Source organism: Arachis ipaensis, chromosome B3 (genome assembly GCF_059453495.1).
Source record: "Arachis ipaensis isolate K30076 ecotype BB chromosome B3, ASM5945349v1, whole genome shotgun sequence".
NCBI classification, from domain to species: Eukaryota; Viridiplantae; Streptophyta; class Magnoliopsida; order Fabales; family Fabaceae; genus Arachis; species Arachis ipaensis.
In genome coordinates this window covers 46,270,336-46,342,424 of record NC_142438.1, presented here as the reverse complement: position 1 = coordinate 46,342,424, position 72,089 = coordinate 46,270,336, and the positions used below count along the sequence as shown (strand labels likewise).

At 36.9% G+C, this 72,089-nt stretch overlaps 3 protein-coding genes and 1 non-coding gene across 5 annotated transcripts; 1 reads left to right on the top strand and 3 right to left on the bottom strand.

Moving 5' to 3' along the window:
* Positions 1-8,832: 8,832 nt before the first annotated feature.
* Positions 8,833-15,579, bottom strand: LOC107630405 (uncharacterized). The gene is made up of 14 exons (XM_088510196.1): positions 14,977-15,579; positions 13,983-14,073; positions 13,674-13,758; positions 13,311-13,395; positions 13,012-13,081; positions 12,364-12,433; positions 11,626-11,671; positions 11,267-11,510; positions 10,982-11,187; positions 10,585-10,659; positions 10,067-10,136; positions 9,785-9,865; positions 9,329-9,408; positions 8,833-9,252 (listed from the first exon to the last, which is right to left on the bottom strand). The coding sequence occupies exons 1-14, from the start codon at positions 15,090-15,092 to the stop codon at positions 9,174-9,176; spliced, it is 1,398 nt and encodes a 465-aa protein (XP_088366322.1). The 5' UTR covers positions 15,093-15,579; the 3' UTR covers positions 8,833-9,173.
* A 20,505-nt stretch (positions 15,580-36,084) lies between these two features.
* Positions 36,085-42,758, bottom strand: LOC148570503 (uncharacterized). Of its 2 annotated transcripts, none has more exons than XM_088510052.1 (14): positions 42,451-42,758; positions 40,994-41,084; positions 40,686-40,770; positions 40,480-40,564; positions 40,337-40,385; positions 39,600-39,669; positions 38,880-38,925; positions 38,612-38,786; positions 38,323-38,531; positions 38,042-38,116; positions 37,138-37,213; positions 36,816-36,896; positions 36,548-36,627; positions 36,085-36,455 (listed from the first exon to the last, which is right to left on the bottom strand). In XM_088510052.1, exons 1-14 carry the CDS (start codon positions 42,555-42,557, stop codon positions 36,377-36,379), a joined length of 1,308 nt encoding a protein of 435 aa, XP_088366178.1. In that variant the 5' UTR covers positions 42,558-42,758; the 3' UTR covers positions 36,085-36,376. The 2 variants fall into 2 exon arrangements, with proteins under 2 accessions (XP_088366178.1, XP_016189000.1); XM_016333514.3 differs by having other exon boundaries at positions 40,316-40,385; positions 42,451-42,756.
* Positions 42,759-48,391: 5,633 nt separating this feature from the next.
* On the top strand, positions 48,392-48,877 carry LOC148570502 (uncharacterized). Its single transcript, XM_088507069.1, has one exon. The coding sequence runs from the start codon at positions 48,392-48,394 to the stop codon at positions 48,875-48,877; it is 486 nt and encodes a 161-aa protein (XP_088363195.1).
* Positions 48,878-61,168: 12,291 nt separating this feature from the next.
* Positions 61,169-61,276, bottom strand: LOC148570501 (small nucleolar RNA R71). Its single transcript, XR_015908297.1, has one exon. It is a non-coding gene; the product is annotated as a small nucleolar RNA R71 (small nucleolar RNA).
* Between the last annotated feature and the right edge of the window lie 10,813 nt (positions 61,277-72,089).

Sequence of the window (72,089 nt, the reverse complement as noted above, 5' to 3'; positions counted from 1 at the left end):
GTCATGGGAAGAGAAAGCGAGATGATATGGATAGAAGAGACCCACCACCGCAGACTCCGGAGAGACATATCCATATGATCTCAGGGGGGTTCACGGGAGGGGGACTCACCAAATTCTCTCGCAAAAGACATCTCAAGAGAGTCTACCAGGTCGGAGGAGAGTCATCTGACCTCCCTACCATTTCATTCACAAAAGAAGATGGGCAAGGAATAATCCCTGGACACGATGATCCAGTGGTAATAACTATGATCCTAGCAAATGCCCATCTCCATAGAGCCCTAGTAGACTAAGGAAGCTCAGCGGACATTCTTTTCAGGCCCGCTTTCGACAAACTAGGGTTGGATCAAAAAGAGTTAAGAGCCTATCCCGACACCTTGTACAGATTAGGCGACACGCCAATAAAGCCACTGGGATTTTTGCCCCTCTACACCACTTTTGGAAAAGGGGAAAAATCAAAAACTCTGAGTATAGACTTCATAGTCATCGATGTAGGGTCAGCATATAATGCTCTAATCGGCAGAGCTACCCTTAATCGACTCGGAGCGGTAGTATCCACTCCCCACCTTTGTATGAAATTCCCGACCTCAGCGGGGATAGCAACGGTAAGGGGAGACCAGAAATTGGCAAGGAAATGCTACAATGAAAGCCTAAACCTGAGAAAGAAAGGCCGAGAAGTCCACACAATAGAGCTCGGAGGTGCAAGGGCTAGAGAAGAGCTGCGACCACAGCCGGGAGGAAAAACCGAGGAGATACAGGTAGGCGAAGAGGAAGGGAAAAATACTCACATAGGAGCCAACCTAGGGGAAACCCTAAAACAAGGGTTGACTAAGCTCCTAAGAGATAACTCCGATCTCTTCGCCTGGAAGGCCTCCGACATGCCTGGGATAGACCCCGAGCTCATGTCCCACAAGCTTTCGGTCTACCCGGGGTCCCGACCTGTACAACAAAGAAGACGCAAGCTCGGCCCAGAACGAGCCCTGGTAGTAGAAGAGCAAGTACAGACGCTCCTAGAAGCCGGCTTCATCAGAGAAGTCAAGTACCCAACATGGCTAGCCAATGTAGTGCTAGTCAAAAAATAAAATGGCAAATGGAGAATGTGTGTCGACTATACCGACTTAAATAAGGCCTGTCCCAAGGACCCTTATCCACTGCCAAGTATTGACACCCTAGTAGACTCCAGCTCGGGGTATCAATACTTGTCGTTCATGGACGCCTACTCGGGGTATAACCAAATCCTGATGTATGAGCCAGACCAGGAGAAGACATCATTCATCACATCCAGAGCTAATTTCTACTACGTGGTCATGCCATTTGGACTGAAAAATGCAGGGGCCACATATCAGAGGTTGATGAATAAGGTGTTCGACTCCCACCTTGGAGGCCTAATGGAAGTATACGTCGACGACATGCTGGTGAAAACCGAAAAAGAAGTCGACCTCTTGTCAGATCTCTCACGAGTCTTTGACACCATAAGGTTACACGGGATGAGACTAAATCCCGCAAAGTGTGCCTTCGCGGTAGAGGCAGGAAAATTTCTAGGATTTATGCTGACACAAAGAGGGATCAAAGTAAATCCCGATAAGTGTAGAGCTATCCTGGAGATGAAAAGCCCGACTTATTTAAGAGAGGTCCAACAACTGAATGGCCGACTTGCAGCCCTCTCCAGATTTTTGGCAGGATCAGCATTAAAATCCCTTCCATTGTTCTCCTTATTGAGAAAGGGATGTCAGTTCGAATGGACTCCTGAATGCGAGGAGGCGTTCCAGGAGTTCAAAAGATTCTTGAGCCAACCTTCTATTCTGACCTGACCTATAGCTGGAGAAGACCTCGTCCTATACCTATCTGTAGCAGACAAGGCCGTCTCATCGGCCCTGATAAGAGAAGACGAGGCCGGTCAGCATCCAGTATATTTCATCAGTAAAGTTCTACAAGGCCCTGAGCTAAGGTACCACAAACTAGAGAAGTTTGCCTACTTCTTAGTAGTAGCCTTACGAAGGCTACGGCCTTACTTTCAAGCTCACACAATAAGAGTTCGCACGAACCAACCCATGAAGCAAATTCTCCAAAAGACGGATGTTGCAGGGAGAATGGTTCAATGGGCAATAGAGCTCTCCGAGTTCGACTTGAAGTATGAAACTCGGACGGCGATTAAAGCCCAGTGCCTCACCGACTTCATTGCAGAATACGCGGGAGACCAAGAGGAAAAACCAACTACATGGGAACTCTATGTAGATGGCTCCTCAAACAAAACAGGAAGCGGTGCAGGCATAATATTGGTGGATGAAAGAAGAACCCAGATAGAGGTTTTCCTCAAATTTGAATTCCCAGCTTCAAATAATCAGGCAGAGTATGAAGCCTTGATTGCTAGATTGAAGCTAGCAGAAGAAGTCAGTGCCACAAAGGTGATGATATACAGCGATTCGCAAGTGGTGACCTCCCAGATAAGTGGAGAGTATCAGGCAAAGGACCCAAATATGAAGAGGTAATTGGAAAAAACTCTGGAACACCTTGGGCGCTTTGCAGAAACCGAGGTCAAACACATAACTCGGGATCTAAATAGCAGAGCAGACGCCCTATCCAAGTTAGCAAGTACCAAGCCAGGAGGGAATAACAGAAGCCTGATCCAGGAAACTCTCCAGGAACCCTCCGTAGTAAAGGAAAAAGACAAGTAAGAAGTCCTTGAGGTAGTCGGATTAAGCCTCAGATGGATGAACCCCTTGGTCGAATACATGAAATTCGACATCCTCCCGAAAGAGGAAAAAGAAGCCAAGAAAATCCGAAGGGAAGCACAACACTACACCTTGGTGAAAAACATCCTCTACAGGAGGGGGATATCAACACCATTGTTAAAGTGCGTACCGACCTCAAAAACCACCGAGGTGTTAGAGGAAGTCCATAGTGGGATCTGCGGAAATCATCTCGGAGCAAGGTCATTGGCTAGGAAAGTGATCCGAGCTGGATTCTACTGGCCGACCTTACAGAAAGATGCGACCAAATTTGTGAAAAAGTGTCAACCATGCCAAATGCATGCAAATTTCCACGTGGCTCCCCCGGAGGAGCTCATCAGCATCACTTCTCCATGGCCCTTTGCAAAATGGGGAATGAATTTGCTAGGTCCTTTTCCCCAGGCGCCAGGACAAGTCAAATACCTGATCGTGGGAATAGACTACTTCACAAAATGGATAGAAGCAGAACCATTGGCCACCATCACCGCACAAAGAAGTCGGAGGTTCCTCTACAAAAATATCATCACAAAATATGGGATACCCCATTCCATTACTACAGATAATGGAACCCAGTTCACCGACTCTACCTTTAGAAGCCTAGTAGCCAGTATGAAAATCAAACATCAGTTCACCTTGGTGGAGCACCCGCAAGCCAATGGGCAAGCCGAGGCAGCCAATAAAGTCATACTGGCAGGGCTGAAGAAAAGATTACAAGATGCAAAAGGAGCCTGGGCCGAAGAGCTCCCACAAGTACTATGGGCTTACAGGACAACCCCCCAGTCCGCCACTGGAGAAACGCCCTTCCGACTAGTCTATGGCGTAGAAGCCATGATACCAATAGAAGTCAACGAACAAAGCCCAAGAGTAATTTTCCATGACCAGATCGGAAACGTACAGGGGCACAAAGAGGAGCTCGACTTGCTCCCCGAAGTCCGAGAGGAAGCCCAGATAAGAGAGACAGCGTTGAAGCAAAGGATGACTACAAGGTACAACAAAAAAGTCATTCGAAGAGCATTCGCCCCGAACGACTTGGTCTTGATCAGAAACGACATTGGAGTCAATAAATCAGGGGAAGGAAAACTCGCTGCAAATTGGAAGGGACCATACAAAGTCAATGAGGTCTTAGGAAAAGGTTATTATAAAGTAACCGACCTGAACGGAACCGAGTTACCGAGGTCGTGGCACGCTTGTAATATGAAAAGGTACTACAGTTAAAAGCGAACTCTACTCCCTGATGTACTCTTTTCCCAACTTCATGATTTTTTTCCCAAAAATTAAAGGGTTTTTTTCTGGAGAAGGATTTTTAACGAGGCATCATAGTAGAGGCTAAGGGAAATAGATTGTCAAAAACCCTTAGTAGCAATAAGGTACCTCCCCAATTAATAAAGATCTTTTTCATCTTACAAATATCTCTTATAAATTCCTTTTTTGTTTTCTCTTTCTTTCAACGAAACGCGCCGACTTAAGCTCGACAAAACGTGAAAATCCCATGAACCGACCTAGATGGTCGTCAGGATAAAACGACGAGGTACAAGTCGGTGTAAAGAGGTTACAGAGGTTGATCATGATAAACTCGAAAACATTCCGACTCATAAGTCGAGATAGGAAACCGAGTAAAATAAAAATGACTCACAAAAGTAGCTTAAGTCATAAAAACTCAATAAAACAAAATTGAGTACGAGGAATAAACAAAAGAGATCGAAAAAAAAACCCAGGAAAAGATCAGAAAGCTGTCCTAAAAATCCTTAAAACAAAAAGGTTCAGAAAAACAGACAAGCCAAAGAAAAGATTTTTCAGAAAAAGATCAAGGGGGGTTTGAAAAATCACTATCAAAAAGCATGCACGCATAAGGTAACTTAAACCCTTATCCAAAAAAGGGTATTTATTTTTAACTTAAACCCTTATTAAAAAAGGGTATTTTAAATATTTTGTTTACGGCCTTATAAGGCCAGAAGCAAATTGTTCAAACAGCACCAAACACAAATAAAAGTTTAAAAAAGGGGGGACCCACAGGCCGGGCCCCCAAATAGCCAACAAATTACTTTTTCGAAAGAGGAATAGATGGATCACCACCACCAGAGTCAGGAAGAGCGCCACCAGGACCAGGGAGAGAGGCATCCATTGGAGACGAAGAGGAAGTCGGAGGAACTGATGAAGAACTCAGAGCGTCCTTTGAGTGAGGAGGGGACTCAATGATCCTCTGCCCCCGAGTCTTCAATTCTGACTCGGAAACGATCATGGGAGCAGGGGGATCAACTATGGCACCGTCAAGGACAACTTTGTCAAGATCCAAAGGAGAAAGATCCAAGTCAGGAGCGATAACTCCAACTTGCTCCTTAAAGATCCTCCAAGCCTCCTCGGCAGCCTCGGCAATAGAGTCCTCCAACTCGGTATATGCCTTCCGAGAATTCAGCAAATCATTCTTTACAGACACAAGATCTTCAAATAAACTTTGGTAGCTGTCCTGCGCTGTTTTCCTCAAGCCCACCTCCATGTTGCATTGGGCTTGCAACTTCCTCTCCCTCTCCCGAAGGCCATTTCTCTCCTCCCTCAGCTTGGCGACCTCCTCCTTCAACCCCCTCTCATGCTCTTGATATACAAGATGCCTTCCTTCCAGCTCCTCAACCTTCGAGGTTGAACCCAAAGAGCTGAGAGGGGCCTTCTCAAAAATATCTAAGAGTTTACCACAAACACCCGCCGCCCTGAGACTCTCCTCAACCAAAGAGGTAAGGTGATTCCGAACAGATACATCATCCATTCTCATATGAGCATGGGGGTAGATGTACTTTCGGACGAATGCAAGGGCATCCGCCTTAACCTCACCCTCAAAAGAAGAGCCAGACTCTAAAGTCTTGCGCTTCCTCCTCTCGGGCTCAGGAGAAGGTCGGGCGGAGGGGGTGGCTAAGAGAAAGCTGAAGAAGAAATCACAATGGACTGGGAAGGAGTCCCAACGTTCCGAGGAGGAGGAGGAGGAGGAGAGATAACCGCCTTGGAGCCACCAGTTCTGGCCCGAGACCTTGCTTTGGCCTCCTAGACTCTCTGGTAAGATTCCTGAGCATTCTTCTTCGCCATCTCTGCAAAAACAAGAAAGTAACAAAAAATCAAACAAGTCGGTACAAGAAATCACAAGTCGGAAGTAAAATTAGAAAAACAAAAGCTACCTAGTTGCGCCTGGATAAAAGTCGGAGACCCCTGGAGGAATTTCTTAGTGTCCAGATATGGGGCCCTTCCCCACACTTCTCGGAGGGACCCCACAACGGTCGCCTCCACTTCATCTAGGTCATCCAGACCATATTTCTCACAGGGGGAGGCCTCCAACCAGTATAGAGGAAAGCGAGGAGAAGCACTCTCATCCAAGAAAAAGGGGTGGTGACCCTCTACTGCTTGAACTTTGAAAAAATAATTTTTGAAATCATGAAAGGACTCATCAAAAAGGGTGAAAACTCTCCGACCTTGAATGGCTCGGAAAGACACCCACTGCTGCTTATTATTCAGTCCACTAAAGGGCTTGGTCATATGGAAGAGATAGAAGAAAACCTTCAGAGAAGTCAGAAACTCCAAGGCCTGGCTGATGAATTGGTAAATTTTCAAAAAACCCCAAGAGTTGGGGTGAAGCTGAATGGGAGCAACTCGGCAATGACGCAAAACAGACATCTCAAAATTGGAGAAAGGAAGAAAAACACCCAAACAGGTGATCATACACTCATACATAAAGAAAAAATGAGGGGCCGCTTCATTGGCCCTCCCGAAGCAAACCCGGTCTTCTGGACCCGGGACTACCAACTCATAGTTCGGCTCGTCCTCCTCAGAAGTACAAATTCTGTGGCGAGTACGAAGATGGATGATAAACTCAGTATCGACCGAAGGTTCCTCCCCTAGGACCGTGACATCAACCCACTGAGAAAGAACATCTACAGAAGCCATTTTCTTTTCTTAAAAAGGTGACAAAAACCTACAAGGGAAAAAGAAAAGGAAAATCAAAAAACACGGTCTCTAAAGGGAGGGAATACGGAACTAAACGGAAGTCTACAAACCAACCTATCTATCTACAAAATAAAGGCATGCAAATAGAAAAGCATGTTACAGAAGGAGAAAAAACTAACCTTTATCTGAAAATGAGGGTTGGAGGAAGTAAAAGCCTTCAGCACGAACAGATGAAGAGGAAATTTGAAAAATTGTAGAAATGAAACAAGGAAAGAGAGGGAAGGTATTTATAAGTACGTTAGGGGCACAATGGTAAAAACGGGGCAGTCATTAATAACGACGCACCGTTACCAAGACCATCAATCCCTACGCACATCCCTAACAGACGCGACGCTTGATTAGACGTAACTGTCAGAACCAAAAGGTCACGAAAAGTCACGTCGGTTTTAGACCATCACGTCGGTCCTCCAACAAGTCGGCTACGATCCCGAGTAGAATACTCGAACCCAAATTTTAAAAGAAATTGGGCTCGAGTAGGGGCACTGTTCATACCCTGGCCCAATGATAAGGCCCAGGTCCAAACGAAAGGCCCAATCCAAAGGATTAAGCCTCGCTCTATACCGACCCTCACCCCATGAAGTCGGTTCTTATCACGACTTGCTCTAAAGAAGTCGGGACGAAGACTAGCTGGCAGATAAGATACCCATTCAAATGAGTAACTGCCTCTAAAATCTCTCTACCCACTTCCTGGAGCCATATCTCAACTTCCCTAAGATAAAGGGACAGTTATTCCCCATGAATAACGGAACTACACCAACGGTGGTTATAGGTTCACCGCTATAAATACACTGACTCTTCTCAGGTATCACTAAGTCCCAATACTCTCTAGACCTGCTCACACCCTTGCTGACTTAAGCATCGGAGTGTCTTTGCAGGTACCACCCCCCATTCTTTCACGCGCACGAGCCGGACGGAGGTCCCCGAGTTGCAGATCCACTTGCAAGCCTTCTCTTTCATACGTTTGGGCCAACCAATATCGTCCGGCCCATAATCTCCGGTTACCCATCGTAACAATTATCTAAACGCACGCATAAATCAATTGAGTAACTATGTAAAATTAAATTGTATTTTAACATTGATTTTGATAGTATATTCACTTATATAGATATAATGTTTCGTTTTTAATATACTGAAGCAAGAATTTGAACCTAAAATTTTATGAATAATATCTAAATGTTTGGTAGGTTATCTAAATTTTTTACCCCTATCATAATGTTGAAACATAAGAAATAATGTTTAAATAGGACATTAATTTCAATACATCATTTTTTTTTTTGGTTCAAGAGTACATCTTTAATGTTAAAGAGTTGTACAATAATAGCAATTCAAAAGTCTTGTATAGCTAATATACCCCATAATAAACAATTATATTAATTCGAAAAGTCATATAATATTTAATCCGCGATGAATTAGTCCTCCCATAATAAACAATTATATTAATTCGAAAAGTCATATAATATTTAATCCGCGATGAATTAGTCCTCCCATAATAAATTAGTCCTTGGTCTGTCGAGTTAGAAGATACTATGGACTAACAAAAAATATATTTACGTTATTTGGTTGTGATTTGATAAAACTTTGTAACAAGATTTACATATAGAACTTACTTTTGGCCAGGTGTTAATAAAGGACAAAGTTAATATGCTATTTTCAAGATGTAATCTACTCAGAAACGTTATTAAAATGCAATTACCACATCAGATTTATGCAGTGAACTTTACTTAAAAAGACTACTATTGTTTCGTTACCAGATAAATGCAACTAGGAAACATAATTATGACATAAAATAGTACAAGTTCTATGGAAAAGCTTTCACTGCATCATAGTGGAATGCACAATCAAGAAAAGGTATAAACATCTATATATAATATATCAAACTCATCATTTAGTTTCAATTTTACAATAAGCTCGTTGTCTTTCATAACAAGATTTGTAGACTGAAAGTTACACCTTAAATTACATTTTTCAAAGTAATTATTACATTTCTCTTTGAATTTATACCTTTCAATCATCAAACATCAATTCTTAAAATCATTTCCACAAAAGCACACTAGAAAGAATCCAGCTAAATCAATAAATAATAGAGAAAAACAAAGGAGGATTGGGGAGGAGTTCTAATTCATTACACTAACCAAATTCATTCATTCAGAACCTGTAAAAAACTTTGGTGTATATATATACAAATTAAAATTAAAATTACATATATGGGAGTAAAAGCAAAACAAAATCAAAATCAAACTCAAAATCCCATGTATTTAATGCAAGCTCTATTCTTCCTACTCTATGAACCTGTATTAATTAGACAAATCAACAAGTTGGCATTGAAATTAAAATATCACTGCCAAAACTGCACCAAAATATTCACCCTGTTAAAACCAGTCTTCTCAACCCTAGTCATCCTCTTTCTTCTTCTATGGTCTTGCACCAAAAATTAAAATAAATAAAGGCTTGCCAAGTTGGAACCTAAACATCATACACAGGTAGCCGCTCTGCAATCGTGACGCGGCAAATCGGGCAATTCTTGCATTTCTCGGAGCAATTGCTTCATTTCAAGGAAACAAGTATAAGGCCAAATCATGAACGCAATGCGAAAACATCAAATACTTGATTTTTCTTACCTGCAAAGGATGTGATGCCGGCATGGGAGAAGTACAACGCTTATCTCTCCCTCGAAACAAACTCTACACAACACTTTTTCCTGGTACACAACATATGAACACAGATTAGCTAAACGGAGACTTAAGATGGATCCAAAAAAAGAAAAATGAGCAGAATTCAGAAATGCATAATAGATTATTTATTACACTCACCAACTTGGTCACATATTTTCACATGCCTTTCATATGATTAATAAATGTTGATTCATGCCATCAAACAATGTATAAAAACAAAGATCTACCGAATAATATTTAGTGTTAAGCCTAGTATGCACCAAGATTTATACGAAGAATGTTGTAATAGAAAGATACCATTTACTGCATTAAACATCAGTAATTACTTTGTATGTCGAAAATTCATAGGATAAGCACATAGCTATAACTCTACATGGGATTAAAAAACATTAGAAGTCTTACATTTTGAAGTCTTTCATACTCTTGCTGGCTGTATTTTGTAATTTCTGTCTGTTCACCAAGAGCTGCCTGGAGTCTCCAAACCTGACATTAGACAATTTTGAGCATGCTATGAACTAAAACGAGTCACTGACTTATTGAGATATTTTGCACCTAAGATAATTGAACAGGTGAACATAACAAACAAAAACCTGAGCAGATTATTTCAATCATAAAACATACGCTTATATCCGCTTATATTCACCATAAATTTTTATCTACATGTATTATAAGAACTGTCATCACCTCCTCAGCAAGATCTTTTTTAGGCATTTTCTTAACAATCTCAGGTGGATAACCGCAGAACGTATTATACCTGCACAGTTGAAAGCCCAATGTACAAGGATCACCAAAAATAATTATTACGCGAACATATTCAATACATTCCAAATGTATCATTACAGAGGGCAAGGATGTACTAAAGATAGTACTCATAAAATCAAATAGGTTCTAACAGAATAATTAAAGATAGTACTCATTATACCTGCCCGGGGTGTGTGTGTGTGTGTGCAGCAAAATTTAAAATAATAGGCAAGTACAAACCAAACATAACAGAAGTAATATCTGCCACCATAAATATAATTATATTCTCAAATAAGGTTATATTCATATTCTCAAATATGCAGAAGTTAAGTTCCACAGTAGAAATAAAAATAATAATTAAACAAAAAAAGAGCTCCACGACATGTTGTATGTGACATGTGAAACAACACGGAAATTACAATTCCTGAGCAAATTTAGACAATGAAATAAATAATGCTTACCCAGATGCTCCCTCTTGGTATAAGCGTGCCTGTTCTTCCCGACTACCTTCATCAATTGACCACCAACCTAGTAACCTGCTTCAATGAATTGTCAGATTCAGTTGCCACATCTTACACACATTTATGGTAATCCAACAAGATCACAAATTTGCATTTTGAAAACTTTGATTGTAATAGACATTGGATTTTACAACTACAATCATCATCGTGTCAAAAATAATATGGAAACAAATTCAGGATAATAGCTGTCCAAGGGGTTCAAAGACATCATTGCATACACAGAAATGATGTGAGTTAAGTTTGTTTCAACGGATTGAAAGCAAACAGGTCTAAGCCAAACAACAGATTTTTTAATTAAACGTTACCACCAACAATCACGATTATAGAAAAAAATTACCTAGAACCATGGTGCAAGAACCCCAAGCAATCATGAGCTGTTGAAGAAATTCTAATATAAATTCCCCCACCAGCTCCACTGTTTAGCAGCAAAACAAGTTTCTCCACTAACTTAGATCCAGCTAACAGTACACCAGCACCTTGCAGCGTGAAAAGGGGAGAGAAAAGTATCAGTAGAGGTATCTTTCTGGCACAAGCAGGTGTTCCCTGAAATGTAAAACAGCTCAGATCTTTTAATACAATATCTCGATGATTGCCAAGCACAAAATTCGGTAATATTACCTACCTCCAAGTACATACAAAGAAGAATCTGGAATATAATAATCGGTACTTTCATAAAATGGCCTCCTATGTCTTGCAGGCTACACATTCTCTCTGGATGTTGATTTTCCTCGGAAGAAACAACTAAACCGCCGTTCCAGTCAAGATATCTAACAGTAGTAGAAGAAGAACTGGCTTCTCTTGGATTTCTATGAATCACCGGATTAGACCACTTTGTACATACAAGAAAAGCAAAACACTCGGCAATGCTGCAGAATAATAGATCAATGAAAAAACCTTATGTTATACTCTCAAGCAAACATTTTAAGAAATACAAAGCTACTCATTGAAGTACATTCTAGGCCACAAGACAAGGAAACCTACGCAAAGTTAATAAATAAGTCCCACCAGCCCAGAGCACCTACATCACCTGTATTAGACAAGAAAAACACAGTCGTAAAGAAGGATTAACTTATGAATATAAGATATCTTATGCAAAAGCAAGAGGAGTAATTAACAAGAAAATTTTGGTCTCCACTTAAATGTTATCACAAATTCCAACGGTCTAAATTTCACAACATAAATACAATATTTGTATTTGTGAATTAATAAGTTACATCCTGATTTTCTACGGCCATTCAATGTGTGTCCATATATAAAATAGATACAAAATCTAATCCAAACGTAGTAGGTATCCGTGCATGTATATTTCAATAGCAAGTGTTCATTTACAGCATACTACTCTTCAAGTTTCTTTCTGCAATAGAAAGCATGAAAAATGACCATTTGGGAACACACTACAACTCAAGGAATGTCATAAAATGGGAAAAAGTAATGCTACTTTGTTTAAAACACATTATGAATCATGAACTGCAGTCCAGAAGAGTGATATTAGGCATTTATTTATTAAAAATAAATGTTTTCATTTTTTGTGAATATAAATAATCTTATTTTGCCTGGGAAAATATTGAGGAAAGGAATAACAAAATGTACATCATTCACATAGCAATATTACACGATAGATCACATGACAAAGAAATTTGCTATGTGAGTTTGACAATAATAACAATAATAATACTAAAAGATAACATTCATTCATTAAACTTTAGGGGAGCAACATACCACTAAGTTTTAGGAGTGTGAACACTGTAGCAGCAATGAAGAAGACCATAGAGATTGCAACCCAAAAGTGCTGCAAAAAGCAGACAAACATTTTTAATCAAATTCGTGAAATGACTATGAACTTCAAATTATAAGTATTTGAGCACTGATTAATGAGAAGTCAAGGTCACATTGGCAACTACATAACCATCAGAAAGAAATTAACTGAACCAAGAGCAATTCATAATAAGATTAAATGACTTCTATGAAAAGTCCACGAAACGGAGACCTTTTCTCCACCAGGTAGAGTCAACTAAAGGGACCAAACAACCATACAGTTTTATATTTATATGAAAAAATATAGCAAAAACAAGAGCATGAAAATGGAAAACATTACAGTTTCTTTAATGACATATAAAACCTAGCGAAGTTTTGCTTTAGTAACGTAAAGCTAAGCATAGAACTATGCGTTGACAAGAGAAACAGATAAACAGAAGAATGCAGGAAACACTCTTGACCAAAAAGAATCTTGGTAGTGAAGGCATCTTAGTTAATGTAAAATCCATCTCAATCACTCTTTCCAACTATAATTTGAAAAATGCAGCCGGTTTTGCATGTTTTCTTTTACGGATCTTTTCAAAAGATTATTATTGATATGAAAAGGCTTACAGGAAGAGTTTCCCATATCGCCTCATCACTCATGTTCTCTTCATCTCCTGGCATTAGAGCCCTACACATTCTGCACAGAAAACAGACATTGATTGGTATTGCTGAGAAATAATAATGAGGATGAACCCACACCAACCAATTTTACAAAGCACTGCATAACAAACCTAATGGTCACCAATAACCGGTATCTAATTGTTCAAGGAAGTAGAGAAAGAAAAAAGGACAGCACAAACATTAGTAATGGAAGAAAATAACCAGCCAAAAAAATATGATTTAAGAAAACTATCCAGGACAAGTACCTGAAATTGTCAATGAGAATGATGATTTCAAATATTAGTAAGGGAAGGAACACGATCTTCAGATTGACTGCTGGAAAGTGACGAACTGTGCAAAAAAAAAAAATGCATTAGTATAATTGGATAACTTGCATTGATGTCACTTCAGGAACTTAAGCCTTTTACAAGAAAGTTTTTTAAATTCTCACAATTCTATTGTAGGAATTAATCAGCTTCAATCTAACCAGATGAATAAATCATACCAACTTAAAAATTTATTTCTAAATAAATACTCCACACAAAGACTACTAAAATATACATTGAATGCATGAAAATAAATGAAAATCCCTAATTACGAAGAGAAAAAGGTAAGGAATTTTGATGTACCGTATAAGCTCTCAAGATATATACAAAGGAGCAATTCAAATGCAATAAGCAATGGCATTGCAACGACGGCATGGCACGGTGCCCACTGTCATAAAACAGAAATTAGTCTTGCATTTGATCATCGAAAAAAAATCCACTTCATAATAATATTTTGTAAAAGAGAAAAAGGAGGAGCCAACAACCATATCTTGGGGTTTAAATTATCGACAATAGTCAAAGAACAACACACAAACAACCATGGTTCTGAAGCCAAGTTTCCCAAACTACTCAAAATGCTCTCAAATTTCATTAGAAATTAAAATGGCTTACATTTCGATTACGCGGGGCTGATGGTGCTGGTAGTGAAAACCTTCCTCGAGCCACAACAGCATGAAACATCCAAAGAGGGAAAAATATTATCCTGTTGATCAAAGTCAAATCAGATAGCAAAAAACTTCTGTATTCTAAAATGTCAAACCTCAGATAGCACAATCAAACTAATCATTTTTTATGGCACTTTTCCATTTTCTGTTCTTGGTTTCCTGTTTATTTGCTAGAATACACTCTGAACTTGATGGACTTGCACAAAAAACCAAAAAAAAAATAAGGGGGAAAAACATAAAGGATCATAATATGTTATTCTTTAACATCCCCTACACAAGGGTGTTGAGAACTGTGGACAAGAAATTGGGGGAAGACATTACAATTACTATTATCAGTAGCTCAGATATTGTGATTGTGACCATTTCCAATTGTTGAAACCCGTCACAAGCATCACCAACACTTTCAACAATAAGTTACATCAGTAGCCATATTGATCACAGGAAAATTTAATCATTGAAGTTAACCTTTGCCATATTTGGGTTGATCAGAGGGACAATGATTAACAAATTCTATCTCATTTGAGACTTTCCCTTAAGAGTTAGAGAAGACATTGCATGTAGGACCAGTCACAACAATCACAATCACTCAACCCCACTTCACTTTCTCAATCACAAAACAAACAAACAAAAGAGGTGTAAAAACTTCATCAACTCAAAGAAATAACAGTAACAACAATCATCATAACTGAAACCCACAAATTCAACAGAAGCCACGGTGAGAAGAATTGAAGAAAAAACAGCTTCAAAAAAAAAAAAGCAAATGCCTGCCCAGCTCACTAATCCTCAACAAAACCATCAAAACCAAAACTTTTTCAAAAAGACAACCCAAATTCAACATGCAACGAAAGCAAATTACAGCCCCCAAAAATAAAACTTTCTGAAATAAATAAATAATGAGCACAAAAAAAAAAAAAAAAAAAGAAGAAGAAGAAGAGACTAACCACCAAGATGAATAGAGACGGTGATCGAGCTTGAGAACAAGCAAAACAGTGAAGCACAACAGAAAGGTGTGTGCAGCAAGTGCCTGCGCAGACTTCAACACCCTCCGCCAACTCATCTTCTTTTTCTGTTCTTCAATCAAGCACACAGAAAAAACCCAAATTCCGAAACCCACTCACAACCGAAACAATCACAAAAACTAAGAAAGACAGATTCTTTTTCCTTCAATCCAAAAGAGAACAAAAGCCCTAACTTTGAGTGCAGTAATTTACGGTGACAGTGACACACACACACACACAGAGAGAGAATCAGAGGCTAGCTAGGGAAATAGATAGAAAAGAAAGGAAAGGGGTTTGTGGAGTTTTGTTTGAGTGGGCGCCATGTGAAAGAGGAAAGCGAAGTAAAAGGGTGGTGTTGCTGACTGAATATGAATATCAATGAATGAATGAAGAATTCATTCAATAACGCAAATCAATCCACTTTGTTTTTCTTTCATCATCTTTTGCCGATTTTATGAATATAAAACAAAACCCATTTATTTACTCTCTATGTCTTGTTCTTCGCTCGAAGTCTTAAGCTTTTTAGCCTTCAGCGCACGCCAAACTGATACCCCTTTTTTTTAATTTCTTTTAATCATCTTTTTAGAAAATAATAAATGAAAAAGTTTAATTTAAAAACAATTAAAGCATAATCCAACATAATTTTTTTTTTTTGTTAAACGATTATGAATTTAATTTTAATTTTGATGAGCTGAACCATGTAAAATATTTAATATAGTTGTGTAACTGTAATCACTTTTTTTTTAAATGACTATTTACGTAATTAATATAAAGGTAATTATTTTTATGAGAAAATTTTATTATCTTCTTTTAAGAGATGTTAAAATGAAATTTTTATCCCGCCTATTTATATAAAATATATACTTTATTTTTTTATAATTTTTTAAAAAAATTTTAAACTTTTGTGTTAACTAATGTCAACTTTACTCATTTTTCAAAAAAAAATTAAATTATTTTTTAAAAAAAATATCATTTAATAAAAATTTTATTTTTTGTGATTAAATTTTGTATACCAAAATACCTTTTAACAAATTATTTTTTTAGTAATTAAATTATATTTTTATCAAAATATCCTTTAAAATATTTTATAATGATTAAATTATTTTTTTATTAAGATATCCTTTAATATTATTTTTTTACTGATTAAATTGTGATATCAATACATATTATTTTAATATTAAATTAAAAAATTTTCCTGTGAGACTAATAGTAAAATATAAAAAAATATTAAACCATACTTGTAAAACCAAATATTTAATAATATGTATTAATATCATGAAATAAACAAAAAAAATTGTTGTTAAAAAAAATTTTGGTAAAATTATAATTGAGTAACTAAAAATTTATTGAAAGGTATCTTAGTAAAAAATAATTTAATTATTAAAAATATTTTAAAAATTATTTTGGTAAAAATATAATTTAGTCACTAAAAAAATAATTTGTTAAAAGATATTTTGGTAAACAAAATTAAAATTTTGCTAAAGAATATTTTTATAAAAAATAATTTATTTTTTTAAAAATGGATAAAATTAACGTTAGTTAACCCAAAATATTTAAAATGAATTAAAGAAAAAGTTTTTTAAAAATTATAAAGAAGGAGAGAAAAATATCATTTTAGTATCTCATAAACTTCATTTGGTAACAAAGAGTCAAAGATATAAAAGAGTGGATAGATACACAAAGACATAACAACACATAGATATTAATATATATAATTTTTTTTATTGTGTTTGGTAACAATATCCACAACAATACACTAAATTTCTATTTCATATCAAAATATTAATTTATCCTTGTCATAAACACCACTACCACCACCACCCTTAACATCTACAACCACTATCATCGTCTATAACCATCATAAAAATTGATCTAACATAATAAAAATCAGTTATAATTAATATTATTTTAATTTTTATTATTTAATTTGATTAGACTTAATTCACAAAAAAATTTAAATATGTAATATTATTCAATAATTATGATCTTTTCTATCGTAGCATTATATAATATTATAACTGAATAAATATGTAAAACTCTTTTATATTAAGAATTTATTAAAAAAAAGTCAATAAACTATAACTCAAATGACATAGTCTCTCTATACTCATCTAGAGGTCGCGAGTTCAAGTTTTTTTGTCTTTGAAAAAAAATTATTAAAATTAAATTAAAAAATGTAATCGGTAAATTTTGAAGAGTCAATGTTCCGTACAAGTAGCAATGTGTTGTAAAATAAATAAATAAGAAAAATGTACAAAATATAAAATAAAAATAAGAAAATAGAAGACTCTAATATTAATATAATTAACTCAATAAGAATGATTCATATATTTATATAAAGTAATGTAAATAGAGAGAGATTAATAGTATATAAAGAAAAGGAGAATGTTTATTACTCTGTATTGTTTTGGCCTGAAGCTTAGCCTCCTATTTATATGCATACAGGAAGGTAACTTTTTCAACCTTATTAAATTCATTCTCTCTTGAGAATGGACATCCACCTATTCAATCTTATCACAACACTCCTCCTTGGATGTCCATTTAGGATTATGCCTCGTTAAAACCTTACTAAAGAAAATCCAATGGGAAAAACTTTAATGAAGGAAAAAGAGTACAATATCCTTTGTGATGGGACTGCCTTATTAAAAACCTTGTCAACAAAAACCCAATGGAAAAAAACCTAACCAAGGAAAAAAGAGTACAGTCTCCCCCTCTTGTCGACATCATTTAATATCTCGAAATCAGTGCATCCCAATCTGATGTACCAATCTTTCAAAGGAGGATTTTGGGAGTGACTTTGTAAATAAATCTGCCAGATTATCACTTGAGCAGATCTTTGATGTATCCACCTTTAAGTTGAGCAATGCATGCTGTATTATCTTCAAACAGGACAGTTGGAGCTATCTTCTGATCAATCAGTCCACATGATGACAGAATATATTGGATCAAACTCTTGAGCCAAAAACACTCGCGACTTGCTTCATGAATCGCTAGTATTTCAGCATGATTAGAGGATGTTGCTGCAATTGTCTGATTCGTGGACCTCCATGATATAGCTGTACCACCATATGTGAACAGATATCGTGTTTGAGATCTCCCTTTGTGTAGATCAGACAAGTATCCTGCATCTGTACAGCCAACTAGTTGTGGCTTGGATCCATATGGATAAAAAAAATCTCATATCAACCGTTTCATGAAGATATCAAAAGATTTATTTGATTCCATTCCAATGTCTTCTGGTTGGAGAGGAACTATATTTTGCTAGTAAATTCACAGCAAATGATATATCGGGTCGTGTATTATTAGCAAGATATATTAGCGCTCCAATGGCACTAAGATATGGTACTTCAGGGCCAAGGATATCTTCATTTTCTTTCTTAGGACGGAATTGATCATTTTTCACATCCAGAGATCTTACGATCATTGGGGTACTTAATGGATGTGGCTTATCCATATAAAATCTCTTCAAGATCTTTTCTGTGTATGTTGTTTGATGAATAAAGATCCCATTTTTTGTATGCTCGATCTGCAGGCCGAGACAAAATTTAGTCTTTCCAAGATTTTTCATCTCAAACTCTTCTTTTAGAGTTTTTATAATTGTTGGAATCTATTCAGGAGTTTCAATGATATTTAAATCATCAACTTATACAGAATTATAATGAATTCAGATGCAGATTTCTTTATGAAAACACATGGGCAGATATCAACATTCTTAAATCCGTTTTTTGCCAGATACTCAGTAAGACGATTATACCACATTCGTCTAGATTGTTTTAGACCATATAAAGATCTTTGCAATTTGACTAATAACTGATGAAGCGACCAAGAGCATAGCTTTAGAGTTTCACACTAAAAATAGGATTGACGTTGCAAGTATAGTCCAAACCCAATAATTGATCATCAATCAAATGTTATCACAATTCAAACCAAATATAAACCGAGAGTATTAGACTCCCTAGTCGTTCTCCCTAGGAACTAATGCCGATGAGTGCGCACAATTTTGGTTGTGAAAAGCAAGGGGTTTTCAATTATTAAGTAAACAAATAAAGAGATAAAAGAACAAGGTAAAATTGCAATTAATAAAGTAATGAAGAAATGAAAGAACTATATATGTAATATGAACAAGTAAAGCTATAAAGTAATGGAAAAAATGGTTCAAAACATAAATGAAACCTTGACTTGGGATGAGTTATGGAATCCCTTCCTTACCATAACCACAACTATGATAATTATGATAGATTAATCTCACTAAGTCAACCATTAACATCGAAGGATAAGTCAAGTGAGTATAATTGTTATTAATCCACAAATCCTAACTAACTTACCAAATTAATTGGTAAAAAGCTAGCGTTAGTGAAAACAGTAACAACTAATTAACAACCCAAGAATTATCACTGAATGTTGAACATTATGACTCTAGTAATCCAAAAACTCATTTTCCCCAAGTCAAGGGGTGAAAATTACCCCATAATCAAAATTGGCATTTCATCAAACACATAGAGGGCATAATCATAAAATATGACAAAATTGAAAAAATGATAAAAGTTATGAACCACAAATGCTAAAAATCAATAAAAGCAACTCAAGCAAACATATAATGATCATCAAACATCAAATTAACAACTAGAAATCCAAAATTGTAAACTATGCATATATTGACAAGAGAAATGAAAATAGATGAAAGTGTAGAACAAGTAATGTAATTAAAAGAGAAATTAAAGAAATACTTACAATGCAATTGCTATAATCCAAAATCAAACTTGAAGTATAAAATGCTACAAACCCTAATTAAACCTAAGAGAAAATTTCCTAATCTACACTACTCCTACTCCTACTATGTGTTTTTTTTCTAATCTAAAGTGAGCTCCCTTTGTTATGTGTTGTTGCTCCTTCATATAGCCCTTGATTTCAGCCTCCAAGCCTTCAGAAATGGGCCAAAAGAGCCCCAAAATCTTGAGTCACGTGCATTTTTAATGAAGGCACGCACTGGTACCTGTGCGTACGCACACATGGCTGTGTGCTTCTCCTCTGTTTTCTTCATGTTTTCCCCCCTTTGTACATGCTTTCTTCCAATTTTGCCTTGCCAAACTTGCCTCTAGGACCTAAAATCACTCAACAAACATTTCATGGCATCGAATGGCATAAAAGTGGGATTAAAATTACTAATTTAAGCTCAAAAATACATGTTTTCACATTTAGGCACAATTCAGAGAGAAAACACAAAAGCATGCTATATACGTGAATAAATGTGGGTTTATATGATGAAATCCACTCAAATCAAACCAAAATATATCGAAAAATATGGATTCATCAATTCCCCCACACTTAAACAATAGCATGTCCTCATGCTAATCATAATCAAAGGAGAAGGGTAAAAAGGCAAGCAACTTATTCAATGCACTACTTACATGCATGCAACTATACTATATACTATATGTATCTATCTATCTATCTATAATTTCCTATTGATTTGACGAAAACAAACAATCAAATTTCCAAGCAAGTATATAGGCATATATGGCTAAGCAAAGAAGTAGCTCAATGCAATCAAAATCTAAAGAATTGATTCAACTCATCAAAAAGAAGCAACTTGCAAGAATGCATGATAGGAAGGGTAGAGACATAGAATTGAGTGATTGAACCCTCATTAGGTGTGTATACACTCTCATCACTCGGTGTTTAGGGTCAATTCACTCAAATCTCCTCTAATCATGCTTTCAACAGATTATTTTTCATCTAACAATCAACAAGTATTTGATACATGTATGCAAGTATCATGAGGTCTTTTAGAAGGTTGTAATGGGGTTGGGGTAAGGGTAAGATGAATATATAGATAAGTGGATTAAAAGATTGAATCTTTGATTAGCTTAAATATCCACTCAACCTATATCAATCTAATCACAAAAATGCATTCTAGCCACCCATTACTTCTTTTCACACACACATTCATACCTTAGTTTCTATTCAAAACATATATGCATTTCTTATTCATTCTTTTTTTCTTTGGGATAACTTTTGTCCCATCTTATTACTATATTTTCTTTTTCTTTCATTTCATTTTTTCTTTTTTTTTTCTCTATGACAAATGCATATGGTTAAAGCAAATTGATACATGAATGTGCACCCATTTTTCCAAAATTTTCAATAAGTACCCAAAACAAAAATTTTTTCTCTACCAATGCTTCCCACAATTTCCCCCACACTTAAATGATACACACTCCTCAACCTAAACTAATCAAAGATGCAATTCAAGGTTATTCATGATTTTTCGCTTAGGGTTGTGATGTGATAACAATTAGAACAAAGGGGATTAAAAAGCTCAAGATTGGCTAACAATTGTAGATGTAAGGGTATGGCTATATGGGTGAGTGAGTTTAATTCAAAAATGGCCTCAATCATGTTAAATGCATTCAAGACATCAAATGTCGTAAATCATGTTAAATGCATTCAAGACATCAAATGGCCTCAATCAAGCAAAACTAAAATCACAATCATAGAAGAGATGTAGCACACAATGAACAAAAATTGTGGTTATAATGTGTAACCACTCATTAAAGCTCAAAAACTCACAAGGTATTTTGTTCTATCTCTCTTCTATGTTCCATAAAAATTCATTCAAGCAAGTTTACAAACAATTTTCCAAATCAATTCAATAGAATGCCCTAAAAACAAAATTTTTGGAATTCTTTGTTGTTTTTACCAAAATTATTTCCTATATATATGTATGATGTGATGGATGCAATTTCAAAAATTCCTAGTTCTATTCCTAATTTTCAACATCGCAAAAATTAACATGAACAATTAGGACAAAATTGAACTAGGTTCTATGATATTCACATCATCCAATCACAACTTCTATCTATAACATATATACTAAGCGAAATATGTAAAAATGCAACATACAGTAGCTAGATATAAACTATGATGTATATATCAAAGGAAAATGCAATGCAACAGTCAAAAACACTCCAAATATATACAAGAAACCTACTAAAAGAAATAAAAATAAAGTGCAAAGTGTTTGGAAAAAGAAAGTTTACACCCCAAAATGACGAATCCTCCCCCGCACTTAAGCGTTGCACGGTCCTCCGTGCACGAATACAATCCGGGGGAGAATGTCTCTCAAGTGCCTCCACCTTCAGCTGGCGGATGCGGAGGCTTAGGTTGTGTGGAAATCGCCAAGTTCAAAGTATTTTCAGCATCTCCATCCTCAGTGTCCTTCTCCTCTCCCGGCTCCTTGCCTCCACGTCTCATCCTCAAAAAGAATGAATAAAGTATAATTAGGAAGCAAATGGCAAGTAGCACAAAAAGGTAAATGATTACGTAAATAAGCATCTAATTGAGGAAGTTTGCATAGTGGTGTGGTATGATGAAAAAATTTGAGCCATGTATGTATTCCAAATGTGCACGCGGTTAGAATACATACAACGGTCGGTTAAAATGGCATCCACACAATCAAAAGTAATAACGAGTTCCTCAATTAAATGGCCTAAGATGCAACTAAGAGATGAGCATCAATTAAACACAAGCAAGCTTAGGCAATTGCAACAAGAGTGAATTGAATTTAGAAAATATTGGATATTGAAGGTGTGCAAGTGAAAGAGCACAATTGATATAAAGTAGCACAACAAACAATAACCAATACAATGATGAAAAGAAAATTACTTATTCATCCTTAGGAATAATAAAATAATCACATGGTTAAGGTGTTGTTACAAAAAGGTGACAAACTTGATAGAATCAAGTTAAGCCAACTCAAACAAATGCAAAGCATTAACAAGAAACAAATATCTTATTATATGATTATATTGACTTAAAATCTATAGTGAACAAGCAATTCAATTTAATTCACTAAATTCCATGTGCACTCATAAAAAGTTTACCTAATACGCAACCAAATGTAAATGTGCAGATCCAATTAGGTGATGGTAAGTTAAGGCAGGGTACAAGTGCATTGATGAAATTCAACCGACAAGCAATCCTATCAACATCAAACAAACACTTGCAACTTATTTAATCATAAATACTTAAACTAAAACTAACAATTACTAGAACAAAAATGAGATGCAATAAAAACTAAGTAAAACAAGTAGAAAATAAGGTAAAAGGGAGAGAAGAGCAGGGTGGAGGGGAGAAGAAGAGAAGTAGAGAGAAGAGAAGAAAAGAAGTAAAGTGGGAGAAAACAGGGGCGTGCGTACACACAGGTATGTGTGCGTACGCACAAGAGGTGAAAACAGGGGAGGTGTGCGCTCGCACAAGTCATGCGAGGGCTCTGAACAGAAGTGGGATCAAGAAGTGTGCGCGCGCACAGAAGACTTTCTTTTTTTTTTCAAGCAGGATCGTGTGTGCGTGCGCACGCACAAGAGCGAAAAGGGGCAGGGGTTCACGCGCACAAGCTGTGCCAACGCTCCCACCAGAGTGGTTGCAAGTTGGCGTATGGACGCACAAGCTTGTGCGGCCGCACAGAGAGCGCGATAAGGAACATGCGTGCGTACGCACAATGTGGTGCGCACGCATAGACCAAGGAAAACAGGGGAACACCCACGCACAGACCGTGCTGGCACTGCGAACAGAGGGCAATACAAAGAGTGTGCAGGCGTACAGGCTTGTGCACTCGCACAGGTTGCGAAACTCACAGTTGTGTGCGCACGCACAGCAGCGTGTGTACGCACAGATGCCCTATTTCAAAAAAAAATTTCTTTCAAAAACTAAAGTACCAAACATTCAAAACTTCACCAAATCATGATCCATACAAAAATCAACCTATCTAAACTCAAAATTGAACTAATCCTAGACTAACTAAGACAAGCAAACATGCAATAAACTAAGACTATAAACAAAGAGAAAGGGTAGGAAAGATGTTACCATGGTGGGGTGTCTCCCACCTAGCACTTTGATTTATAGTCCTTAAGTTGGATTTGTTGAGGAGACTCTTGTTAGGGTGGCTTGTGTTTCCACTCCTCCTTGAACCTCCATCCAAGCTTATACTTTAAGGCTCCTCCGGGATCCCATATTCTAGTCTCCCATTCTCCATGTTGTTGATCTTCATGCTTCAAGTCGGATGAAAAAGCTCTCACTCTACCCTTGTAGTACCCTAACATTGCCCGAAAACTACTCAATTGTACTTCACATTCTACTTGAACTCCAATTCTTGAATTAACCTTCTTGATGACCCTTGGAGTCTTTTGGCAACTAACACTTCTTTTTCTACCATGTACCAACCCAAGAAAGAGCTTGAGTTGGTAATCCGTTTTGAAGAAAGCATATTGATGGGGGCCAATGAAGCTCATAGGTGAAATTGCCACCCACTCAATGTGCTCTTGGTTATCAATTCCTTCCTCACCAACATCTTCTTCCTCTTCCCCATCACTCACATCATAACAAGGAGGTTGTGAGAAGTCTACTTCCATGTCTTTCTCAAACTCAATGGAAAGAGGCTCATTATGATAATTAAGGAGATTGACCAAGGAGGACAAAAAATCATCAATGATGGAATCCTCATCTTGATCAATCTCCCTCATATCTCTCTTTCTCTCCTCTGGTTCACATACTTTCCTTTCTCCCTCTTGTTTCACTTCATGCTCTAACCCTTCTTCTTTTCCTTGTGGCTCCATGCTCTCCTCTTTTCTACGCCCTTCAATTGTTCCCTCACATCCTTCAAGAGGAGTGTCTTGATCGGATGAGCGTAGAAAAATCAAGCAGTTCACCGCTTCGGCTATGGTAGCCATGAATTGCCCTTGTGTCCTTCAGAATCCTTCTTGCTCTTGGAGAAAGGCTTGAAGGTTTTGTGGTTCTTGGGTCAAGGGTGGAAAAACTTCACATTGGGATGAAAATTGAGGTTCATAGTTTAGGAGAAAGGTGGTATATGTGGGAGGTGACTCATGTTGGTAGGTATCTGGAGGTGGTATATAAGGAGGTAAGTGGTTGTATTGGTATGGTATTGGAAAATGTGGTTGAGGATTATGTTGGGGGTATGGGTCACAGGTATATGGTAGTGGAGGTGTATAATCAAAGTGAAATCCACCATATCCTTAGTTTGGGTATGCAAATTGGGAAGGGTATGGTTCATTATGGTATAGAGGAGGTTGCTCCTTCCAAAATAGATGCTCCAATCCCATGATACAATCCAAAATTGAAGTTATCAATCCCTACAAAATGATAACAACCAAACTCCAAACCAAGAGGGTGATAACTCATAGAGGAAATAGAAAATAAAAACTAAAGACATCAAGTAACAAAAGAAACAAAATCCTAATTAATAGCAAAAACAAGCAAACAACCCAAAAAGTATCTATTCACACTATTCACATATTTACAACAATCAAAATAATGGCACTCATGGCACTAGTTCCCCGGCAACGGCGCCAAAATTTGATGAAGTGACCAAAAGCATAGGTTTGGATTTTCACACTAAAAATAGGATTGACGTTGCAAGTATAGTCCAAACCCAATAATTGATCATCAATCAAATGTTATCACAATTCAAACCAAATATAAACCGAGAGTATTAGACTCCCGGGTCATTCTCCCTAGAAACTAATGCCGATGAGTATACACAATTTTAGTTGTGAAAAGCAAGGGGTTTTCAATGATTAAGTAAACAAATAAAGAGATAAAAGAACAAGGTAAAATTGCAATTAATAAAGTAATGAAGAAATGAAAGAACTATATATGTAATATGAACAAGTAATGCTATAAAGTGATGGAAAAAATGGTTCAAAACATAAATGAAACCTTGACTTGGGATGAGTTATGGAATCCCTTCCTTACCATAACCACAACTATGATAATTATGATGGATTAATCTCACTAAGTCAACCCTTAACATCAAAGGACAAGTCAAGTGAGCATAATTGTTATTAATCCACAAATCCTAGCTAACTTACCAAATTAATTGGTAAAAAGCTAGCATTAGTGGAAACAGTAACAACTAACAACCCAAGCCAACATTATGGCTCTAGTAATCCATAAACTTATTTTCCCCAAGTCAAGGGGTGGAAATTACCCCATAATCAAAATTGGCATTTCATCAAACACATAGAGGGCATAATCATAAAATATGACAAAATTGGGAAAATGATAAAAGGTATGAACCACAAATGCTAAAAATCAATAAAAGCAACTCAAGCAAATATGTAATGATCATCAAACATCAAATTAACAACTAGAAATCCAAAATTGTAAACTATGCATATATTGACAAGAGAAATGAAAATAGATGAAAGTGTAGAACAAGTAATGTAATTAAAAGAGAAATTAAAGAAATACTTACAATGCAATTGCTATAATCCAAAATCAAACTTGAAGTATAAAATGCTACAAACTCTAATTAAACCTAAGAGAGAATTTCCTAATCTACACTACTCCGACTCTTACTATGTGTTTTTTTTTCTAACCTAAAGTGAGCTCCCTTTGTTATGTGTTGTTGCTCCTTCATATAGCCCTTGATTTCAGCCTCCAAACCTTCAGAAATGGGCCAAAAGAGCCCCAAAATCATGAGTCACGTGCATTTTTAATGAAGGCACGCACTGGTACCTGTGCGTACGCACAGATGTGTGCGTGCACACATATCGCTGAATTTGCACTTGTGCGTACGCACAGGGAGTTGTGCGTACGTACACATGGCTGTGTGCTTCTCCTTTGTTTTCTTCATATTTTTTCCCTTTGTACATGCTTCCTTCCACTTTTGTCTTATCAAACTTGCCTCTAGGACCTAAAATCACTCAACAAACATGTCATGGCATCGAATGGCATAAAAGTGGGATTAAAATTACTAATTTAAGCTCAAAAACGCATGTTTTCACATTTAGGCACAATCCAGAGAGAAAACACAAAAGCATGCTATATATGTGAATAAATGTGGGTTTATATGATGAAATCCACTCAAATCAAAGCAAAATATACCAAAAAATATGGACTCATCAATAACCACTGTGAATATTCATTGGATGGTTTAGATATCTTTAGTCCTTTAGAGACTTTCATATAGATATCACAATCTAATGAGCCGTATAAGTAGGCTGTTACTACATCTATTAAATGCATATATGATTTATGATATGCGGATAAAATGACCAAATAATGCAATGTTATCGCATCCACTACAGGGGAATATGTTTCTTCATAATCTATACCGGACCTTTGTGAAAAACCTTGTGCCACAAGTCGAGCTTTGTAGTGTACGACTTCATTTTTCTCATTTCGTTTTCTGACAAATACCCATCGGTATCCAACAGGTTTTACATCTTTTGGTGTACGGACTACAGGTCCAAAAACTTCACTTTTTGCAAGTGAGTCTAACTCAGCCTTCATGGTTTCTTCCTATTTTGGCCAATCATTTCTTTGTCGATATTTTTCAACTAATCTTGGCTCAATATCCTTACTTTCATGCATGATATTTAATGCCACATTATATGCAAATATTTCATTGACAATTGTGTTATTTCGGTCCTATTTCTCTCTTGTATGTAAAGACATAATTTATCGAGATCTCATCATTTTCACAATTTTCAGGTACCTAAATATCTTCTGGCGTTAAAATTATATCAGAATTTTGGACAACTGCAGGTGTCTTTACTATGTCTTTTTCAACAGGAATAATATTTACCTCTTTTCTTTTTTTAGGATTTTTGTCTTTGAAACCGACAAGGCTGCCACGCTTCTGGCGTGAATTTGCTTCAGTGGCAATTTGTCCGACAGGGACATCAACTCGAATCGGAGCATTTTCAGCTGGTATATAGGATTTAGTTATCCTCTTTGTATCAGAAAATGCATCAGGTAATTCATTTGCTATCCTTTGCAAATGTATAATCTTTTGAACTTCTAGTTCACATTGTCTTGATCGAGGATCCAAATGCATCAAAGATGATGCATTCCAATTAAGTTCCTTTTCAGGAAGCTTATTCTCTCCCCCCTAATGTTAGAAATTTTGATTCATCAAAATGACAATATGCAAATGGGGCTTTAAATACATCCCCAATTTGTATCTCAAGATACCTTACTATAGAGGGAGAATCATATCCAACATATATCCCCAATTTTCTTTGGGGTCCTATTTTGGTGCGAGAAGATGGTGCAATGAGAATATATATCGCACACCCGAATATTCTTAAATGGAAAACATTTGACTGCTAGCCAAAAGCTAATGGAATAGGAGAGAACTGATGGTAACTCCTTGGTCTCAAACGAATAAGTGTTGCGGCATGTAAAATAGCATGCCCCAAGCCGAAGTTGGGAGATTTGTTCTCATAAGTAAGGGTCTAGCAATTAATTGGAGACGCTTAATAAGTGATTCTGCTAACCCATTTTGTGTGTGAACATAAGCTACTGGATGTTCAACACTTATTCCATTAGCCATACAATAAGCATCAAAGGGTTGGAAAGTAAATTCCCAAGCATTATCAAGATGAATTGTTTTGATTGGATTTTATGGAAATTGTGCTTTTAATCGAATAATTTGAGCAAGTAAGCTCGCAAACGCCAGATTGCGAGAAGCCAATAAGTACACATGTGACCATCTCGAAGATGCATCTATTAGGACTATAAAATATCTAAAAGATCCACATGGTGGAAGAATAGGTCCACATATATCGCCTTGAATCCTTTCTAGGAATTTAGGTGACTCAAATCCAATCTTTACTGGTGATGGCCTTAAAATTAACTTCCCCTGAGAACATGCAGCACAACAAAATTCACTAGATTTAAGGATATTCTAGTTCTTTAGTGAATGTCCATGAGAGTTTTCAATAATTCTCTGCATCATGGTTGTTCTCGGATGACCCAATCGATCATGCCAAGTTATCAATTTATTTGGGCTAGTAAACTTCTAGTTTACAATGGCATGTAATTCAATTGCACTAATCTTGGTATAATATAACTCAGATGAAAGTGAGGGTAACTTTTCTAATATAACATTTTTATTTAAATCATGAGTTGTGATACATAAGTACTCATGATTTTCCTCGTTCATTGTCTCAATATGATATCAATTTTGGCGAATATCTTTGAAACTCAATAATTTCTTAGAGACTTAGTAGATAATAGTGCATTATTTATTATGAATTTTGTTCCTCCAGAAAATAAAATTATAGTTCTTCCGGGGCCTTCTATCACATTGTCCGAGCCAATAATAGTATTAACATATTCTTCTTTTGGCACAAGATGGGTAAAATATATATTACTTTCGAGAATGGTGTGCGAAATTGCACTATCCGCAAGGCAAACATCTTCACTATATGTGATTGCCATTCTCTTCATAGACAAATAATAAAATGAGTAGAAATAGCTACATAGTAAAATTGTTTCCTTGATTGAAAATATTTTTCTAAGAAGTATAGTATATACTAGAATTTTTATTATTATTATTATTATCTTGGCACATTCAGTAATTTTAAAATTCATAAATATTTTATCAAACATTATTCATATATATGACACTTGAAATTCAAATGCATAAAACTTAACAAGAAATTTCTTACATTATATATTCACATGAATACTTAACAAACACACACATTAAACTATTCTATCATTGATCAAATGACTAATATTTTCTTTAGGATCCTCAAAGAAATCAGATACATCATAATGAGTGGTGAAATTTTCAACATCATTTGAAACAAAATTTGTTTCCTTTTCTTTGTCGTCTTTTTTCAAAGATGCTTGATAAAGATCGATTAGGTACCTTGGGGTACGACAGGTACGTGACCAATGGCCATTTCCACCACAACGAAAATATTTATCCTCAATTGATTTATTTTTCCCATTGTTCATTTCTTTATCCCACTTCTGGTGAGATCATTTCTTGTGAACATAATTCCTTTTCCTTCCATAATTTTTATTGTTACCAAAACCTTGCCATTTACTTCTTCTGGGGTTATGATTTGCCGCATTTACTTCAGGAAATGGGGCGGCGCCAGCTGGGCGCGCTTCATGATTTCTTAAGAACAACTCATTGTTGCGTTCAGCAATAAAAAGGTAAATTAGTTCAGAATATTTTTTAAATCATTTTCTCGATACTGCTGCTACAGGAGCACATTCGAGGCATAGAAGATTGAGAAAGTTTTCTCTAACATATCATTATCAGATATCTTTTCCCCACATAATTTCATTCGTGAGGTAATTCGAAACATTGCTGAATTATATTCATTTATGGATTTAAAATCCTGTAGACGCAAGTGCGTCCATTCATATCGGGCTTGAGGAAGTATCACCGTCTTTTGATGATTGTACTTTTTTTCAAGGTCTTTCCACAGATCTGCAGGATCTTTTAATGTGAGATATTCATTTTTCAATCCTTCGTCAAGATGACAACGAAGGAAAATTATGACTTTGGTTTTATCCTTCTGCGATGTATTATTTTCAGCTTTAATGGTATCTCCAAGATCCATTGAATCAAGATGGATTTTAGCATCTAGTATCCATGATAAATAATTATTTCCAAATATATCAAGAACATTAAATTCAAGATGAGAGAGTTTTGACCTAATGAAAATTTGTTACCTGAAGTCTTTTAAAATTTGATCAGTGTCTCGTGCTGATAACGTGTTGTAAAATAAATAAATAAAAAAATGTATAAAATATAAAATAAAGATATGAAAATAAAAGACTCTAATATTAATATAATTAACTCAATAAGAAGATTCATATATTTATATGAAGTATTGTAAATAGAGAGAGATTAATAGTGTATAAAGATTCATATATTTGCTGTGTGTTATTTTTGTCTGAAGCTTAGCCTCCTATTTATATACATACAAGAAAATAACTTTTTTAACCTTATTAAATTTATTCTCTCCTTCACCTATTTAATCTTATCACAACACAATGTACATTATTGTATAACTCTGATTTATTTATTCGAGGAAACTATTAATTTTTTATTGAATATTTTTTTTTGTGATAAATTGTGCAAAAAAATTTTCAATCTCAAAAATTAATTTTTTTGGAATCAAAATGATAGTTTAATCCTGTTTATTTATTTATTTTGAATTCAAGTTTCCTGCCTTATTATTAATTTTTAAAATTTACAATGAAATTTAGTTAGATGTCGTAATGTAGTATATAAGAATGATTTTTTTTTTAAATAAGGTGTGGAAATTAAATATTTTTAACTATATAGAAGTACTAAAGAAAATATTAATCTGGCCATAATAACATATATTTATTACCACGTTATATTTTAGTTGTCAAATTATTTTAGTTTGAGTCAAATAGATCTATTAAGAGATTCAAAACTTATTTTTTTTTAAATATTTACAAAAAGTAAATATAAAAAAACATAAATAACAAAATTATTAAACTAATTACATAATTATTACATCTAAATTTATAAGTGATATTATTCAAGAGTCAAAAGATTGTCATTTTACTTTTTTTTAAATAATAAATTTGAAAAAAAATTCAATTTTTCTTAGAACTTTCTAAATTTAATTAGTTTCAATTTATAATTGTGAAAGTGAAAGACTGAAAAGCTTGCTAAGTGCCTACTAATAATCATAAATTCGTAGGCACAAACGTTACGCAACCTTTATATTAATAAAAAAATAAATAAAGAATGCATGCATCCCATGCTATGTTTTTTTTTTTGGTGACTCATCCCATGCTATGTTTGTTGTATCTTCCACGGCTCATTGTGAAAATTACTAACCATATTTTTTTTAATTAAAACTTTATACTATAGAGATTATTGTTATTATATTAAATTTTTATTTTATTTTTATTTGTTATCGTATTTTTTTTCTAGAAACAAAATTTATTATGCTTATTTTTTCTAAGTAAGTTATATTTATATTTTTCTAACAGAATTATCTAAAAATTCTGATTGTTTTAGCTTATTTTAAAATTTAAAATTAATTTAGTAATTAGTATAAATAAATAATATTATTCTTTCATAAAATACAATAATAACAACATATAATAAAAATTTTTCATATTTTCTTTTTTTACTCTTTCATAATTTTATTATTATTAATAATAATAATAATTATTATTATTATTATAGTAAAATGCACTGATATATATATTTGTGGAGAACCACCCAAAAGAGAAAGATAGAGATATATGATCGACAATATACACGAGATTAGGGTTCAGAGCAATTTTTGTTAAATAAATTAAATAGGGAACACATTATGGTTGACAAATTGCTAATCTACCATCCAACGATTCAGTACCATGTATAATTTTTAATTTTTTATTAATTATATACTCTTATCCATAGGAAACGAGAATTCGGAGCTAAGCCAAAACAGATAATATTAAAAAAAGGACATATCAATAATCAAGATTAAACATATATATGTGTATTGAGTAATATAATATATTTTTTCTAAACATAAGCCAAAGCATATAATATTAAAAAAAAGGACATATATCAATAATCAAGATTAAACATATGTGTATCAAATAATATAATATATTCTATTTAAAAATTTATTATTGGTTAATAAATTGTTATATATCTAAAATAAAATTCATCAAATCTAACACTTGTTTAAACAAACAAATAAGTTAATTACTCAACCAATCAAAATTAAAATTAGTTATTCTAACTATCTTTCTAATTGTTAAACAAATTCAAAAATTTTGAATTGATATTTAATATTTTAATCCTGTGTATTATTTGGTCCCAGTTTGAGATAGTACAAACAGAAATGGCACTAACAAACAATTGTTTGAGTCATTATTATTAGTTGTATAGGAGTGTATACACCATCAAATTAAATATCGGTGCCTCTTTGTTTCTAGAGTATACATTTAAATATGTTACTAAGAAAATTTGCTATTTTTATTCTCCAAACAAATTTATTAGCTTGAGGTTTCTAAAATTTTATAAAAATATAATATATATATATATATATATATATATATATATATATATATATATTTTGTCATATTCTTGAAAATCTATTTGTCTAAATAAAAATAACAAATTTAATTAAAATAGAGATTTATATATTTATTTTTATAAAATTTAAAAATTTCAATGTAATAAAAAAATTTTAAAAGCGAAAACGGACAACACAAAATCCCTTTAAAATCTGTTTAGGTATATACTCTTGTTTCTAGAGTTGAATTGGTGCTCTATTAAGACAACAAAAATAATATGTAGGAAGTAATAATACGGGGGACATGCATATGATATGATTTGTCAGCAATGAAAATATTAGACCTATAATTTTTCTAAATTAATTACTTAAATTTCAATTATATAAAAGTAAGTTCATCTAATCTATTTATAATATATTAAAAAAATATAAAATAGTTCTATACTTACTTTTAAATATTTAATTTCACTTTATGTTATCACATAAAAAAAATATTTAAGTGACATAATTTTTTATTTTTACATTATATATTATATAATTTTTATTATATTATCCCTTCATAATAATTTATCTTTGTATAATATTATTATATGATTCTTTTTAATATTATTTTTTTAATAGTTATAATTAAATTATAAAAGTTATTTTATTCTCTCATATCAAGTTTATTATTTTTTATTTTTATTATTCTTTATTATAAAATTAGTATTTAGTTTTAATTTTTAATATTCTATTATCCTTTATTTTTATTTAGGTTATACTATTATTTTCGATATTAATATTAATTCTTTTTAAGAAATATAAAATTAATTAAAATTTAATTCTTTCTTTTTTGCATACTCATCACTCTTTTTTATATTTATTATATAAAATAACATTTACTTCACACGTTTTCTTTATCTCCTCTCAGATAATCTCATACTTCTTTTTCTTTTTTCTTCTCCATTCTTGCTAATTTTTTAATTTACTAGACATATGTACTATGTGATTGTGTGATTGTATTCATTAGTTTTTCATTCTTTTGTATAATTGTATTCATTAGTTATATAGTATTTTTGTTGTCTATGTATCATTTTTTTCTTTCAACAATTTATATTTTTATTATCAATTAGTTGTAATAATATTGTTAAAAATATAAAATAAAATTAAAAAATTAAATATTATTTTTAATTATCAAAATATTAATAATATTCATATTTATATTTCATCTAGTAGTTTCATCATTCTACTATAGTATTTAAATATAACCTAAAAAAATAAAAATAACTATTTAAAAATAAAATAAAAAATAATAATATAAATTCAAGTAAATAAATTTCAATTAAATATTTTTATTACTTATAGTCAAATTTATGTATAATTTTATTAGTTTTATAATTATTAATTTTGAATTAATTATTATTATTTTAAATTATCATTTATCATCAACCGTTATAAAATTTAAATTAATTTTGATATGGAACTAAATAAAATTTTAAAATTTTTAATCAATTATTATCTATATTAAAATTGTATACTTTTTATTTTGTATTTTTGTCAAATAATAATATTGAATCATATATAAATTGTCAAATAAATATATTTTACAATATCTTTTACAAATTAGCATTCAAGTTTAATATTAACTTAAATATTATCTAATCTATTCCTAAATAATATAACATTTTAAATATATACTATATAATATAATTAAATAATTAATTTAGCTCTCCACGCATCCCATCAATCTTAATCTAGTTGAAATTTATTATGTGCACCGATTTATAATGCAATACACTTTTTTATTCAATTATTTTTCTCCAAAGTAAAATAATATATTTTTTAATTCAAAACATATAAAATAATTATGTGCTATTTTATATGTATAATAATGATAATTATTGTATCACAAATATTATAAATTTATAACTAATTTATCTCTGGAACCCATTATCTCTGGTTATAATATATAATTGATATTAAATCCACCAAATTTTGTCAACCCAAAAAGAAAAAAAAAAAGGTCGCATAGCTTAAATTCTTATAATATACATGTATTTTTCACAATTCAGTCTTATTTTTTAAATTAACAACCTTATTTCTTAATCCTTTTCCATATTATGGAAATTAAAATGAACTGTTTAGTAGTTAATTAGTGTATAAACATTATTGATTTAGCACCAAAGAACAAGAACAGAAAATATGCTGGGGTCCAAATCCAATGAAGGATCAAACCATCGTTCGTTACAAACTTGCAAGTCACAATCAAAACCCCACCAATTTGCACAAAATCATATCCAGCATTTGACAAGTGACTAACGATTCAAGTTTTGGATTAAAAGCCCTTAAGTAGTAAAATATCATTTGATATTATCCATCAAATGCTAAACAAAATGACAAATAACCCATGATATCTTTGTGCAAAAAGACAAATACGCCCCTCCAAAAGATTTTCCTTACTGGATACTTTGTTATTATTCCTTTTCATTAATATCTTGTTTAGCCTTTTCTATTTTCAACAATTTCTTAGCTTATAAAAATAATGATATATGATCTTATGGATCTTTGGGATACATGATTTTTATCACCTAGATTTCTTATGGTAAGACAAATTCAAAGGGAAAATGGTAACAACTAACATAAGTTGCACAGCCTACGTAGAACTTATATTCCTACTATAAGGAATAAAAATATAATAACGGTAAGGACCACAACTTAAGAAAAAAAAAAAATCAGAAAAATACTCTGAGGATATGATCAATAGTTGTTAACTTGTTATAAAATATAGACTTTTCTTATTTATACACCCAATATATATTATACATTACTTTATCCTTGAATGTTGTTTAATTAACACACACTCTTAAGAGTGAAAATTTAAATTATAAGGATTGTAAATCATGCTATATCATCATCATTCATCACTCTTTTTTTTATTTAAATAATAGAAAAAAGGTATGATATGCTTAACTAGAATTTGGTATGATTTGAGTCTTGAGAGGTTCCATTTGCTGAGCTGAATCTTTCATAACATAAATAAGTAATGCGATTAAGATACATTAGTATTATTTGACAGAAAAATAATTTATCCTTCTAATATTTTTTTCCTTAAATACCCTCCTAATTATCAAAATAAAAGAACAACTTACTTTTTAAGATTTCATGATTATATTGTATTGTTACTTACTTCTGTAGTATTTAGCTGCATGTTTAGAATATTTTAAGGAATTATAAGACAAATGAGAAGAAGGGAAGCTAAGGGAATAGTTCCAAGTTCCAACTAATTACAGTGATCACATTTAGTTCATGCAGCCCAAACTGCATACGAAAGTAAATGCAAAACAAAATCAAATTTCAAATCCAATGTATCAACACCATGCTCAACTCTTCCTACCCTTTGGAGTATTATTAATCAATCAAGAAGTTAGCTTCGAATAAATGTCGATCCCAAAACTGTACTGAATATTTACCCTGTTAACCTTTTGTCAACTATAGTCACCTTTCTTATTCTATGGACACAGTCAAGTAGTTGGCACCTAAGCATCATACACGGGTAACCGCATTATAATATTGTCGCGGCAGATTGGGCAGTTCTTGCATTTCGCCGCGCATGTGCTGCAGTTCATGGAAATCAAGCATAAGTCCAAGCTATGAATGCAATGCCAGAAAAAGAGTGTTTTCATGGAACATCACATGTTTGATTTTACCTGCAAAGACTGCGATGCCTGCATGGAAGTAGTACAATGCTAATCTCTCTCTGAAAACAAATTCTGCATAATATTTTCTCCTGAAAAACAATATATGAACAAAGACAAAGAGGTAGGATGCAAGTAAAGTTAATCATTGATCTAAACATAGCAGTGAAGAGCAACAACATTCAGAAATGTAAGTTATAATTAAAGCACACAAGAAACTTATGAAAAATACACAGCATAAGCACATCACAATTAAGGACTGAATTGTTGGAAGTTTTACATTTTTAAGCCTTTCATACTCCCGCTCGCGGCATTTTGTAATTTCTGCCTGCTCACCAAGAGCTGTCTGCAGTCTCCAAACCTGACATTAAAAATTTTAAGCACAGTATAAAGATGAGATTTATTGGCTTATAGAGACTTTTGGTGCCTAATATAATTGACAGATGAACATAACTAACCAAAACCTGAGCGGATTATGTGCCAATAAAATAAACACTATGCAGAATGTTTCATTCTTACACATTTGATATTCCCATCTTTATGCAAAAGACAGGAATATATTTCATCATAAATAACTTTTATATTAACAGAATTGTCATCACCTCTTCAGCAAGATCCTTTTTAGGCATTTTCTTAATGATCTCAGGTACAGGTGAGTTGCCAGAGAACGTATTATAACTGTACATTGGGAAGCACAATGCAAAAAATCACTGTAAACAACTGTTAGGTAAATATAACTCAATAAATTGAAAATAGCTCAACTATTTTAAGCCATCATCAAACTAATTCAAGCAGAATTAAAGAGAATTCCGATCCTGAAAGGTGTCTTTTCAATTTGTAACACAGTTATTGTACCATCTGGTACCCTAATGTTTCCATTCATCTCAATGTTTCCAAACAAGAATGACTCAGTTGATGACTTCTGGGGCCACAAATTAAAAAAGTTCATCTTTCCCTTTTCAAAGTTGAAACTGGTAGTTATCTGAAAGTTTTAACTTTCATAGAACAGCTGAAATTATAGACAAGTAAACCTTAACCATCATACACTTTTCAACTTGAAAATTGTGCTGGTAATGTTTCATTCCATTGTCATACTTTGTGATATTAGAGAGCAAATGTGAGAAAGCAATCTTTTCTTCAATCCATTTTGTATTTTAAATTGGTATTAACTTAGAATCTCACATCAAGCTTGTCTTATATCTACCAAAATTTAAACTAGGCAAAAACAAGTTGCCATGTTATATCAAACATATAGAATAAACCAACACATGGAAATACCAACTATGACCATGCATATAATCATAACAATGCCAAAAAAATCCTATTGCAGGCTTTTGGGACACATACATTCGTATCTTTTAAATATCCAGGAATCAGGCTTGACATTAGAAAGAAAAAATTGCTCCAAGATACATTGCAGGTCACAACTGGGACATCAAAAAATATTTCCCAGTAGTAAAATTTGAGACTACACAAAATAATAATAATAATAATAATAATACATACCCAGAAGATCCTTCACAGTCCAATTTTTCCTGTTCTTCCTGGCTCCTTTCAGCAATTGAAAACCAACCTAAAAATCTGATACCTTGAATCATCAGATGTAGTTGAAGTACATTAAATGCATATCTTAAAGCTAACATGTTATGTCACAACATGTACTACTGATGTGTTAAATTTAGTTATAAAATGGATAAAAGATCATGGAATAAAGTTATGCCATGACAGCAACAGAATTTTATTAAAGGTTTCCCCAATAATAACCACAATTATAGAAGAATCTTTACCTAGAACCATGGTACAAGAGGCCCAAGTAACAATCATGAACTCTTGAAACACCTCTAGAATATATTCTTGGAGCAGCTCCACTATTTAATAGCAGTATAAGTTTCTCCACTAAGGCAGATGCTGCAAACATTACACCAGCACTTTGCAGCTGGAGAAGAAAAGAAAAGAAACTCGGTGCAGGTTTCTTTTTAGCACAAGCAGGTGCCCCCTGGAATGGAAAACAGATCAGATCCCCTAATACAATATCTCAAGGACTGTCCAAGCACATGATTCAGTAACATTACCTACCTCTAAATACCTACAAATTAGAATCTGGAATACTATTACTGGTACTTCCATGATTATGTCTTGCATGTTACACATTCTCTTCGGGCGTCGATTTCGCTCTGAAGAAACCACTAAACCACTGGTGACCAGATTGGACCACTTTGTACATACAAGAAAAGCAAAGCACTCGACGATGCTGCAGAATGATAGATCCATTAAAAACCTTATTTAACACATTTAAGCCAACATTCTAAGAAACACAAAGGGAGGAACAACACAGTAAACTTACGCAAGGTTAACAAATAAATCCCACCAGCTGAGAACGAGTAAATCACCTATATCAGTGAAGATAAACAAAGAGACCATTAGAAAAAGAATAACTTATGAAAATAAAGATCTTATTCTAGTCTCCACTCATCACGACTTCCAAAAGGGCTAAATTACATGACATGGACTCCACAATCTTCCAGTACTGGTCCATATATCATATGTATAAAATTCAGTCCAAAAGTAGTAGGTATAATGTCATGTATATTTCTGTGAATTAAAATACATTTACAGTGAATTATAATTTGTAGGAATTACTTTGCTAGATAGATAAAACATGAAGAACTAACCATGTTGAAAAACATTGTGCCATTCAAAGTATATGTCACAAAATGGGGGGAAAACAAATTCTATTTCATTTTTTAACAGCCAAACTGGCTCAACTGCAGTTCATATTATGGGCCTTTAATTATATGATACCACAGTATTCATGAAGAAAAGTCTAAAAACCGGATTTTTGTATGCATTTATTCAAAAGCATTTCCCCACTATTAACAAAATCAGAAGCCTTAGTTTGCCAGGGAAAATATTGAGGAAGGACATCAACAAAGCAGTGCCATAACAATATTCCACAAGGGACACAAGATCAAAATATTTGGCATCATATCAATGATAAATGTAAAAGAATTTGGAAACAGTAAATGAAAGAGCTCATCCATTTAACTTCAGGAGAGAGAATTACCACTCAGTTTTAAGAGTGTGAAAATTGTAGCAGTAATGAAGAAGACCCTAGAGATTGCAACCGAAAAGTGCTGCAAACAGCAAACAAGTATTTTCAGTATAATGACATCGATAGCCTCAAGTTTATTATCTTTCATCAGTAAAGAGAGGAAACTGAACATCGTACTGGCAATTACATAACAAGCATCACTAAAAATTTAATTGACCCAAGCAGCAATTTGTAGTTGTGTTAAATGTCTTCTATGAGATATTAGTAAAACAACAAAGAAACCTTTTCCACATGTTGGAGCCAATTAAATGTATCAAAGAAAGCCACTGAGTTCTATCTTTCAACAAAATATTAATATAGTAAAATGTGAACTTGAGAAACAAAAGACGTTAAGGTTTTAACGAAATAAATCCTAGCAATGAAAACCTGCAGGCATACAGATACACATTCCACCCTGTCCTCTTTATGAAGTTTTACCATATAAGTATAATTATTGTCTACCATAATTGTCCCTTATACAAAATTCAGTCATTGTATTCTCATCGACAAAGGTGCTCAAGAAGTCTTCAATCCAAACATCAACATTTATTATTCTATTTCTATTTTCTGTTTTAATCAGTTATATATGTAAGGAAGCCCAATAGAGACCATGAAAAACAAGTTGACATATAGAACATTGATTACAACAAAAAAACACTGCATTCAACACAGCAGAGATGGATCCTTACAGGAGGTGTTTCCCATATTACCTCAGCACTCATGTTTTCTTCATCCCCTGGCATTAGAGCCCTACATAATCTGCACAGAAAACAAGCATCAGTTGGTATGGCTGATTAATATTGATAAATATGAGCCCACATCACGATTTTATTGAAACATCCAAACTAAGTACCTGAAATTTTCCATGAGAATAATGATTTCAAATATTAGTAATGGAAGGAACACAATCTTCATATTGACTACTTGAGCACCACGAACTGTAGAAGAGCAAATGCATTAGTATACTAAGAGAACTCGTAATATTGTCACAACAGGAATTCAAGTTTTTTATTACAATTTTCATTTCCAAGAAGGCAGAGTTTTTTAATGTAGGTGTACCACATATGCTCTCAAGATATATACAAAGGAGCAGTTCAAATGCAGTAAGTAATCGCATTGCAACGACAGCATGACCTGTTGCCCACTGTCACAAAATAGAAATTCAGTATTGTATTTGCACATCATAGTTGACAGGAGTAATTTATAAAGGGAAAAAAAAGCAAAGGAGAGCCAGTGACCATATTCTGGAGTTTTACTTATTGTGATTGCCAAAGGGTAATTCAAACTCGTGTTAGAAGCTCAATGGTCCAAAGCACACAAAAAGTACAAAACAGTCTCAAGTTATATTGAATATGAAAATGGATTACATTTTGATTATGTCGGGCTGACAACCCTGGCAATGAAAACCTCCCTCGAGCCACAATGGCATGAAAGATCCAAAGAGGAAAGAATATTATCCTGTTGATCAAAGTAAAAAATTCATAACTACAATTGTCTACAAAGAATCCAATATATGCCACACCTTATCACACATCATTCTTACCATAAAATTTCTACATTGAAACAAATCTTCAGATAGAACCATCAATACCATCACTTTTTCAAGACACCTACTCTTTTTCTATCTCTTGGGCTAAAATACATTGAGTTAAATGGAAACCAGGGGAAAAGAAGAAGATAGTAATATGTTCTACAATCTACATCATCTCCAACAAAGAAGGGTGTTGAAGATTTTGGAGCTGGAGCACATGGCTTTAAAAAAGATTTAAGGAACAACATACAATGTCTTCATTTGAATCCCATACTAAATCAAATACAATTTCCATTTTGTTGTTTAGGGTACAATCATTGAAATGATATGAAGCAACTTGATAATTCCTATCTACCAAGGCTTTCTAATCAATTATGTTTTAAATCAAAAGAGAAGGCCTATTATGTCTGTCACTCTGTGGAAGCTTTACAATAAGACAACAATATGCAGGCTTAATTCCAACTTCAATAAAAGCAAAGGATATCACACTCATTGATTATTTCGGAGGTACCAATAAGTTTGCAAGTTTACAATAATAAATTGTACACATTTTCACTCCAGGCCATAAGTTTAGCAGACATTCATCTCATCTTTATCTAATTTCCACTTTCCCCCAGTCCATTTACTTAACCAAGAAGACTCTGATGCTTATATGAACAATTTTTTACAGAAGAAAACATAAAGTCATTGCTGAAAAAAAAAAAGGTTTGCCACAAAGCCTACCTCAAATTATTATAAGGAAAAGTAAAAGGGAATCAAAGCGGGTTCTACTGTGTCTTATCAGTAGCTCAGCTATTGCGACTTTGACCCTTTCCAACAGAAGAAACCCTTTCCATCACAATAGCACAATGATAAAAGAGTTCCAGTTCTTTGGGATTATTTTGCATGCAACTCTAGCCATTGCATCATAAATCATTCGTTCATTGCATGTAGGGACGGCCAGAGCAAATAATTACTAAACTCAACTCCATTTCTCTCACTCATCATCCACAAAAAGGGACAAAAAAATAAAGATTACTACTTACTAATTAATCCACATAACCACCCAGAAGGATTAACGCATTGTAAATTACCAGCAATGCTATAACACAGTACAGTGTTTAAAAACTTACCATTTAAGTTGTAATTCAGAGATACACGTGTTATTAGGGGTAATGTAGACCATCAATTGGAAGATAGATTACTCTAGAATCATCGATTACTAGTAACGTGACGCAACCAAGCAAATTAATCAAACATTAGCGATGATTCAAATGGATTACTTGAATTAACTAAGTTAAAGAAGGGACTAACCACCACGATAAGGAGAGGCGGTGGTGAAGCTTTAGAAGAAGCAAAGCAGTGAAGCAGAGAAGGGAGGCGTGTGCAGCCACAGGCTCTAACAGCCTCCGCCACGTCATCTTAGAATACCGAAATGCGGAATGGCAAAAGGAATAGGATCCAGGTTATAAGAAGGTTTCAGTTTCAACAAGAGTCAGAGTCAAAGTCAAAGTCAACTGAGAGTCAATGAATCGAGAGGGAAAGGGGGGTTTCTTAGCTTTTACGCCATATGTGTTTTTGGGTGGAAGAAAGAAAACAAGAGGAAAGCTGCATAGTGTCACACTCAGACTCGAAGAAGGTACTTTCTTACGTGGATACGGTCCGGTTGGCGACCTTCCTGCTCCCTACACTACGCTGGTCGTTGGAAAATGAAAAGTGAACAGGCGTTGGGATTAGTTTTGATTTTTGAGTGATGAGTATAAAGAGCATTTCGGAATTCGGATAGTCCATAAGTAATTTTTTATTTTTTAATATTTAATTTATGAAAAGTTATAGTCCTTGATTTTCAAAATTCTCTGAGATTGGGCGAGTTACCCATATTTGTCCTTGACTTTCAAAATTCCCTAACAGCATCCCTGACATTCAGCTCCGGGACCCATAGTTGTCCTACAACCCTTTCCGGCGCCAAGTCAGCAAACGGAGGGATGATCTAGCACCTCCAATGCCACGCTGGAGCCAGCAACGTTAGTTGATGTGGCAAATCTGAATTTTGTACCCAATCTGGTCCCTGGTCCCATTAAAACCCTAAAAGCTAAGATCATCCTCTTCATCGCCTGAGTTTCATCCCTGGTCCTTCCACATCCACCTACTTCAAGGACCCTCTCTTTTAATGGTAAAGGTTCATTCTCTCCATTCTCTCCTAATCGCCGCGCCTCTCCAGCCCCTGTTCTGTCCGCGATCCCACCTCGCTCATCCTCCTCTTTTCATCTACGCCGGCGACCTCTCCGTGACCCAACCCTCTTCTCGTTCCAGCCGCGTCACCACACCCCCTCCCTTCATCCATAATCACCGGCGATAACCCACACCGCCGCGCCCCTTTCTCTTCCCCTTTCCCTCTTCTAGCTTCTACCGAGCCCAGTGCCATCGCGACGTTACCCTCGCGCCAGAGCCCCATCTTCTCCTCGCCGAACCAGAGGAACCCCCACCAGAACCCCTTCCGTCGAGCTCAACACCGAGGCGCCATACCCTTGTTCCCTCGCCAAACGTACGATGCCCTTCCCTGGCTTCGACCACCACCATCGTGACCGCCATCCCCCTATTCTCTTGATGCCTTCGAGCAGCAAGAACAGGGCGTCTCCCCTGTTTCTCAGCCTTGCAACGCAGCGCTGCCCTTCTTCTTCGCCACTTCAGTCTCTGAGTATCACCGCTGGTGCCGCCACTTTGGTAAACTTTTCATCCTTCAGCAACTTGATATCCATCGTCATTTTCCTAGCTTTCCTTCCCAGTTTATGTCTATACCACAAGAAAGGAAGAATACCCCTAGAACACCCTGTCTGTGCATCATCTTTTCTTAGAAGCTTACCAAATAAGCTCTTTATATAAACTTCTCAATTACGTCTAAATACATTGATTTCCAATATAAAAGCTCGAAAACAAAGCATGTAGCCAGTTCCCTTACCACCTAACCAGGAACCAGGAGCCCAACACGGTGTCAATCAACCACCAGGATAATCAAGTGCACAAACAACATCATAGGGAATGCGTTGCGCACGAAGCGAGATGAACTGAGGAAGAAGATGAAGGAAAGCAAAGTGCAGACAATGTGTTTGAAAAAATGCTTGAGAGAAAGAAGCAGAGTACAGCGAATGAGCATGCTGTGAATGAAGATGCGAACAAGGGTCCATGTCAAGCACTTTACGAACCGAAAGCAAAGCGAGGAATGGAGGGGATCCGGTGCGGAAAGGACCAAGCGCAGGAAGTGTGTTTAATGGGACCAGGGACCAGATTGGGTACAAAATTCAGATTTTCCACATCAGCTAGCCATTGCTGGCTCTAGCGTGGCATTGGAGGCGCCAGATCATCCCTCCGTTTGCTGACTTGGCGTCGAAAAGGGTTGCAGGACAACTATGGGTCCCGGAGCTGAATGTCAGGGATGCTGTTAGGGAATTTTGAAAGTCAAGGACAAGTATGGGTAACTCGCCCAATTTCAGGGACCACTTTGGGGTTTTAGTCATTAATATTGTTCATACCCTGACCCAATATTATGACCCAGGTTCAAGTAAGCTAAAAAGGCCCAACTCAAAGGTTGGCCTTTACCACCTACCCAACCTCTTCGAAAGAAGTCGGGTTCGACATAAGCCCCTCCCCAAGGACTCAAGGAGGTCGGGTTCGACATGAGCTGGCAGATAACGCTCATTCAAATAGGTAACTGCCCTCTAAAATCTTTCATCCACTTCTAAAAGAGATATCTCAACAATCCTAAGATAAATGGACGGTTATCCACCTACAGAAGTGGAACTACTCCAACGGTGGTTATTGGATCATCACCTATAAATACTCTGACACACTAAGGTATCTCTAAATTCTAATACTCTCTGAACCTGCTTACCCCCTTGCTAACTTAGGCATCAGAGTGTCTTTGCAGGTACCACTCCCTATTCTGCCAAACACTCATAGCTCAGGGCGGCGTCTCCTAGACGTAAAGCAAGTTAGAGACCATCTTCTTCTAATGTTTGGGCCTAGCCTTCAAGCTCAATCCACTTATCTCAGGTTACCAACGTAACATTGGTGCCGTTGCCGGGGACCTAGGAGATCAACTCATAATGGCGGACGACCAAAATGAAGACGGACATACTGCATCAGAGTCTAAGCAAGAGCATCAAGATGCAGTCAACAACGACAGAGCCATAATATCTTTGCAAGGAGCGGATAGACAACATAGAGAAGGTCCTTCAGGCGTGCAAGACTAAAAAAGAATCTCCTCTGAAGTGCACGAGCCAGAGAAGGAGGGACAACCCCACGCTGCCGATCTCATGGGGCTGCTACACGGCCACCAAGGACGGCTAGAACAGCTGGAACAAGAACTGGAACGACAACGAGAAGTTGAGAGAAACCTAAGGAGAGAGGTTGAACGACGAAAAGAGCTCAAAGAAAAGCTCTTAAGATTAGAATCCAATCTCCGAGGTAGGAGCTCTCACGTCGACCGAGAAGATACCCCATTGGGGGAGAAGATCCATTCAGTGAAGACATCATGAGGGCAAAAGTTCCAAAGAACTTCAAAAGCCCTTATATGGATCTGTACGACGGGACTACCGACCCAAAGCATCATCTGAGCAACTTCAAAAGTCGGATGTATCTAGTCGACGCTTTTGATGCTACCCACTGCAAAGCTTTTCCAACGACTTTGACAAAGGCGGCAATGAAGTGGTTCGATAGCCTCCCCCCAAGGTCGGTCACCAGCTTTGACGACCTCTCGCGTAAGTTCCTTATGCGGTTTTCAATACAGAAGGACAAAGTCAAGCACGGGCCTAGTCTCCTGGGGGTAAAATAGGAGATCGGAGAACCCCTGAGAGACTACATGGAAAGGTTCAACAAAGCGTGCCTAGAAATTCAATACCTGCCTACAGAAGCAGTGATCATGGGCCTAGTAAATGGACTCCGAGAAGGCCCCTTCTCTCAGTCCATCTTGAAAAGGCATCCGAATTCTTTGAGCGATGTATAAGAAAGAGCAGAAAAGTACATTAATATAGAAGAAAATGCCAGATTGCGGGAACCGAGCTGGCGATCCAGGCATGCTAACTCGTCCAAGGAGAAGGAGAGGGAACTCAAGAAGAAAGACGAAGTCAGGTCTGAAAGGCCCAAAAGATATAATTCTTACACTCCCCTACGAGTTTCTCTAGTTGACATTTACACAGAAATTTGCCACACTGAGAAGCTACCTCCTCCTCGGCCTATCAAGAACAAGAAGGGAGGGGGGAGGGGAGTCGTAGCGAATACTGTGAATATCACAAATTATATGGACACTCTACCAATGATTGTTATGACTTAAAAAACGTGATAGAAAAGCTGGACAGGGAAGGTCGGCTTGACAGATATCTCATGGAAAGGTCGGACAATCATAGAAAAAGGAAACGAGATGAGAAAGATCAGAGAGATCCGCCAACACGAACCCCGGAACGACATATACATATGATCTCGGGAGGGTTTGTTGGAGGAGGACTCACAAAGTCATCTCGTAAAAGACATCTGAAAGAAGTTTACCAAGTCGGGAGCGAACTACCCGACCTCCTAACCATCTGTTTCACCAAGGAAGACGAGCATGGTATTGCTCCCGGACATGACGATCCGGTGGTAATTACTATGATTCTTGCCAACGCTTATCTACACAGAACCTTGGTGGATCAGGAAAGCTCGGCAGATATCTTGTTCAAACCAGCGTTTGACAAGTTGGGATTGGATGAAAAAGACTTAAGGGCATACCCTGACACCCTCTTCGAACTGGGGGATACACCAATAAAACCACTAGGAGTTATACCCTTATACACCACCTTTGGAAAGGGAATGAAATCCAAAACTCTAAGCATCGACTTTATTGTCGTCGATGTGGGGTCGGCCTATAACGCTTTGATAAGTAGAACGACCCTAAATCGACTTGGGGAAATGGTATCTATCCCCCATCTTTGCATGAAATTCCCAACACCAGAGGGAATAACAACCATCAGGGGAGATCAAAAGCTAGCGAGAAAGTGTTACAATGAAAGCCTAAACCTGAGGGGTAAAGGCAAGGAGGTGAACACCATTGAGCTCGGAGGCATCCAAGAAAAAGAAGAATTGCAACCACAGCCCAGAGGGAAGACTGAAGAAGTTCAGATCGGGCAAGACGACGGAAAAAATACTAACATAGGAGCCAATTTAAAAGGAGATTTGAAGCAGAAGCTGATAAGGCTCCTACAAGAAAATTTCGACCTCTTCGCTTGGAAAGCCTCCGACATGCCCGGGATAGATCCCGAGCTCATGGTGCATAAATTGTCAGTATACCCAGGATCTCGACTTGTTCAACAGAGAAGACAGAAGCTCGGTTCTGAACGAGCTCAAGTGGTCGAAGAACAAGTACAAGCCCTTTTAGGAGGCCGACTTTATAAGAGAAGTCAAGTATCCAGCCTGGCTGGCAAATGTGGTGCTAGTCAAGAAGTAGAACGGCAAGTGGAGGATGTGCTTTGATTACACCGACTTGAACAAGGCGTGTCCAAAAGACCCATATCCTCTTCCAAATATTGATATCCTAGTAGATTCCAGCTCGGGATATCAATACTTATCGTTCATGGATGTATACCCGGGATATAATCAAATCCCGATGTATAGACCGGATTAGGAGAAGACATCCTTCATCACGCCTAGAGCAAATTATTGCTATGTGGTCATGCCCTTCGGGTTAAAAAATGCAGGAGCCACATACCAGAGGCTGATGAACAAGGTGTTTGCACCTCACCTTGGAAATTTAATGGAAGTATATGTGGACGACATATTAATAAAAACCAAGGATGAGGCCAACCTCTTGACCGATCTCTCACAAGTCTTCAACACCATAAGGGCGCACGGGATGAGATTGAATCCCGCAAAGTGCACATTTGCAGTAGAGGCTGGAAAGTTTCTAGTGTTTATACTAACACAAAGGGGGATTGAAGCTAACTCCGATAAGTGTAGAATAGTCCTGGAAATGAAGAGCCCGACCTGTTTAAGGGAGGTCCAGCAGCTGAACGGCCGACTTGCAGCTCTCTCCAGATTTTTGGCAGGATCAGCATTGAGATCCCTACCACTTTTTCCTCTACTAAGAAAAGGATGCCAGTTTGAATGGACTCCTGAATGCGAAGAATCTTTCCAGGAGTTCAAAAGGTTTTTGAGCTAACCTCCCGTTCTGACCCGACCTAAAATCTGGAAAGAACTCGTCCTGTATTTGTCTGTAGCTAAAAAGGCTATGGCATCAGCACTAATACGAGAAGATGAGGTTGGGCAACATCCTGTATACTTCACCAGTAAAGTTCTACAAGGCCCCGAGTTAAGGTATCAAAAACTCGAGAAGTTTGCATATGCCCTAATAGTGGCGTCTCGAATGAACCAGCCCATGAAACAAATTCTTCTAAAAATAGATATTGCAGGTAGAATGGTTCAATGGGCTATAGAACAATCCAAGTTCGACTTAAAGTATGAAACTCGGATAGCGATTAAAGCCAGTGCCCAACCGACTTCATGGCGGAATACGCGGGAGATCAAGAGGAGGCCTCCACAACTTAGGGAGTTGTATGTGGACGGCTCTTCCAACAAAGTCGGAAGTAGCGCAAGCATAATACTAGTCAACCAAGAAGGAACCCAAATAGAGGTCTCCCTAAAATTTGAATTTCCGGCCTCCAATAATCAGGCAGAATATGAGGCCTTGATTGCTGGGTTGAAGTTAGCAGAATAAGTCGGTGCGACCAAAGTGGCGGTCTTCAGTGACATTCAAGTGGTGACTTCTCAGATTAATCGAGAGTATCAGACTAAAGACCCAAATATGAAAAGTTACTTAGACAAAACTTTGGAGTACGTTAGGCAATTCTCAGAGACCGAGGTCAGTCACATAACTCGGGATCTCAACAGCAGAGCGGACGCCCTCTCCAAGTTAGCAAGTACCAAGCCAGGGGGAATAACAATAGCCTGATCCAAGAAACTCTCCAAGAACCCTTAGTCACAAAAACAAAGGCTAAACAAGATGTCCTAGAGGTATCCGGCTTGGACCTCGGGTGGATGACCCCATTAATCGAATACATAAAATTCAACATCCTACCCAAGGAGGAAAAAGAAGCCAAAAAAATTTGAATGGAGGCACAAAGTTACACCTTGGTGAAAAATATCCTCTATAGAAGAGGAATATCCACACCATTGCTGAAGTGCGTCCCGACCTCAAAGACAACAGAAGTTTTGGAAGAAGTGCACAGTGGCATCTGCGAAAATCATCTCAGAGCAAGGTCTATAGCCAGAAAAGTTATCTGAGCCGGATTTTTCTGGCCGACCTTGCAGAAGGATGCTACCAACTTCGTGAAGAAATGTCAGCCATGCCAAACGCATGCAAAATTTCATGTCGCTCCCCCCAAAGAGCTCATCAGCATAACTTTTCCATGGCCTTTTGCAAAATGGGGATTAGACCTACTCGAACCCTTCCCTCAAGCGCCTGGACAAGTAAAATACCTCATGGTGGGCGTAGACTACTTCACAAAGTGGATTGAAGTAGAACCCTTGGCCACCATTACAGCTTAGAGAAGTCGGAAGTTCCTCTACAAAAATATCATTACCAGGTATGGAATTCCCCATTCCATCACCACGGATAATGGAACCCAGTTCACTGACTCTACATTCAGAAACTTGGTAGCCAATATGAAGATCAAGCACCAGTTCACCTCGGTTGAACACCCACAAGCAAATGGGCAAGCCGAGGCAGCCAATAAAGTCATACTGGCCGGATTGAATAAAAGGCTTCAAGATGCAAAGAGGGCTTGGGTCGAGGATCTCCCTCAAGTGTTGTGGGTCTATCGAACCACACCTCAATCAGCTACTGGAGAAACACCCTTCTGACTTGCTTATGGCATAGAAGTCATGATACCAGTTGAAGTCAACGAGCAAAGTTCAAGGATGAGATTCTATGATGAAGTCGGCAATCTCAATGCACAAAGAAGAGCTCGAACTACTCCCTGAAGCCCGAGAACAGGCCCAGATAAGGGAAGCAGCGCTCAAGCAAAGGATGACGGGTAGATACAACAAGAAATTCATTCGTAGAAGCTTCGCCTTAGACGACTTGGTCCTGATTAGGAATGACATAGGCGTAAACAAGTCAGGTGAAGGAAAGCTCGCCGCCAACTGGAAAGGGCCATACAAGATAAGGGAAGTCCTTGGAAAGGGATACTACAAAGTGTCCGACTTGAGCAGTGCTGATCTCCCCAGATCATGGCATGCCTCCAACATGAGGAGGTATTATAGTTAGAAGGGAACTCCGCTCCCTGATGTACTCTTTTTCCCGACTTCATGGTTTTCTCCCAAAAAAGGGTTTTCGTGAAGGGGGTTTTAACGAGGCATCAAAGCGGGGACTAAGGGTTAAAAGTTTTAAATCCCTTAGTAGCTAAAAACAATTATTGTAAAAGTTGCTTCCATCAATCAGGAGTCAGAAGGGTCTGGGGGATCTCTTCGGTGGCAGAAGTCAGAGCTTCAGAAGAACTCGGCAGGAATCCTTCATGTTGCTCCACCTCATGAGGAAGAGACTCAACAATGCGCTACGCACGAGTCTTTAGCTTGGAATCGGTTTTAGGACGAGGAGGAGAGACAATTGCCCCATCAATGACGACTTTGTCAGGATAGAGAGGAGAAAGATCCAAGTCAGGAGCGATAACTCCGACTTGTTCTTTGAACACCCTAAAAGCCTCCTCCGAGCTCTCAATAATAGAATCCTCCAAGTCCTGATAGGCCTCTGATGAGCGGATAATTTATACGCTTTTTGGCACTGTTTTTAGTATGTTTTTAGTATATTTTAGTTAGTTTTTATTATATTTTTATTAGTTTTTATTTAAAATTCATTTTTCTGGACTATATGAGTTTTCGTGTTTTTCTGTGATTTCAGGTATTTTCTGGCTGAAATTGAGGGACCTGAGCAAAAATCTGATTCAGAGGCTGAAAAAGGACTGCAGATGCTGTTGGATTCTGACCTCCCTGCACTCAAAGTGGATTTTCTGGAGCTACAGAAGCCCAATTGATGCGCTCTCAATTGCATTGGAAAGTAGACATCCTGGGCTTTCCAGCAATATATAATAGTCCATACTTTGTCCAAGATTTGATGGTCCAAACCGGCGTTTCAAGTCAGCTTAAGAATTTTGGCGTTTAACGCCAGAACTGGCATAAAAGCTGGAGTTAAATGCCCAAACTGGCACAAAAGCTGGCGTTTAACTCCAAAAAAAATCTCTACACATGAAAGCTTCAATGCTTAGCCCAAGCACACACCAAGTGGGCCCCGGAAGTGGATTTTTACACTAAACACCCTAGCTTACTCATTTTCTGTAACCCTAGGTCACTAGTTTACTATGAAAACTACTTTTAGTAATTCATCTTGTACCTCATGACACTTTACACGTTTCATATTGTATTTTCTACGGCATGAGTCTCTAAACCCCATGGTTGGGGGTGAGGAGCTCTGCTGTGTTTCGATGAATTAATGCAATTACTATTGTTTTCCATTCTATCATGCTTGCCTCTATTCTAAGATATTCATTCGCACTTCAACCTGATGAATGTGATGATCCGTGACACTCATCATCATTCTCACCTATGAACACGTGCCTGACAACCACTTCCATTCTACATGCTATCAAGCTTGAATGTGTATCTCTTGGGTTTCTAATCTAAGATTGGAACCTTCGTGGTATAGGCTAGAATTATTGGCGGTCATTCTTGAGATCCGGAAAGTCTAAACCTTGTTTGTGGTATTCTGAGTAGGATCTGGGAAGGGATGACATTGACGAGCTTCAAACTCGCGAGTGTTGGGCGTAGTGACAGACGCAAAAGGATCAATGGATCCTATTCCGACATAATCGAGAACCGACAGATGATTAGCCGTGCGGTGACAGCGCATTTGGAATATTTTCACTGAGAGGACGGGAAGTAGCCATTGACAACGATGATGCCAAACATAAAGCTTGCCATGGAAGGAGCCTTGCGTGCATGAAGAAGAAGACAGTAGGAAAGCAGAGATTCAGAAGACAAAGCATCTCCAAAACCTCAACCTATTCTCCATTACTGCATAACAAGTATTTATTTCATGTTCTCCTACTTTTTACAATTAAATCTAAGAATTATTGATATCTTGACTAAGAGTTACAAGATAACCATAGCTTGTTTCAAGCCGACAATCTCCATGGGATCGACCCTTACTCAGGTAAGGTATTACTTGGACGACCCAGTGTACTTGTTGGTTAGTTGTGCGGAATGCAAAAGTGTGATTGTGATTTCGTGCACCAGCCTCCTGATTCAGCTCCAGCTGCTTCTGCAGATCAATATTCTCAGAAAAAAGCCTAATATAATTCTGCTCCGCCTTCTCTTTCAACCCCTCAGCCAGTGCACATTGGGCCATTAGCTTTTTTCCCTATCCTAGAACCGAGTGAGCTCCTCCTGTAGCCTCTTTTCCTCTTCCTGATATAGGACAATCCTCCCCTGAAGGTCCTCTATGGATTTTTGAAAACTCAAGGGAGTTTTGTCCAGTATATCAAGAAGGGTAGTGCAGACCCTAGCCGTCTGAATTCCCTCCCCCCGCGCCCCCTGAGCAAGAATTTGAAGATGGTTATGCAAGGAAGCATCATCCATGGAAATTTGACTAAAAGGAAGGATGTGCTTCCTTGAAAACTTTGGACCATCGAAGTTGGCCTCCCCAGCAGTGGAAGAACCAGACTCCCAGGTCTTCCACTTCTTGTTCTCAGGCTCAGCGGAGGGCTGAACGGGTGGGGCAGGAGCAGGAGGAGGAAGAGAAGAAGCATGAATAGGGTTTACCAGAATAGGGCAAGAGGAGGAGGTCCCCAAACCCAAATCTCGGAGAGGAGGAGTGCCAGAAGCTCCGACCTTCGCAGCATCAGCTCGGGTGCGAGCCTTCCTCTTCGCTTCTTGCACCTTTTGATAAGCAGCACTTGATCCACTCTTCACCATTTCTGAAAGGAAGACCAAAAGCAATTAGTATACAAGCCATATAAATACTAGTCGGAAGATATCACAAATAGGACAAGATAAATAAAAAAACTACCTAGCTGGGTCCGCACAAAACTCAGAGAGCCTAGAAAGAACTTCTTGGTATCCAGGTTTGGAGCACGACCCCAAGCCTCTCAAAAAAATTCAACAATATCCTCCTCTATCTCATCCAAATCGGTTAGACTATATTTTTTTATAGGGGAAGCCTCCAACCAATACAGGAGAAATCGGGGTTCATTGTTATCATTCAAGAAAAAAGGGTGATGGCCCTCTACAGCCTGGACCTTAAAGAAGAGGTTTTTAAAGTCATGAAACTACTCATCAACGATTGGAAAAACCTTCTGACCCTGAATAGCTCGGAAAGATACCCACTGTTACTTGTTATTTTGAGAACTAAATGGTTTTGTCAGATGAAAGAGATAGAAAAAGATCTTTAAAGAGGTCAAAAAATCCAACTCTCGGCTGACAAGTTGGTAGATCTTAATGAAACCCCAAGAGTTAGGATTTAGCTGGGTAGGAGCTACCCTGCAATGAGACAATATCTCCACCTCGAAGTCGGAGAAAGGAAAAGTAACCCCTAGGCGGGTGAATAGACAATCGTACATAAAGAAAAATGAGAATCAAAATTAGTAATCCTCCCACAACAAACCCGGTCCTCAGGATCTGAGGCCACTAATTCATACTTGGGCTTGTCATCATCAACACTACAAATCCTATGGTGCTTCCTAAGTTCAGTTATAAAAACATCATCTACTAAGGGATGCTCATATAAAACGGAGGAATCTATCTATCGCGACAAAGCTTCAGGAACACGGGAAGATATTTTCAAAAAATAGGGAGCGTAGATAAAAGCAGTAAAACCTACATAGCACAAAAGAAAAAGAAACCATCAAAAAATAGGATTCTAACAACAAGGCAGTCCTTCCCGAGAAAATAAAGAAAATAGCCATCAAGCAGTAAAAGAAATAACTTCTCCGAAAGAAGGATACGAAAATCCCAAAGTTTTTTACTACATTAACAAGCATGCATAAAAAAATACCCGAAAATCCCCTCCTGGCGTACGATACAAATACAACCAAGACAGTAAAGGAAGGTAAGAAGAACTAATCTTCTTTGGAAAAAGGAGGGATCCCAGTAGCCGACCTGAGGTACCCACGAACAAAAGACCAAAGGAAGTTTTTTGAACAAAAAAGTGAGAGAGCAAAAAAGAAACTTAGAAGAGAAGACGAAAGAAAACAAAGAAAGAAGAGGAAAAAGTATTTTTAACAGACCAGGGGCATAACAATAAAACTACGCGTTCATTAAAGAAACGCACCGTTACCAATGTAACTGTCCCCACGTGTAAATGCCAAACCCCAAACGAACGCCACGTTTGATTAGACGCAACGGTTGAGGAATTCAAAATCACGTCGGTTTTAAACCGAAATCACGTCGTTTTCCAACTTGAGCGAACCCGAGTTCAATCAATATTCGAATCCAACTCATAACTAAGAGATCGGACTCGAGTAGGGGCACTGTTCATACCTTGGCCCAATATTATAGCCCAGGCCCAAGTAAGCTAAAAAGGCCCAACCCAAAGGTTGGCCTTTACCACCTAGCCGACCTCTTCGAAAGAGGTCGGGTTCGACATAAGCCCCTCCCCAAGGAGGTCGGGTTCGACATGAGCTGACAAATAACGCTCATTCAAATAGGTAACTGCCCCCTAAAATCTCTCATCCACTTCTAGAAGAGATATCTTAACAACCCTAAGATAAAGGGACGGTTATCCACCTACAGAAGTGGAACTACTCCAACGGTGGTTATTGGATCATCACCTATAAATACTCTGACACACTCAGGTATCTCTAAGTTCCAATACTCTCTGAACCTGCTTACCCCCTTGCTAACTTAGGTATCGGAGTGTCTTTGTAGGTACCACCCTCCATTCTGCCAAACACTCATAGCTCGGGCGGCGTCTCCCAGACGTAAAGCAAGTCGGAGACCATCTTCTTCTAACATTTGGGCCTAGCCTTCAAGCCCAATCCACTTATCTCAGGTTACCCACGTAATAAATATATTATATATATTTTTTATAATTAAGATTAACAGTTAAAATTATTGAAACACCGGTATACCTGATACACTTAAAATTCTTCCTAAAACATTTTGTATTATTAACGGATAGAAAGACGTTTTGGTGGTGAAGAGGAACATTCTGTGAGGTTTTAACCGTTGAGATGTAAATTAAAATATTTGAATGGATACAATTATGCTGTGTTTGCTAGTGTGGACAATAAGGTGGATTGGCCCATGTTGGGAGTGTAATGGGTGGAGACATCATTCGGTGAGGTTTTACCGTTTTAGTTTTAATTGCCAGCGTTGTGCAAAGCCGCGTTATTGGTAGCTGGGCATAGAGTGGGCGCTGGCATGGAAGGATGGCTGGTAACAGTGTTGGATTTTTTTTTGTCTTAACAGTGTTGGGTTTATGTGTTCGGGTCGGCAGTGGTGGTATAATTGGGCCCATATTAAAACGCCTTCCGTAGTTATGAACAGATGTAAAAAAAAAATGAATGTTCGTATTGATATAGTTGAGGATCAAGCACAAAAGAAAATGTAAGGCAGTTCTGGTGTAGATATTATTTAGTATTTTGCAATTATTATTGGTCTAAGAAAATAGAATCATTAGGTGATTGAACTTTGGATAGAAGATTATATGTGAAAATAAAGACAAGAAAAAGTATAAGTAGATAATGAAAATATTAAATAATGTGAACAATAGATATATTGGATATTCAATTTACATGTGCGGATGATTATCCTAATATTAAAATTTAGGTGAATAATTTGAGGATGTAGTGTATTTTTATTACTTTATTGGACCAATTTTAGAGTTCATTATTCACAAAAGTTTTTGTCTACCTAGCAAAGTTCAATAAAAAATAATAAACATTATAAATTGGGAAATTGTTGGTTGGTTTTTTGGTTGGATGGTTTTGAATTGTCCAGTGTTGTAATGTATGTATTTAATGGTTGAGAAGGTACAAATGTAACATAAATTGTAAACAAAAGGAAGGTAATTTAGTGGTACAGTGTATTAGTTGAATTTGATATAAGTAAAGGAGGATGTGTTATGAATGTATGTAATATGACATTTTTGACTGTGTGTTAATGGGATAATGATGTGAAGTTATTGAGTTACATGTCGTGTTAGTGTAAGATTTTTTGGAAGTCGTGATTGCTTTGATTCGGTTAGCATTAAGGCATTGCGACAAAAGAAATATGTAGAAGTGTGACCAATAAATTAGTACGAGAAGAAGTTAAAGAACATTTGAGTATATTGTTAAATGTATTAAGGGTTGTATTAACGATGTCGTGTTTGGTGGTGACTATAATGGAAATGATTATTGTGAACTTTTGGTTCCGGTTATTAATAAGCACTTTGTTGGTACTGGATTAGTGAAAACGTGGGCGATATATATATGTTGTGTGTACTGAATCGATTGATAATGTACGTATATCTAGGTGGGTTTTCGCTACTTTATTCAAATGGCAATTGAAAACTTGTATAAAGGTATAAAATACGAATTGTGAATATACGTTAATTATGGAATGTAGAATATATGGATGAAGTTTCGAATATGTTGAAAGTGACGGAACGAAAGTTTATGGAGCTAAGTCCCTGAAATGAATTAGTTAAAAAATTGTAGGTTGTGAATTGGATATATTTGATTAAAATATAGTTCGACTTAAATGTTAATGTTGAATTTCGACGGAAAAGGAAAGGTAAAGGTGATTAATTAAATGTATTTGAGAAAGGTTTATATAGAATCACCGGAAGATTTATCTCAAAAGCAATAATGATAACAAGACAAACAAAAACGATAATAATAATCATGACGATAATGATAGTAATCATAATAGTAACATTAGTAATTATAGTAATAATATGAACAACAACAAATAATAATAATAACAGAAAGTATGGAGAGACAATGATTTTAGTGTACAATGTGTACAATAGGATTAAAAAAGGAAGATAAAATAAAAATTAAAAATCAGATCATTAATTAATTATTTAATTTCAAATTTTAAATTTAAAAAATTAGGATTATTATTTAAACTCATTCACACTACGTACGGTTATTTTTAATCTTACCGTAACTTCCAATACACGTCTAAAACTCGTCATCATCTTCTCTGGTCCTCACTTCGCGTCGCTGCACTCCCCCGCCGGTAATGAGCGGATAATTTATACGCTTTTTGGTATTGTTTTTAGTATGTTTTTAGTATATTTTAGTTAATTTTTATTATGTTTTTATTAGTTTTTAAATAAAAATCACTCTTCTGGACTTTACTATGAGTTTGTGTGTTTTTCTGTGATTTCAGGTATTTTCTGGCTGAAATTGAGGGACCTGAGCAAAAATTTGATTCAGAGGTTGAAAAAGGACTGCAGTTGCTGTTGGATTCTGACCTCCCTGCACTCAAAGTGGATTTTCTGGAGCTACAGAAGTCCAATTGGCGCGCTCTCAATTGCGTTGGAAAGTAGACATCTTGAGCTTTCCAGCAATATATAATAGTCCATACTTTGCTCGAGATTTGATGGCCCAAACAGGCATTCCAAGTCAGCTCAATAATTCTGGCGTTTAACTCCAAAACTGGCACAAAAGCTGGAGTTAAACGCCCGAACTGGCACCAAAGCTGGCGTTTAACTCCAAGAAAAGTCTCTACACATGAAAGCTTCAATGCTCAGCCCAAGCACACACCAAGTGGGCCCGGAAGAAGATTTCTGCATTAATTACCTATTTCTGTAACCCTAGGCTACTAGTTCTCTATAAATAGGACCTTTTGCTATTGTATTTCAGACACTTGAGACACCTTTCATATACTTTCATAGTTCTTTTCACGTTTGGGGGCTGGCCTCACGGCCATGCCTGGACCTTGTTCTTATGTATTCTCAACGGTGGAGTTTCTACACACCATAGATTAAGGTGTGGAGCTCTGCTGTTCCTCATAAATTAATGCAATTACTACTGTTTTTCTATTCAATTCGTGCCTACTTCTTCTCTAAGATATCACTTGTTCTTCAACTTAATGAATGTGATGATCCGTGACACTCATCATCATTCTCACCTATGAACGTGTGCCTGACAACCACCTCCGTTCTACCTTCGATTGAGTGTGTATCTCTTGGATTCCTTAATCAGAATCTTCGTGGTATAAGCTAGAATCCATTGGCGGCCATTCTTGAGAATCCGGAAAGTCTAAACCTTGTCTGTGGTATTACGAGTAGGATTCAAGGATTGAATGACTGTGACGAGCTTCAAACTCGCGAGTGTTGGGCGTTAGTGACAGACGCAAAAGAATCACTGGATTCTATTCCGACATGATCGAGAACCGACAGATGATTAGCCGTGCTGTGACAGAGTGCGTTGAACATTTTCACTGAGAGGACGGGATTGTAGCCATTGACAACGGTGATGCCCAACATACAGCTTGCCATGGAAAGGAGTATGAATGATTGGAAGAAGGCAATAGGAAAGCAGAGGTTCAAGGGGAACAAAGCATCTTCATACGCTTATCTGAAATCCACCAATGAATTACATAAGTACCTCTATCTTTATGTTATGTTTATTTTCATCATTTTAAAATCCATAACCATTTGAATCTGCCTGAATGAGATTTACAAGATGACCATAGCTTGCTTCAAGCCGACAATCTCCGTGGGATCGACCCTTACTCACGTAAGGTTTATTACTTGGACGACCCAGTGCACTTGCTGGTTAGTTGTGCGGAATTGTGACAAAGTGTGATTCACGTTTAAGAGCTCCAAGTCTTTGGCGCCATTGTTGATGATCACAATTTCGTGCACCAAGTTTTTGGCACCGTTTCCGGGGATTGTTCGAGTTTGGACAACTAACGGTTCATCTTGTTGCTTAGATTAGGTGCTTTTCAGAATTTTTAAGAATGAATTCTAGAGTTTCAAGGTGATGTTCTTATCATCACAAAAGCTGATTGATTCTCATTAATTTAGCTATTGAATGTAATGTCCTGCTGAAGCTTGGCCAAACATGTCTAATCTTTTTAGACTGAAGCTTTAGACTAACATTGCATGATTCCTGGAATTCTTATTAAAAGTTTTGATTCTCTTTATTTTCTTTTTCATATAATTTTCGAAAATCACAAAAAAATTTATAAAACCATAAAAATAAAAAAAAATATTTTATGTTTCTTGTTTGAGTCTAATATCAATTTTTAAGTTTGGTGTCAATTGCATGTTTCTATTTTTCTTGCATTTTTCGAAAATTACATGCATGTGTCTTCATTAATCTTCAAGTTGTTCTTGATGATTTCATTGCTCTGATCTTTAAATTCTCTTGTTTTGTGTGTTTTGTTGTTTCTCATATGCATTCTCAATTTGTTAGTGTCTCTTATATGAAAATTTTTAAGTTTGGTGTCCTGCATGCATTGTTTGATTTGAGTTTCCTAAGATTAGTTGTATTTTGATTGTTTCTCATCATTAAAAATTCAAAAATATTTTTCAAAATTGTGTCTTTTCAAGTCAATAATACAGAGAATTGAAGATTCAGAACATTCAGCAGAGGAATCGAACAGAAAAAGCTGGGCGTTGAAAACGCCCAGTGAAGAAGGAAAACTGGCGTTTAAACGCCAGCCAGGGTACCTGGCTGGGCGTTTAACGCCCAAAAAGGTAGAGATTTGGGCGTTAAACGCCAGAATGGGCACCATTCTGGGCGTTTAACGCCAGGATGACACTAGAGGGAAGATTTTGTTTTTAATTCACATTTTTTTTCAAGTTTTCAAAATTTTTCAAAATCAAATCTTTTTCAAATCATATCTTTTCAATCATATCTCTTTCAAAATCAATTTCTTTCCATTTTATACTTATTTTTACTATTTTCAAAAATCCTTGCTTCAATTAAAGATTTACTTCAAAATTTTCAAGTTGTTACTTGCCTATTAAGAAAGGATCAAACTTTAAATTTTAAAATCATATCTTTTAATTTCTTGATAGTCAAGTAATCAACTTTAATTTTAAAAAATTTTCTTTTTCTAAATTGATTTTCAATCATATATTTTCAAACATATCTTTTCAATCACATCTTTTTTAAAATTAATTTTTTTCAATCATATTTTTTTCTAATTTCAAAATCTTTTTCAAAAATCACTTTATTTCTTTCCCAATCTTAGTTTTCGAAAATCTCAATTAAATTTTCAAATTTCTTTTTTTTATTTCAAAATCTTTTCAATTTATTTTCGAAAACTCTTCCCCTCTTTTCACATCCTTCTATTTAAAGGACTAAGATTTCTCATCAAGGTGCAATTCGAACTCTATCCCTCTTGATAAGTTCGAATTCCCTCTTCTCCACCTCCTCCTTCTATTCTTCTTTTCCTCTGATACCTCAAGGAATCTCTATACTGTGACATAGAGGATTCCCTACTTTCTTGTTCTCTTCTCTTTCATATGAGCAGGAACAAAGATAAAGGCATACTTGTTCAAGCTGATCCTGAACCTGAAAGGACCTTGAAGAGAAAGCTAAGAGAAGCTAAAGAACAATTCTCTTTAGAGGGCCTAACAGAACTCTTTAAAGAAGAAGAAACCATGGCAGCCGAAAACAACAACAATGCCAACAATGCAAGGAAGGTGCTTGGTGACTTTACTGCACCTACTCCTGATTTCTATGGGAGAAGCATCTCTATCCCTGCCATTGGAGCAAACAACTTTGAGCTTAAGCCTCAATTAGTTTCTCTAATGCAACAGAATTGCAAGTTTCATGGACTTCCATTGGAAGATCCTCATCAGTTCTTAGCTGAATTCTTGCAAATCTGTGACACTGTCAAGACCAATGGGGTTGACCCTGAAGTCTATAAACTTATGCTTTTTCCTTTTGCTGTAAGAGATAGAGCTAGAACATGGTTGGATTCACAACCTAAGGAAAGCCTGAACTCTTGGAAAAAGCTAGTCAATGCCTTCTTGGCAAAGTTCTTTCCACCTCAAAAACTGAGCAAGCTTAGAGTGGAAGTCCAAACCTTCAGACAGAAGGAAGGAGAATCCCTCTATGAAGCTTGGGAGAGATACAAGCAATTGATTAGAAGGTGCCCTTCTGACATGCTTTCAGAATGGAGCATCATAGGAATCTTCTATGATTGTCTGTCTGAACTATCCAAGATGTTATTGGATAGCTCTGCTGGAGGATCTCTTCATCTGAAGAAGACGCCTGCAGAAGCTCAAGAACTCATTGAAATGGTTGCAAATAACCAATTCATGTACACTTCTGAAAGAAATCCTGTGAATAATGGGACAACTCAGAAGAAAGGAGTCCTTAAGATTGATACTCTAAATGCCATATTGGTTCAGAATAAAATATTGACCCAACAAGTCAATAAGATTTCTCAGAGTCTGTCTGGAATGCAAGCAGCAATAGGCAGTACTAAGGAAGCTTCCTCTGAAGAAGAAGCTTATGATCCTGAGAACCCAGCAATGGAAGAGGTGAATTACATGGGAGAATCCTATGGAAACACCTATAATCCTTCATGGAGAAATCATCCAAATCTCTCATGGAAAGATCAACAGAGACCTCAACAAGGTTTCAACAACAATAATAGTGGAAGAAACAGGTTTAGCAATAGCAAGCCTTTTCCATCATCTTCTCAGCAACAGACAGAGAATTCTAAGCAAAACCCCTCTGACTTAACAACCATTGTCTCCGATCTAATCAAAACCACTCAAAGTTTCATGATTGAAACAAGGTCCTCCATTAGAAATTTGGAGGCACAATTGGGTCAGCTGAGTAAGAAAATTACTGAACTCCCTCCTAGCACTCTCCCAAGCAATACAGAAGAGAATCCAAAAAGAGAGTGCAAGGCCATAACCACATCTCACATGGCCGAACATGGAGAGGAGGAAAAGGCAGTGATTCCCACTGAGGAGGACCTCAATGGACACCCACTGACCTCCATGGAGTTCCCTAATGAGGAACCATGGGAATCTGAGGCTCATACTGTGACCATAGAGATCCCATTGATTTTACTCTTGCTATTCATGAGCTCTGATGAGTATTCTTCCTCTGAAGAGGATGAAGATGTCACTGAAGAGCAAGTTGCTAAGTACCTTGGAGCAATCATGAAGCTAAATGCCAAGTTATTTGGTAATGAGACTTGGGAGAATGAACCTCCATTGCTCATCAAAGAACTGGATGACTTGACTAGGCAGAGATTACCTCAAAAGAGACAGGACCCTGGGAAGTTCTCAATCCCTTGTACCATAGGCACCATGACCTTTGAGAAGGCTCTGTGTGACCTAGGGTCAAGCATAAACCTTATGCTTCTCTCTGTAATGGAGAAGCTAGGGATCATTGAGGTACAAGCTGCAAGAATCTCACTAGAGATGGCAGACAATTCAAAGAAACAGGCTTATGGACTTGTAGAGGATGTCTTGGTAAAAGTTGAAGACCATTACATCCCTGCTGATTTCATAGTCCTAGAGACTGGGAAGTGTATGGATGAATCCATCATTCTTGGCAGACCCTTCCTAGCCACAGCAAAAGCTGTGATTGATGTTGACAGAGGAGAATTGATCATTCAAGTGAATGGAGACTCCCTTATGTTTAAAGCTCAAGGGTATCCCTCTGTAACCATGGAGAGGAAGCATGAAGAGCTTCTCTCAATACAGAGTCAAACAGAGCCCCCACAGTCAAACTCTAAGTTTGGTGTTGGGAGGCCACAACCAAACTCTAAGTTTGGTGTTGAACCCCCACATTCAAACTCTAAGTTTGGTGTTGGGAGGTTCCAACATTGCTCTGAACATCTGTGAGGCTCCATGAGAGCCACTGTCAAGCTATTGACATTAAAGAAGCGCTTGTTGGGAGGCAACCCAAACTTTTACTTATCTATATTAAATTTCTATTTTCTATTGTTATTTTATGTTTTTTGTAGGTTGATGATCATGTGAAGTCACAAAAATAATTGAAAAAGCAAAAACAAAGTGAAAAACAGAATGAAAAATAGAACACCCTGGAAGAGACAGTTACTGGCGTTTAAACGCCAGTAAAAATAGCAGAATGGGCGTTAAACGCCCAGTCTGGCACCATTCTGGGCGTTTAACGCCAGGAATGGGCAAGAAGCTGGCGTTAAACGCCAGAAATGGGCAGCAGCCTGGCGTTTAACGCCAGGATTGGCAGAAATGGGCGTTTTGCACGCCACTCGGTGCAGGGATGAGATATCCTTGACACCTCAGGATCTGTGGACCCCACAGGATCCCCACCTACCCACCACTCTCTTTCTTCTTCACCCATTTACCAATCACCTCAATACCTCTTCCCCAAAAACCCCTCACCTATCAAATCCCACCATTCTCTTCACCACTCACATCCATCCTTCATAAAACCCCACCTACCTCACCACTCAAATTCAAACCACTTTCCCTCCTAAACCCACCCTCTATAGCCGAACCATACACACCCCTCTCACCCCTATATAAACCCATCTTCACTCCTTCTTTTTCACACAACCTAAACACCATTTCTCCCCCTTGGCCGAAACATATAGCCCACTCCATCTCCTCTATTTCTTCTTCTTCTACTCTCTTCTTTCTTCTTTTGCTCGAGGACGAGCAACCTTCTAAGTTTGGTGTGGTAAAAGCTAAAGTTTTTTGTTTTTCCATAACCATTTATGGCACCAAAGGCCGGAGAAACCTCTAGAAAAAGGAAAGGGAAGGCAAAAGCTTCCACCTCTGAGTCATGGGAGATGGAGAGATTCCTCTCAAGAGTGCATCAAGACCACTTCTATGAAGTTGTGGCCAAAAAGAAAGTGATCCCCGAGGTCCCTTTCAAACTCAAAAAGAATGAGTATCCGGAGATCCGACATGAGATTCGAAGAAGAGGTTGGGAAGTTCTCACCAACCCCATTCAACAAGTCGGAATCTTAATGGTTCAAGAGTTCTATGCCAATACATGGATCACCAAGAACCATGATCAAAGTGTGAACCCGGACCCTAAGAATTGGCTTACAATGGTTTGGGGGAATTACTTAGATTTTAGTCCGGAAAATGTAAGGTTGGCATTCAACTTGCCTATGATGCAAGGAGATGCACACCCCTACACTAGAATGGTCAACTTTGATCAAAGGTTGGACCAAGTCCTCATGGACATATGTGAAGAGGGCGCTCAATGGAAGAGAGATTCAAGAGGGAAGCCGGTTCAACTAAGAAGGCATGACCTCAAGCCCGTGGCTAGGGGATGGTTGGAGTTCATCCAATGCTCAATCATTCCCACTAGCAACCGGTCCGAAGCTACTATAGACCGGGCTGTCATGATACATAGCATCATGATTGGAGAGGAAGTGGAAGTTCATGAGGTTATATCCCAAGAACTCTACAAGGTGGCGGACAAGTCCTCTCCTTTGGCAAGGTTAGCCTTCCCTCACCTCATTTGTCACCTTTGCAATTCGGTTGGAATTGACATAGAGAGAGACATTCTCATTGATGAGGACAAACCCACCACTAAGAAAAGGATGGAGAAAACAAGAGAACCTCATCAAGAGCATGAGGAAATTCCTCATCATGAAATCCCTGAGATGCCTCAAGGGATGCATCTTCCTCCACAAAACTATTGGGAGCAAATCAACACCTCCCTAGGAGAATTAAGTTCCAACATGGGACAACTAAGGGTGGAACACCAAGAGCATTCCATCCTCCTCCATGAAATTAGAGAAGATCAAAGAACCATGAGAGAGGAGCAACAAAGGCAAGGAAGAGACATTGAGGAGCTCAAGCACTCCATACGATCTTCAAGAGGAAGAACAAGCCGTCATCACTAAGGTGGACCCGTTCTTTAATTTCCTTGTTCTTTATTTTCTGTTTTTCAAAAATTATGCTTTAAGTTTATCTAAGTTTGTGTCTTTATTACATGATCATTAGTGTCTATGCCTTAAAGCTATGAAAATGAATCCATCACCTTTCTTAAATGAAAAATGTTTTTAATTGAAAAAGAAAAAGAAGTGCATGAATTTCAAATTTTAAAACAATTTAATTATTTTGATGTGGCGGCAATACTATTGTCTTTCTGAATGAATGCTTGAACAGTGCATATTTTTGAATTTGATTGTTTATGAATGTTAAAATTGTTGGCTCTTGAAAGAATGAAAGGAAAAAGAGAAATGTTATCTGATGATCTGAAAAATCATAAAATTGATTCTTGAAGCAAGAAAAAGCAGTGAAAAGCTTGCAAAAAAAAGAGAGAAAAGCAAGCAGAAAAAGCCAATACCCCTTTAAACCAAAAAGGCAAAGGTGATAAAAAAGGATCCAAGGCTTTGAGCATCAGTGGATAGGAGGGCCCACAGGAATAAAATCCTGGCCTAAGCGGCTAAACCAAGTTGTCCCTAACCATGTGCTTGTGGCGTGAAGGTGTCAAGTGAAAACTTGAGACTGGGCGGTTAAAGTCGAGGTCCAAAGCAAAAAGAAGAGTGTGCTTAAGAACCCTGGACACCTCTAATTGGGGACTCTAGCAAAGCTGAGTCACAATTTGAAAAGGTTCACCCAGTTATGTGTCTGTGGCATTTATGTATCCGGTGGTAATACTGGAAAACAAAGTGCTTAGGGCCACGGCCAAGACTCATAAAGGAGCTGTGTTCAAGAATCAACATACTTAACTAGGAGAATCAATAACACTATCTGGATTCTGAGTTCCTATAGATGCCAATCATTCTGAACTTCAAGGGATAAAGTGAGATGCCAAAACTGTTCAGAAGCAAAAAGCTAAAAGCCCCGCTCATCTAATTAATACTGATCTTCATAGATGTTTTTGGAATTCATTGTATATTCTCTTCTTTTTATCCTATTTGATTTTCAGTTGCTTGGGGACAAGCAACAATTTAAGTTTGGTGTTGTGATGAGCGGATAATTTATACGCTTTTTGGCATTATTTTTAGTATGTTTTTAGTATATTTTAGTTAGTTTTTATTATGTTTTTATTAGTTTTTAAATAAAAATCACTCTTCTGGACTTTACTATGAGTTTGTGTATTTTTCTGTGATTTCAGGTATTTTCTGGCTGAAATTGAGGGACCTGAGCAAAAATCTGATTCAGAGGCTGAAAAAGGACTGCAGATGCTGTTGGATTCTGACCTCCCTACACTCAAAGTGGATTTTCTGGAGCTACAGAAGCCCAATTGGTGCGCTCTCAATTGCGTTGGAAATTAGACATCTTGGGCTTTCCAGCAATATATAATAGTCTATACTTTATCCGAGATTTGATGGCCCAAACAGGCATTCCAAGTCAGCTCAATAATTCTGGCGTTTAACTCCAAAACTGGCACAAAAGCTGGAGTTAAACGCCCGAACTGGCACCAAAGCTGGCGTTTAACTCCAAGAAAAGTCTCTACACATGAAAGCTTCAATGCTCAGCCCAAGCACACACCAAGTGGGCCCAGAAGAAGATTTCTGCATTAATTATCTATTTCTGTAACCCTAGGCTACTAGTTCTCTATAAATAGGACCTTTTGCTATTGTATTTCAGACACTTGAGACACCTTTCATATACTTTCATAGTTCTTTTCACGTTTGGGGGCTGGCCTCACGACCATGCCTGGACCTTGTTCTTATGTATTCTCAACGGTGGAGTTTCTACACACCATAGATTAAGGTGTGGAGCTCTGCTGTTCCTCATGAATTAATACAATTACTACTGTTTTTCTATTTAAGTCACGCCTACTTCTTCTCTAAGATATCACTTGTTCTTCAACTTGATGAATGTGATGATCTGTGACACTCATCATCATTCTCACCTATAAACGTGTGCCTGACAACCACCTCCGTTCTACCTTCGATTGAGTGTGTATCTCTTGGATTCCTTAATCAGAATCTTCGTGGTATAAGCTAGAATCCATTGGCGGCCATTCTTGAGAATCCGGAAAGTCTAAACCTTGTCTGTGGTATTCCAAGTAGGATTAAAGGATTGAATGACTGTGACAAGCTTCAAACTCGCGAGTGTTGGGCATTAGTGACAGACGCAAAAGAATCACTGGATTCTATTCCGACATGATCGAGAACCGACAGATGATTAGCCGTGCTGTGACAGAGTGCGTTGAATATTTTCACTGAAAGGACGGGATTGTAGCCATTGACAACGGTGATGCCCAACATACAGCTTGCCATGGAAATGAGTATGAATGATTGGAAGAAGGTAATAGGAAAGCAGAGGTTCAAGGGGAACAAAGTATCTTCATACGCTTATCTGAAATCCACCAATGAATTACATAAGTACCTCTATCTTTATTTTATGTTTATTTTCATCATTTTAAACTCCATAACCATTTGAATCCGCCTGACTGAGATTTACAAGATGACCATAGCTTGCTTCAAGCCGACAATCTCCGTGGGATTGACCCTTACTCACGTAAGGTTTATTACTTGGACGACCCAGTGCACTTGCTGGTTAGTTGTGCGGAATTGTGACAAAGTGTGATTCACGTTTAAGAGCTCCAAGTCTTTGGCGCCATTGTTGATGATCACAATTTCGTACACCAGTCGGCCATACCGACGCCGCCGCAGCCTCCTACCAACACCGCCTCCACCTCCGCAGGTCAACCCGATGTGCTTTGCCCTCTGCTGCTGTTTTCGCGCCACTCTCCCGGCAACCATCATCGCGGACGACAAGTCCTACCTCCCCGTCGCGCGTCCGTTGTGTCAGGCTCGTCTTTCTCTCGCGCGTCGGAAGTTAACGTCGAGGTCGTTTTCAACCACCGTCGTCTCTCTCTTTTCATACGGTCATGCTCCTCGTGTTGAACTTGTCGGCCCCGGCGCTGCTACACCACGCACCCCATCGAGCTGAACTTTCGTGTATATTTACAGAAGAGATTGAATTTGCATGCTTCCTTCATTATCATTGCGATATTTGGACTTTGGGATACTTAAATGGCCACAGTCACAACTGAGCATATTATAGGATGGTCATTTTAGTAGGTATGCGAATGGTTATTTTAATTGTTATATGGATGATTATTTTAATTGGATTGGGTTTAGTTATATATAATTAAAATATGTTGGATGTTCAATTTATTAGGTATACGGATGATTATTTTTATCCTTGAGTGGATGGTTATTTTCACTATCGGTGAGCGATGCCGGTGGTGGTGTGTGGCAAGCCAAGCAGCAACGGCGAAGTGGGATGATTATTGATGAAGGTGGAGATGGCAACCGGTTAGGAGAAAAGAGGGTATTGGAGTGAAATATTTTGATAAATTAGGGTTTGAGATGGTTATTTTTTTGGAATAATTGAGTGGATTTTTTTATTTAGGTAATTTGTAGAATGTTTTTTATTTTTTATATGTATTTGGGCAAAATTCAAAGCCTATTGTACATATTGTCAAGATTCCTCATTGTCTCCCTAGCGGAGTTCTAATAATAATAATAATAACGGAGTTCTAATAATAATAATAATAATAATAATAATAATAATAATAATAATAATAATAATAATAATAATAATAACAATAAGATAATATTTAGGATAGTTTTAGGATTGCGTAAACTAATTTTTGGGACTACAGATACTAATACCGGTTCAAAGATAAAATATAGAAGAAAAAGTGTTGTAGAGTGAAGCCACTTTGGGAGGTGCGGAATAGGGTCTTTGCGAAAGGATACTTTGTTGGCCTATGTAGTAGACATTTAAAAGGGAAGGATGTTAGTTCCTTGTAAAAAGGAAGGCTGCTAGTTACTTCTTCCGTGGCTGGAGGCTGGAGCTCGGTTTACGTCGACTTTTGTCGTTGCGTAGGGCGTCGAGGTCGAAGATTCGCTCCTGGAGGCCATACTTGCATTCGTTTATGGTGGCCTCCAACTTGGCATACTGTTGTGCTTGGTCAAAATATTTTTCCTTCCAATGCAACATTGAAGGATTTCGTAGTTATAATCATGGACGTAGGTTTCTCGAATTCGGTTTAGGCGTCAAAGGCAAAGTCTAGCACTATCTTCGGAGGTAAGGGATGGATCGAAAGCATGACGGATGGTGACAACAACACCATCATCTGCACCTGGTGGAATGACTGAAACAAGGTGGCGGTAGCATGTTACTCTACCGTGGATAGTTCCAACAACGCACTGGTATATAGGCTTGGGAATGTCTAGGTTCTTGCAAGCCTCAATGAGGCAAGTTTGCATTCTTATTTTCACCGGACTGTGGTTGATGTAAGACCCAGAACTTTTGAAAATTTTTATTATGAGCTAATTTTAATTTAATTATTCATTAAAGACTTTATTTTTAGAAATTATTTTACTAAAAGTAATTAAATCAAATTTCGATAATTAAATTAAAAATTTCATTTAATTTTATAATTATTAGATAATTTTCTATATTTAAATTATAAAATTTAGTAGTTGTAAAATAATAAGAATTTTATATGATTTGATTTAAATAACTGAGATTTTAGAATTTAATACTTTGAGTTTTATTAATAAAAAAATTAATTATATTATTGTATATTTTAAATTAGAATACTTGATTAAAAGTCAATTAGCAAATTGATAATTAAATAATATTTTTGAAATAATTTTAAGGGATTAAATTAGACTTTAAATTAATACAATATACCCTAATTTGAGAATGACCAAACCTTAATTAACCCAAATATTCCCAAATTAAATCCTAACCCCCCTAACACTAACAGCAGCCGCCATTCCCCTTTCTTCCATCAGCACACACAACATAAACAAACAAATTCAAAAGAGAGAGAGAGAGAGAGAGAGAGAATCACAGCCACGGAGGAGAAGAGAAGGAAAGGGAGAGGGAGGCGTCGCCACTGTTCAGCCGATCGCCGCCTCCGTGTTGCCACCGAGCCGCCGATTACGAAGGGAAAAGAGGGAGAGGTGTGCAGAGTTCAAGATGGTAGAGAGAGAGAGAGAGAGAGAGAGAGAGAGAGAGAGAGAGAGAGAGAGAGAGGCCGAACACAAGGAGGGAGGGAATCCTCATTGTTGCCGTTCGTCGAGTCCGTACCAACACCGTCGTCGCCGTCGCGGAGGAGCATCCCTATCTCCGCGAGCTGCCGCCATCGAAGCTGGGTCCGTCACCGCTGAAGCTTGAATGCCGTTGCAGCCACCGCGTTATCGTCATCTTCAGATCCACTGTTGTTGGCTCTACCCAGTGTCGCCGCTGTGTGGAGCCGCAAGCCTCCTCGCCCTTAACTGAACCGTCGCCGTAGCTGCGAGCTTCCACCGCCGTCGGGCTTGGTCGCGAATAAGAGAGAGAACATGGAGCTTTGTGGGAGCCCCGTCACTGCCCCCACCGTCGCCATCGCTCTGGGTTGCGTCGCCGAGCTTCTGTCACCAGGATCCACTGCCAGTAAAGGGGCTCTTCCTTCTAATTTCCATTTTCTTTAATTTTTCGGGAATATTGTTGTCATTTATTTCCATTACAGCCACTTTTTTGAGTCTTTGGTCATTGGAAATCCACCACTGGAGCTTCTGGTAGCCGCCGTCACTGGAGGTAGCTGCCAGAGCTGCCGCCTGATTGGTTCAGTAGTCGCTGCTGCTTTATTCTTTTGTTGCAGTAAGTTTTTCTACTTGAAAATCTTTGCTGTTAGTATTTTGTTATATGTTGTTAAGGATTTCACAACATTGATGATTTAGGATTGAGTTGTCGAGGTTGCATGTTGCGATTAAAATTGTTTCTGTTGCTACAGAAGTAAACAGAGCTGTGGATGTAGCCGCCGTTATTGATAGCCGAGGGAAAAAAGGATTTATTTTATTTAATTATGCAAATTACGACTAATTGAGGTAGGGGATTATTTTAAAATTAAAAACATTTTGGGCTTGAATACTTGATGAGTTTAGCAAATTAATGCAAATGAATGAATGTCTGTAACTCAAATGATTTTCTTCTATGGTTGAGGTTGTAGCTGATTTTGCTATTGATTTGTCGATTTTGAACTTTTTATTGAAATTGGTACTGATTGATTCTGAACGACAGATTTGGAAATGTCAATTTGAAATGCTGATTTTGTTGTGTTGAGGTTGAATAGAGGGAACCCGTGAAGTGGTGGTAACCTCTGATTTTTAGGGAAGGTTCTGCTGAAATTTTTGTAAAAATTTAAAGAGTTTTGAAAGTTTGGTTTAAACGAGAAATGACTTCCAGGATTTCAATTTGTGAAAAAGATTTATAATTTTACTCACCTGATTTTAAATAACGACGAAAAGAGATTTATTTAATTAGTGAAGTTTTAAAAAGACAAATTACTTTATCAAACTATGGGTTCGGGTTTAGGAAGTGTGAGAGGAAATAGTATTAATAGAGTTAAGTGACGAACTTGAAGGAAAAAGAGATATCTGGGAACCGATGTAGTTGAATTTTGATTTATAAAAATTCTTGTAATAATAGTTGTAGATTTTGAGAGTACTATATGAAAATTGAGGATTTAGAGAAGTTTGGTTTGCCAATTTATAAAGTGATCAATTAGAGAAATGATTTAATAAGATTGAAGGGGGTTATGCCATGTTGACTTAGATTGTTGTTGGCTATGAATGATTATGTTCTATTTGAGTTAGATTGAGGTTAATGAGCTTGAATAAGAAAGACATGATGGTGTTGGAGTTAGCTTGTGTTGAGTATAAATGATTTTGTTCTATAAACTAATTTAATCGCAACCTTGACCTCGAGTATAGGGTGTCGTATTTAGAGACCTCATACCCGCAAGCTGTATGTAACGGCCCAAGCCTCTCCTGGTGAATGATAAGGGGTGCGAAGTAGGGTTTTGATAGAGTTGTTGATGAGTATGTTGAGAGTTGTGATTTAAGTTGAGATAAGTAAATATTGAGATTATAACGAATGAGGTGATGATTTCGGTTGATTATAGTTATGTGGGATGGTGACTGTGATTGATGATGATGGTTATGCTATTGATGACACGATTAGCGATAGTTATGATAATGAGGCAATGATA

Coding starts and splice junctions, on each gene's coding strand:
- LOC107630405 (XM_088510196.1), bottom strand. CDS start 15,092: ATGAGTTGGCGGAGGGTGTTGAAGTCTGCGCAGGCACTTGCTGCACAC. Junction 13,759..13,982: donor CAGCCCCGCGTAATCGAAAT/GTAAGCCATTTT, acceptor GTTTTATGACAG/TGGGCACCGTGCCATGCCGT. Junction 10,137..10,584: donor TACCAAGAGGGAGCATCTGG/GTAAGCATTATT, acceptor TCAACTGTGCAG/GTATAATACGTTCTGCGGTT.
- LOC148570503 (XM_016333514.3), bottom strand. CDS start 42,557: ATGACGTGGCGGAGGCTGTTAGAGCCTGTGGCTGCACACGCCTCCCTT. Junction 38,926..39,599: donor CACACTCTTAAAACTGAGTG/GTAATTCTCTCT, acceptor TCACTGATATAG/GTGATTTACTCGTTCTCAGC. Junction 37,214..38,041: donor GACTGTGAAGGATCTTCTGG/GTATGTATTATT, acceptor CCCAATGTACAG/TTATAATACGTTCTCTGGCA.
- LOC148570502 (XM_088507069.1), top strand. CDS start 48,392: ATGGCATCAGCACTAATACGAGAAGATGAGGTTGGGCAACATCCTGTA.